The sequence below is a fragment of the Squalius cephalus genome (assembly GCF_949319135.1).
Source record: "Squalius cephalus genome assembly, chromosome: 9".
In the NCBI taxonomy this organism is placed as follows: Eukaryota; Metazoa; Chordata; class Actinopteri; order Cypriniformes; family Leuciscidae; genus Squalius; species Squalius cephalus.
The window spans coordinates 22,911,457-22,983,545 of NC_137130.1; the positions used below are offsets into that span (position 1 = coordinate 22,911,457).

The window sequence follows — 72,089 nt, forward strand, 5'->3', positions numbered from 1 at the left end:
TCTCCTCAGTCCCCAAACGTTTGCAGACTATAAAAAGAAGAGGGGATGCCACACAGTGGTAAACATGGCCTTGTCCCAACTTTTTTGGAATGTGTAGCTCTCATGAAATCCAAAATGAACCAATATTTGGCATGACATTTCAAAATGTCTCACTTTCAACATTTAATATGTTATCTATATTCTATTGTGAATAAAATATAAGTTTATGAGATTTGTAAATTGTTCCATTCCTTTTTTACTCACAATTTGTACAGTGTCCCAACTTTTTCTGATTTGGGGTTGTAGATATCAACTAGAAAGTTCAAAGTGAAGCATTTTTAAGCACTTGTTAAAGGGATAGTTCACCCAAAAATGAAAATTCTGTTATCATTGCTCATTTCATTCCAAACTCTGACTTAATATATATATGGAATGAAATGAGCAAATGATAACATAATGTATACAGTACAGGTCAAAAGTTTGGAAACATTACTATTTTTAATGTTTTTGAAAGAAGTTTCTTCTGCTCATCAAGCCTGCATTTATTTGATCAAAAATACAGAAAAAAAGTAATATTGTGATATATTATTACAATTTAAAATGATTGGTTTTCAATTTATTATACTTTAAATTATCATTTATTTATGTGATGCAAAGCTGAATTTTCAGGATCATTACTCCAGTCTATCACATGATCCTTTAGAAATCATTCTAATATGATGATTCATTATCAAAGTTGGAAACAGTTCTGCTGCTTAATATTTTTTCATAACCTGTGATACTTTTTTAGAATACTTTGATGAATAAAAAGTAAAAAAATAAAAATAAAAAAAGAAGAAGCAAATGTTTTAAAAATATAAATCTTTTGTAACAACAATATACACTACTGGTCAGTAATTTGGGGTCAGTATTTTTTTTCTTTCTTTTTTTGAAATAAATCAATACTTTTATTCAGCAAGGATGTGTTAAATTGATAAAAAGTGATAGTAAAGAAGATTTATATTACTAGAAATTTTATTCGTCAAATATATTAGGCAGCAGAACTGTTTCCAACACTCATAATAAATCAGAATATTAGAATGATTTCTAAAGGATCATGTGATAGACTGGATGTCACATGTGACACTGAAGACTGGAGTAATGATGCTGAAAATTCAGCTTTGCATCACAGGAATAAATTATTTTTTAAAGTATATTCAAATAGAAAACTATAATTTTAAGTTGTAATAATATTTCACAATATTACAGTTTTTTTTCTGTATTTTTGATCAAATAAACGCAGCCTTGATAAGCATTAGAGACTTTTCAAAAATATAAAAAAAATCGTAATGTTTCCAAACTTTTGACCTGTACTCTATATATATATATTGGTTAGTGGTAACCAAACAGTTTTGGTGATCATTGACTTCTACTGTATGAAAAAAAAAAAAAAAAAAACCTCTGACATTTCTCAAAACATATTTTATGTTCCACAGAAGAAGAAGAAGAAAAAAACTTCTAACTTACTCAAACTAATAAGGTTTGGAATGACTCGAGGGTGAGTAAATTATTTTCTTTTTTAGGTGAACATTCCCCTGTTAAACATGCCAGATTTATATACGTATACATATATAGTTAGTAAATGAGTGTTTTCTGAATCTCTAACAGTCTGCCACTTGCAGGGGGATAAAAACATTTTTTGCGTGTGTTAAATGTCAAATATTTTACTGCTGATGTGGTTTCAGTCTAATTTTGTGCAGTTGTATACATATATACAACTGCACAAAAGTATATAAACAACAATAGCAATGTCCGGAATAACAAAAATGCATGATTGTTGGTTGTACATTTTGGCTATACAAGTGAACTGCTGGGAAAAAGTTAAAATGGAGTGAAACTCTCCTTATGTAAAATGAGTCCTATATAATTAGATACTGCTGACTTCAGATGTCTTTTGCTTATGGGTTCACTGTGTGCCCAAAGGCAATGTGTGTGGTTAAGGCCTCTAAAGAGGACATATAAATAGAGGTGAAAATATACAGGATCTCCTTAAGACTGATGTTTAATCTGGAACCCATTGGGTCTCGATTTGTAACCTTTCATTTTTGCTGCAGTAATGGTCACAGAAAAATATATGCATTAACCATCTTATCGGTTGCTCTGGTTGCTCTGTCTGACCTGAAAATAAATACCAAATGCAATATAAACAGTATTAAGAAATGACCTGATGAAAGTAAGGGAGAAAAAAGACAAGCGCTTATGTTGATCTGAGCCCTAAAATAAAGTCTTTATTTAAAAATGTGTACAATAATATTAAAACAAAATACAATAGATTTACAGAGAATATTTATAGTGAAAAAAAATCAACAAAGGTGAGGTTAAGAAACAGTCTTGTGAAAGTATACATTTCTGAGGAGCTGTAATCCCACGCTCCTTTGCTGACCCCTAAAGGCCAGTAGCGGCCACGCTCATTCTGTGATGAGTCCATTCATGTTGTGCATGTGTCGCTTAAAAACGTACAAAACATCACTTTGTAAAACCTTTCACAGCTCTTGTATGCACAAACATTTGACATCCAGCATCATGATATTGTGTAACATAAGTCAGTGTACTGCATTAAGTTTATGATTGTTTAAATAAAAAAAATTCAACACAGCACTAAGTAAATACAGCAAACACACGTACCATGTACACGTGTACACATGTACCCACAAAAAAAACAAAACGCATATAACCCAATATGTTCCTACAGAAACACATTGTGTTGCGGAATGGTCTGTAATAGAGGCTCTCTGTAGTGCATCTTCAAAAATGCATCATCAAATGTATATTTCATCTGGAGTGTTTCCATCAGCAGGCTCTAAGCAGACCATCTGAATAGTATTGCACTAGTATTGCACTCCTCTCTGGTAGACAGCACAGGAACTAACTATAACTGTGTGATGCACCCCATAATCTTGAACAAAATGAAATGCTTTGACAGGCTTATTGTGCAACATTACTGTAATCCAAGGCAGATTTGCAATGAAACTGTTAGTGCAAAACTTTAAAAAGTGAATTGTTTAATCAGAAAAATCTCTTTGAGGTGGTATCAATAGTACCAATAAGTATGCATTTAAATGCAGGTATTTGTAATAATATCTGTGCTCTTCTGTTCAGTATTCAAGCATAAATTATACGTGAAACAATGCTGGTTGAAAAGCTTCGGTCAAAATTGTGTATTGTCTTGACATTTGTTTCTTTGGCACTAATGGTCAGTAAGAATGATTTTACCTAAAAATCAGACTATAGGTATAGGGTTAATAAATTCAGTACCGAGTGTGAACTGACGTTTAAAAACGTTTCAACAACAATAAACCCACTGCTAGAACACAGAATCTGGATACGGTTCCTTCATACTACAAAAACCCTGTTATGTTAAATAAACAATTAAAACTCTTTTAAACAAATCTGATTGAGCAAAAGTGACAAGTCAAAAGTATAGTGAAAGGACAGCATATTTTTGAAGGCACAGCGCAGATTTAGATGTGTTACGGTAGTGATCATTTCAACAGCTGACAGCTGCTTGGTTTAAGAGCCAACATAAAGAGATAGCAAATATAAATCTATTTATTTGGCTATTTTTAAGTTAGTTTAAATAGTTTTTATTGGTACCGACAGCATTTTTGATGTGTTCAGCATTGTGACTCCACAGACCACCTACTAGTAAAGCATCAGCCCAATGGACGGAAAACTGTTTATCGCCCCTTAGTCATTTCTCAATCTTCAAGGTTAGATTTTAAGTACTGTTGCCTTGTTCCTGTTCAAACAGCAGCAAGGCGAGCTGAGAGCGTGATCCAAGGCTGTCGAGGGTGCTCTGCACACACCTCTGGTAAATATCTTCACTAAGACGAGGATTACATGGCTGGTAGCTGTATTTCTGATGCAGGGCCGGCTCCACTGCTCGGAAAACATGGAGGCCAGAGTATTTGACGAACATTTCATATATATCCAGGTTCTCCAGGATCTCCTCGTTCTCCTGGACATCCGAAGACATGCGCGTCCGGGTCGTCATGTAGTCCGAGTTGTAAAAACATGCTTCGGTGAAGGAACTGCGATCGAAGTGGCCAGCCTCTTTGACCAAATCCAATGTATTGGGAAGAGGCTGGTTATGATAAGCAATGTCAGGATTGTAGTATTGGAAATGGATGGGAAAGAACACCTGCCAGTTGTTGATGGAGTTCATCCGACAGCGATTGAGGAACTCGGAGTTGATGCTGGTTTTCACGGTGGCGATGAAGAACAACGTGTCAACCGGGTGCTTCTTGGAGATGATGTCCATAAATTTGATTTGAGAGGGACTTTCGCTTTTAACGCTGATCCAGGGGATTTTGACCGTAGGATAACGGTGCTCGCAAGCATTGATTTGCGCTTTGACACTGGCGAAGATGTCATTCTGGTTGACATGTTGGGCCTCAACTGGATCGTAAATAAAGAGAAACGTCAAGATGGCATTCTCACTGGTTTCGAAGGCGTTTGCGGCGTACACTTCCAAAAACTGTTGAACATGCTCTCGGTCTTGAAGAGTGATGGGTAAGATGATGTGGACTCTAGTTGCTTCTGTAACATAAGGCATGGGGATGATCTCAATACGACTGAGAGGCCTAACCAGGTGGACCCTCTTGGTGATTGAGCGACTGTGTCCTTTCTGGTTAACCACCTCCAGCTGTAGGTCCAGGGTGTACTCCATCCCTCTGGTGGGGTCAAAGCGCCTGTATCCATTAATAAGCTGCTGCTTCTTCAGGTGCAGAACCGGCTTGTACTTCTTGTTCAGCTCACCCATAGCCGTCTCAATGACGTCGGCTACGTCCAGCTTATCGATTCCACGGAGCTCGCACTTCGGAGAGCCATCAGTGCAGGAGTACACCTGATCTTCGGTGAAGTAATCCCACCGCAGAACCTCGAAACGTGTTTTGGGCTCAAAGGGTGGATTGATTCCTACTGGCCACAAGGCACTACGGTTGCCCTCAAAAGCCACCAAACTCACATTTTTTATTTCAGCCTGTTAAACAAAGAGGTGTGGGATACCATTAAGCATTTTAAGATATTTGATGAGCAGGTTATTACCTCCATTTGAAAATTTGTAATGCTGCACTTTACCAGAGCACTTTGAAAATGAAGAGAGGATTTTATAGCAATTTTATACCACCCTTACAAAAAAAGCACATAATGACTCATAGTTCACAAAAGGTCAAAAGAAACCACTGTTTCTTCTCAGTTTGGCATTGGTACTAGTCAGAACAGGTTTAGCATAAGTGTACCTGCAGTTTTTCGATCTCCTCGTATGTCTTCTGCAGCTCGATCTCAGTGAAGTGTTTGTGAAGTCTGTACATCTGCTCAGGATCAGACACTGGGTGGACGGTCAGTGCATTATTAAACTGCACATTATCTTCCTTACTAGGGTCAGAATTTTTTCCCATTTCATAATAATAATACTTCTGCCCCTGAAAAAAACAAATGTAAAAATAAAGTATGGTTAGTGAGAGGTTTTTATTTCAAATGTCAATTAGTGTGCAGTTTAATTGTGCATGCTCATTGCTCCTACTTTTACATTTAAAACATCTAACGCTCACTTAAATGTAATCTTTAAAAACGCTGATTTAATAACACACTTAATCTGTTAAACTGTAATCTTTAGCAAATCTCAAAATGAATTAAGACTGATTTAGTGATATATATATATATACACACATATATACATACACACACATTTTTGTATCTGCCATTTATCAGCCAGAACATAAAAATAATTGTTGGCTTATCTGTATCAGCCAGAATTTAATATTGGTTTATTCTTTTGGAAATCATTGCTCAGAGGAGGTACTTCTTCGGAACACTTGCTCCAGGTCGCAACAAATGATGTTTAAGCAAAGTAAATGCAATTTTGCCCCTGCAAGAGCTCTGCTCTATAAACAGATGTAGGAGGCATTACAATGATGTGCTGAAAGACAGGAGGTGCTTTGACGGTAAAGGCAGAGGTGGATTTATAACTGGATGAAATGCCAAAATGGAGACAGTACATCATGTGACAGTACATCATGTTTAGTGTGTATGATTCACTGACTCTTTCTCCCCAGTAGCTCCACACAGACCTTCAGACATCTAATGCTCCTCTGATGGATTAATAGAGGTATCTGTACCTGTTTCAAGAACAGATTAACCTCAGGACCTCAGACCCCTCCAAACAAAAGTGTGACATATGGTTCAGTCTCTAAAGGTGAGATTCAATTTAAGAGCTGTGATTCAGTCTGGGCCAAAGGTCCAATGGTAAAAAAGCAGACAAACATGAAACAAATGTTTAGCTTAAATTCGTATGCTTCTTTGCGATTAACAATAAAAAAGTTGTCACTATTGATATGACTCGTTTGACAGTTTTCTTCTAAACTTTCTAGTTTCAGAGTCCAATACAAATTTTAGCAGCTGTATACACAAGCTAAATGAAAGACCGGAGAAAGACCACTGTAGCATTAAAGAGAAGGCGAAAAAAGAGGTTTAGAGAAGTACTTGAACCACAAAAAAGAAAAAGTGTGAGGTCTATGCAAGGCCTGCATTAAAGGCATTTACTCCATTTCTGGGCAACTGACATAAACTGTTTTATGTGGCTCTAGAATGTATAGGCTAGCTCATACAGACATGGAATTAAATATCCTACACTAGACAATTTCCAGAACAACATTTCATTTTGAAATTTTAGTGGGGGATTCAAGTAAAAAAAAAAAAAAAAGAAAAAGAAAGGCCAGAGATTGCATTAAAGAAAATGTTATTAAAAGGCACACACACACATTTATATAATTTATATAAAAATGTATATAAAATACACACACACACACACACACACATTTATTTTATACTTTAAAATAATTGTATCTGCCTGTTAAGTGTTTTTAGGTATGATTTTGGGTATTTGTAGTAAAAATTGGTAGGGAAACCATATTAACCACCCACAATGGATAGTTGAAAAGTTCTGTATTAAAAAAAAAAACGTAGAAATCATAAATATTGCCAGAGGAGATGCAATAAAAATGTACTAAAAATACTGTTGTAGAAGATTATTCCCACAAAGCATGCAAAGCATCCCACATGTATATATTCTTTATCATGCTTCACATTTCCTGTAGTCCTTTATAACTCAAGTAAAAGAAGCAAAAACAAAGTGTAGGGCAGTGCTGCACAATATCTAGGTGCGCACTGGCCTGTGGGGTGCAGACACTAAGAACCTGAGCCGATTAGACCGCATAAAGAGAAAAGTGAATCTAATCTGATCAAGCTATTAAAAGAACAAGAGAAAACACTAAGCCACAATTTGCACCATTCTAAACGAAATCACAGCCGCATGAACAACTTAGACAAAAAAAAAAGTAAAATGTATAAATATGTACAAGTGAATTTTGCCATTTATAAAACAGGCCTTATGGATCAATAGTCAGTAGTATTTGTATTGCATTTAATCATTATTTAAATACATTTCTGGTCAAGTGGAAAGAGCAAAGCTAAATAGAGTGTTTAGTTAAGGATGCCTAAACATTTCTACTAGAAACTTGATCGATTATAATTATTATTATTATTATTTTTTGCTATGTAATTGATGAGTGCAATTCATTAATTGTGTAATGTGTGTGTGTGTGTGTGTGTGTGCGTGTGTGTGTGTGTGTGTGTGTGTGTGTGTGTTATTAAAGTCCAGTGCTCTTTGGTGCTCCAAAATGATATTGTTTGAATTTCATAATAAAATGGACAGAATTTTTAAGTTGAGACTGCTTCATATTAAAAGTAACAAAGCTTTTTGCGATTATTGGATGGCAGGCACGCAATAAATTCTTAAAAGATTTTAGATTCAAAAAAACATTTTATTACAGATTAAAATCAAGAAATGAATATTGTCAATCCAGAGCTAGGATTACGATTACTATTTGTTACGAAAACAAATCAGAGAAGAGCGAATTAAACATCTGTTTCGGTCAGTGATTTCGGCCTGAAACAGAAAGTTTCCGAAATTTTGGTGCATCCCTATTTTAGACTCTTTCTTGCCCTCTCTTTGTGGGCACTGCTGAATTCCCAGACAGGCTCTGTGCAAACAGGGATCTGTAGATGCAGAAACAGTCACTGACTTGCATCACTCTAACCCAGAGAGAGAAACACAGGAGAACTGAAACTGAATGTGGTGTGTTGAGAGTCCCAACCTATCCCTACAGGAGTCAGAAGAGACAGACTGCAAAATCTAAAAAGTATTTCAGGTGAGAAAAGTCATGATGCCATATTACCATTGCAAAAAAAAAACAAATTCCGAACGAGTACTGTTTTGTACTGTTTCTATGCTTGAAGACGGTGGGAAGAGCAACTAGAACACGTCTTGAATTTAATTCCAGCAGTTACTGGCAGTGAGCGTAAAGACCTGGATAGAGGTGAAACTTCAGATGTTGCGATGACTGACAGACTAAAGCAGCAGACTGGAGACCTTCCCTTTAATTGCTGATAACAGCAGCCTATTTCAAAGGAGACATCTGAATCTTGTCTTCGGCTGTTGCATACGTATGCTGAGTTGAAAGGCAGTGAGATTTAATTTCATCAAGAATAAGGCTCCGCTGGGTCCTTGCAGTAATACTGAGACACACTAGTATAAAGCTGTCTGTCATCAAACACCGCAGGTTTACCACAGGGAGTCTGACTCTCTTCAATCAAGGCCACAGAGATGGAAATTACAGACACTGATAGCTCATTCAAACAATCATGAGTTGAAAATATGCCAAGTATTTATTTATTTTTTACACAAAAGCATTTCCAATAATACCGAGGTCTAGTATCTCCACAGACATTTATCTAACAAACATAATTATGTGTGGAATAAAAACAATGAAAATACTCATATAATTAGATCCCTCTGGCTTCTTAACTTGTAAAATTCCCTAAACACCACCATTACACTTAATTGTATGATTAGCATGTGGTGCTCCAAGACATATGCCATTAAGTGTGATTAAATGCACTTAAAGGCTTTGAACTTGAACTTAAAAGGTTTGATTTGAGCTGCACTAAACAAAATGTATTTTTAAAATGTCACGACAGTCACGTAAATGATTTAGTGAAATCACTTTAGTGAAATTGTAGACTATCAGGCAGTTTTTTTGGAGTAAGTCTGACTAATAGAGCTGGATAATGCGATTGTAGCTCAGCCTCATCCAGCTTGTAAACACGTTAATCAGACTACATTTGGCCTCGGGTTGTGCGCTTGCTCTGAAAAACAGTGGTGACGTGCAGCATGTATCAGATCCTTTAAATATTTCTGCATTATGTTGTGTATTTGTGGACAGAAAGAGGAAGATTGTAGCGAAGGGGGAACAAAGGGGGACAGGATCAGAAATAATGCAAGACTGACTTGAACTTGCATCACCCACATGAGCTAAACATGTTGGCGCTTGTTAACCGTCAGTTGCCGACTCTTAACACAGCCATGGTTTACTTACATGTCGTTTTACAGTGTCATAGTTAAAGACATAGTTCACCCAAAATTTTTAATTATCCCATTATTTACTCATCCTCAAGCCATCCTAGGTGTATATGACTTTCTTTCAGCCCAACACAATCAGCGTTATATCAAATAATATCCTGGCTCTTCCCAGCTTTGTAATGGCATTGAATAGCGCCATTTTGAAGCTCCAAAAAGCACATCCATCCATCATAAAAGTAATCCATACGGGAGTTAAAGTCCAACTGAAATCAAAATTGACCCTATTTACTTTGTTAGCGCATATTACTAGTCTTGTGGTGAAAAATTAATCCGTGCAAGTCAATACACAGAAAAAAATTGTTTGCCATCGTAATCTTTAATCAAAGTCTGAAAAGTTACTTCTGGTCTGGAATGGCGTTCCTTCTCTGATGATGTAGGTTTGACGGCTTGGGTTGGGAAACGCTTAACCACTCCCCTCAAACCGTTAGTCTGCTATGAGTGAGAGATGGAGAGGAGGAGCGCTAGAGTAAAACCCTGCCCTCTGTTCAATATTCCTTTTCACTGGGAAATACGTCACAACACTGGAGAAAAGTCGTTTGCAACTTCCGGTTCACGCAGATTTTAATAAAGGCCTTCTGAAGTAATGCTTTTTTGTAAGAAAAATATCCATATTTAAAACTTTATAAACTATAATCACTGGCTTCCGGCAACGGCAGTACGCGGGTTCACGAGGGAGTCGAGTTCCAGTAGGGTGACCTCTGACCCGACGTATGACGTAGCTCCTATTCTCTTATATCGAAATCCTTCGACATTTTTCTTAAAACCTTCACGTTTTTTAGACTTCTAATTCCTGACCTGTGTTTTGTTTTATTATATCCTCTGCACTTCCGCATTCGTCAATTCTCACCAAAACTTATGCCTACATCATATGTAGGGTCAAAGGTCACCCTTCTCCAGAACTTGTGAATGTGCGTACGGCCGTAAATATGGATGTTTTTCTTACAAAACCCTATTGCTTTGCTTCATAAAGCATTTTTAACCCACTGGAGTCATTGAATACTTTTATGATGAATGTATGCACTTTTTGGAGTTTCAAAAACTTGGGTAAAGTTCCATGCCATCACAAAGCTGGGAAAAGCCAGGATGCTATTTAATAACTTCAATTGTGTTCGACTGAAAGAAGAAAGTCATATAAACCTAGGATGCCTTGAGGGTGAGTAAATCATGGGGTAATTTTAATTTTTGGGTGAACAAGGCCTATCCCTTTAAATCACAGGTCTGAAACTACTCCACCGCTCAAAAAATTTGAGGTCAGTAGGATTTTAGTTTTTGAAAGAAATTATTTTTACTCAGCAAGGACACATTAATTAACTGAAAAAAAGAGAGTTATAGCCAAATATTTATGTTACAAAAGATTTCTATTATTTCAAATAAATGCAGTTCTTTTAATTTTTCTATTCATCAAAGAATCCTGAAATCACAATTTCCACAAAACTATTAAGCAGCACAACCGATTTCAACACTGATAATAATAAGAAATGTTTCTTGAGCAGAAAATTAGCATATTAGGATGATTTCCGAAGGATCATGTGACACTGGAGACTGGAGTAATGATGCTGACAATTAAACTTTGACATCACAGGAATAAACTACCTTTTAAAGACCCCCTGTAAAGTTTATAATGTTGTTTATATGTCTTTAATATGCTTTAATACAAACCATGAGCAAATTCATCAGTCAACACCATTGCTGAGTATTTTCTCCTCAACTGCAGTTTACCAAAGACTAGTCTAAGCCTCAGACGTCACACCCAACAGTGAATGTCTGATGGCACACAAAATGTCATTTTATTGGTTGAATTCTACAGGATTTCCTGGAGACATTTGTGATGTGTTCTTTAATGGTTCATCTAGAAACTTTGTAACGCCAAACCCCCTCATAGAATAAGGAAGCCGTGGTGTTTACAACTGTGAAAATGAGCACAGCACTTGTAAGGATCAACTAAACGCTGTTTTTTTTTTTAAGTATGTGAAGTTTGCAGTGCCACTGTTGCAGTTAACTTGCACAATGTTCTTGAATGAATAATTTATTAGATGCATGCCAGTCTGTTATTTTAGGGACATCAAATTAAAATGTTTACGCCCCTAAACATGACATGGAACAAAACAAACTGTGACTGATTGCTTTACATGACACTGACAGTAAGACGTTGTTGGCTGGTCCTTGGCCAATGAAAGCTGCTATGGAGTCCAGACCTTCTGCCGTCAGTCTGAAGGTCTGGCTACGCGAGACTAACCAAACTAAACCTAACTAAACGTGTTTTGAAACCGCCCCTGTTCCCTACATAGACATCAGCGTTCATTTCCAAACTAGACATCACTACCGTAGACATCAGTGTTTATATCCAAACTATAAACTTTTATCCCAGTACTTCTGTGATGATTTTAATGATTTTTTACAAGATTTTTAAATGCCGTTTCATCCCTCCCTACACATGACAACTGTTCTCTCTGGATCAGAGGCAGCGCCAACGCAGATTTGAATGTCTGTTGTGATCATACAAGTTTAAGGTTAAATAGACAAAGGTTTAATAGCCAAATAGTTGTCATTTAGGAATAAGATTCATGGGTGTTTGAATCGAGATCACAATCTCTTAATGATTAATCGTGCAGCTCTAAGACATACTGAAACTATTTACTTATCTGTAAACTTCCACTGAAAGCAGGACTTATCTCACCTCAAATTCTTCCACGCAGTTCGTATCAGCATAGTCAATGATGCATCGCCCAAGCCACTCGTCATGTCTGGCGCTGAGGATGTCGTTCCTGCAGTTCTCCAGGAAGGGCTGGAGTCTTAACAGAAGACTGCGGGACAGCAGGTATCCGAACCCCCCATAGCAATACCTCCCCTGCATCTCACCTCCGATGAACTCTTCTGGGCTGCCCATGTAAAGCACCCGGTCCATACTCAAGTGTTCCACCAGAGCCTTGATACGATCCGCCTGCGTGTACGTGTCATCCTGGGCGAGGTAGAACCAGTCGTACTCTGTGATGTAATGTTCTAAAATGTACTTGATGGTCTGGAACATGTTCCAGATGAGGCGTTCATCACCGTGGGTGACCACGATCATCCCGTGGGGTATCTTGTGGCTTCGTGTGCCAGTGAAGAACACAACATTGTCCAGATGATGGCTTATGGTGCGGTTGACGGCCACACCCAGAGTGTTGATGGTGTTTTTGGATGTGAGTATTCCCACGAAAAGGCGCTCTCGAATTCCCAGCTCTGTGCTGATGTATTTCGCCCTGTGGAAACAGACAGACCATTACAATTTAAAACTCATGATTGTTTAACTCAGGACTGTAACTTTGTCATTGCAATGATTAACCACACCAATCATGGAAGACTGTTTCCAGTTAAAAAAATAAATAAACTGGTAATTTCAGAGATAAGGTTTAAAAAAAAGAAATTTGGCCACATTGTGGGATTTAAACTTTCAGTTGCATGTTATAAAGATAAAAGATATTACGAAATATAGGCTATATCGTCACAATTATAAGAAAAAGTTGCATTGAAAACATTGTTGCTATTGTTAATTAAAGCTAAAATTGAAAGTAAAACTATTAAAACTAAAACTAGGCTAATATATATATATATATATGACGCAAAAAAACCCAGATTGGGAGTGGAAAGTTCTACGCGTGATCTACTGATGACGCACAAATTAAAGAACACAAACGCAGCCGGATCATTTCCATAATGACCAACGCAATCTACCAACAGCAGAGCAAATTAGGCTAGCGTCTGGTTTAAGACATGCTTTTTTGGGCATTAAATAATGGCGCAAATACCAGTGAATTGACTAGCGCAAACCTTAGTAAATCACCTTGAATAAATCATTTAAATACTCTCGTCCCATAAATTTTGCGTCTGAAAGGGAAACTTACAAATGCACAGGCAATAACGTCAGTAGATGTAGTAGCCTAGTTGGCAGAAGTTTTTTAACGGCAAAAGTGTGTTTGCGCTGGCGCAAACTGTTAGTAAATCTGGCCCCAGATTTGAAGCCTTTAATGAATATTCGGTCTCACGTTAAATTCAAACGAACTGAGAGACATTTTTCAACTACTCATGAAGTGTTTGAAGCCATTAACATTGACTTTTCTTTCTTTAAAAAGCTGTCTCCAAGTTGGGAAAGGCTATTCTAGTTACTTTATCTACAGTATTTGTGCAATTCTTGATAATTTCCAGACCCGTGATTTGTGATTAAAATGGTTAATACAATTAAAAGACCACTAAATATTTTGCCATTTTTGGCTTGGCCCATTTTATTTGCCCAAGAGTTTGTATATACTGGGTGTGAGCCTGAAAACAAATGTTCCAGATAAATTTAGCAGTCAACTATCAAGATGCAGCTTTGTAAACCAGTGCTAGGAGAAAGAGGTTAGTATGAGGTCAACGTGAACTGATAGCCAAAGACAACTGACCCTTTCATGTTATGGGATTAGTTAACAAACAGCACTGTCTGTAACCTTCCTAATTTACCTCAGTGTATTGTAAGCGTTGACTGAAATGGAGAAATTAGCAACATGGGAGCCACCCTTAAGGATTATAGATTTCCCAATGGGACGTATCAACTGTTACAGTTACAGTATAAGCCTGCCACAGGCCTGTTTCATCTCATTCCCATGAAAAAAAATAGTCAAATACCTCTTAGTGTTTGAAATGCCACTGAGTCATTGGCAATCTTGTTGCAAAATTCTTTAAATAGCAAAAGCAAATATTTGACTTATCTGTAATTGTCAAAGCCTAAACCACCAGCACTGCAGTGTAGAGTTTAAGTCACATTACTAAAAGCTGAAGCAAAACTCGAAGCTTTCTCGGTTATAGTAGTATTTTGTGTTTTGTCTTTATTATGAAAAAAAAACAACAAAAAAAAACAACAGATTTTTACCAACTTAAATCACTTATCTTGCCAAAATGCCATTAGCTTTTATGCTAGTAGCTACTAACATGAATCATGTAAAGATTTTATGTTGCAAAATACATTTTTAACCTCAACGTTCTTTAATTTTGAGGAAATCATAAACACGACTGATTTACGAAAAGAATAACCAAACTTCTTGAAAACAGCCTTCAATTCCAGCATAGGTAAACAACAACATGAGAACAGAGAAGCTTGTAGCCTACATAACTTAGGCTATTATTATTCACAGCTGTCATTCATAATAATAATAATAATAATAATAATAACTGCACTTACACGTTGACCTCAACCCAAGTACTCTATCCCCTAAGTGGGCTAGCTATTTTAGATTTTAATTAAGATATAATTTTTCTGTCACCAGTAGAGGATTTGATTGTCTTTGGGGACATTTAGAGAATTTGTGTCTCTATTAGTAGGCTATACTAGTATACATAACGGTGTTTTTAAATTAAACAAGGTAAATTAGGCCTACATCAGGATGCCTGTACAAAAATACTTACATCGACTGGCCTAGATAATTATGCATTATGTTGTTTTAACCTGGGATGTTGTTTTTGGCGTGAAACACAACATAAAAGATAGATGAAGCAGGCTGAATGGTCTGTCTACCTGAAAAGTTTCTTGGATTGAGTCTGTTTCACTGGTTTATATGGGATTATTCTCGGCTGGAAATCCTCCTCCTCCTCATCCTCCTCCTCCTCACCATCACTCCCAGGGGAAATAGAGTTAGGTCTCCGGGCTCCTTTCAGACTTCCATCCTGGGATAAAACGATTCCTTCATCTCCTATGGCATTAATATCACAGCTTTCTTCGACCCAGCTCACACTCAGCAAACTCAGAGTAAATCCCAGAGAGATCCCGATAATAACCGGGCCGATCGGCCTTAACAGACTGATCAACATAGAAAACCTCATTGTACTCCGACTTCTAGTGCAGTACACACCTCCTTTAAGCGCGACCTTCTGAACAGAGTAGGGCACATTAAGAAAGCGGTTCAACTACTAACGGAAACGTATTTGACGTATTCCTTTCCTGTAACTGTATCACCTTCGTCCAAATTATTGAGACATTCGTACGTGTCAGTGGCTCTGTCGCTCCTCCCTGAGGAAATCGACAACCCCGCCCACAAGATCAAACGTCATTCCAAAGAGCCAGGGCATCCTCCTAATGGGCGGGGCTCATGTTTATGTAGGCGGGGCGTTTCCGCTCGAAGCCCAATAACATTTAAAGCTACTGTCTCTTTGTAATGACGGTTGATCCTGGAGGCTAAGCGGTCCCATGGTAACCTGAACAGAATCCACTTTACAAACATCATAACATTTTAAATGTCCTTTTAAAGCTCGGACTTGATAATTCCTACTTCTTGTACTCTAAAGCTTATTAAATGAATTATAATTTTTCCACGAGAGGGCGTTGTGGGCTCATATTTAGTCATGACTGACTAGGCTACTATCAGTAAAATAAATGTCATGTTTAATAGCATAATACTAATAATAATAATCATCATCTAAGTGTCATGATTTCCTGGTCATATTTAAAAGCAATTATTAGACTTTTTTTTTTCAACCAATGACGAATATAGTTGCAATGGAACAAGTTTATAATTTTCATAAATAGGCCTTGACATTTGAGGTTCCTAAATCCCATAAGTCATAGGAAAATTTGAATGGGTTGGGGGGATAAAGACAGTAATTTTATAAGATTACATTTCTATCTATCTATCTATCTATCTATCTATCTATCTATCTATCTATCTATCTATCTATCTATCTATCTATCTATCTATCTATCTATCTATCTATCTATCTATCTATCTATCTATCTATCTTATGTCTGTCTGTCTATCTGACTATCTATCTATTTATACTTTGCTTATGCATTGTGAATAACTCACTCTAAACACCTTTATAGCTGAACTTTTATTTATTCACTGTAGTTTTATTAGATTTCATTTGTTTGTTTGTTTTTGCAAAGAAACCATTCCAATAAAGAATTCTCTTTCAAATATCCATGATTTGATCCTTGAATTCTACAGCAACTTAACATGAGTGAAAATGTAAGACCCACCCAAATCTCTCTGACACATCACACACAAACACACTGAGTGGAAACAATTTCTTTACGGACCACAAAACCCCCAGAGGGAACGTTTCCCTCACTGAGCTCTTTGTTCTAATAGATCAAGGGTGTGTTAGATGTTATCAAGCATATTTGCATGTTTACCTAAGAACGACACATCACAGTGGAAACCCTTTCCTTTGGAAATCGCAGCACCTCACCTAGTTCTGCTGAGCTGAGTGGGAAACATGATCAGCCTAGTTCCAGATTAAACCTATGTCTCTGTCAGGACATGTTGGCTTTTCTACTCTTGGGTTTTCTGTGGAACTTTGAATGTGCATGTTAAACTGAATTGGCTTGATATAAGTATTGCATTAGTCATTTTCTACAGACGGATACCTCTTTTTTTTACGCAGAGTTTAAGTTCTGCTTTGCATTTTGCATTGCAGACAGGGAAAGGTAAACGTCTATGTTGCAGAATCCATCTGACAGTCATGATCTGTCATCAGACATATTCATGTCAAGCTGCTTGGATAAAGGCATGTGTATGAGAGTTGACATTTTCTTTCAACATTTGTTTCTTGGCTAAATTTGATTGGTATTATTCCTGAAAGTATTTAGCACTTGGCATTCAAACGGATGTGATTAAAACAAATCCATTCATATTGATAGTGTCATGTCAAAATCCAACTATACTAAATTAACATAACATAATTCACACTTTTCAGCACACCCATCTAGTCTCTGAAAGTGCAACCAAGTGTACTTCGACAAACAGTAACAGAATCTGCCTATAGTAACAAAATCTTAACACATGGTGGCGCTGTATGCTCACAGATTTAGACTTTCAAAATTCTCCCCCCTAAAATCATATCCAGCTGTACAATTTTTGCTTCATACCACCATGTGCCTATAAAATAAATGGGATGTTTCAGGGAAACATCTGTTTCATCATCATACTATCTATCATTACAGAGAAGTTCAAAATTGTTCAAATAGTTTTCCTTTCTTTAAACATTGCTGATTTTCCTTTTCCCTTTTCCGTTTATAAGCTTAGTAAACATAAGGACAAAGAACTGGATGAAAAGCTACTTATGCAGCTTGACACACACACACACACACACACACACACACACACACACACACACACACACACACACACACACACACACACACAAACAAAGGTGCTGATTCTAATTTGCAGAGAGTTTATCACTCCAGTAATCAGTGTGTGGCCCATTATCTCATTGGCTCATCTCCTTGCAAATGTGTATCTCACCAGAAATCTTGGCTTTTTGACCATGCAACGACTACATTTTTTTCCATGCTGCATTACTCCAATGTCTCATTTTTATGCTATCTAGTTTTGCCCATCTAGATGTAAAATAATGCATGAAATGTACTCAAATCACATAAAATACATTATAAACATCTTATCTATATATTTAGACATAAAAATATAATATCTATATAAATCTATATATTTATATTTATATCTAAATATTTAAAAAATAAGTCTATTTAAAAGTGATCTGTCCAAATATCACATGAAAATTATATATAATATATAATTATAATTATACATATATAACTACAATTAAAAATGATTTCTTTAGAGTAATTTTGACTACTGATTCTCAGTCTTTTTTAGAAAATTCAACAAAACCGGAAATATTCCATCTCAGCACATTTGTGTGGTGAAGCGTATTAAATGAATCATCAGTGTACTTGAGAAATTCCTCAAGATGGTGTTAAATGATCTTGGCCAATACAACCATCCGCACTGTACTCATATGCTAAATGGCACCCAGTAGAGTTGAAGACATCTTCCCTAAAACTCAAAGGCTATCACCATCCACTGGGCCAAAGTTCACCAGTGATGCTATTACGGTCTACAGAGTATTAAAAGCGACCCATTTGGAGGACGTGACTCTTTTCTGGAATCAATTGCGGTGCTCCAAGTGAAAACTCTTGCTGCTGAAAGGCTGAGCTCATGATCTGTAAAAAGGGAACATAGTCTGCTAAAAACTGAGTCTGCAAAAAGTCTTACAGAGCAAGCACTGATTCGACGAAGGCTCAAATCTTGTGGTGAGCAACAGCTTTTTTTATTGGAATAAATTACAATGCACAAAACAGATTATTATAAAGTGCGCTGTGATTATACATGTTTTCCTCTGCCCCCATGTTCTGAAGAGACAAAATCTTACTCATCTGATGCGAGTTCCAGGAAACAGCATGTCTGCCGAATCCCCTCCCATCCTCTGCTGTTTAGGTCACGGCATGACTTGACACTGTCCTCTCTCCATATACTGAGCAGCCTGTTCACAGACACACAGAAGCGTGTGGCAATATTGACGTTTTATAACACAAACTCTACTGCCAGTGGTGAAGGAATTTCATGAACTTGACTTCTCGTGGGGATTCCAGAAATGACTGTGGCTTGTTTATTAAGGTTATGGCACATAAGCGTCATGTGGTTTTGATTTGGACGTAATTTTTAACTATGCCTAAAAAATATTGTGTGCAATGGGACTTCTAATCGCATTGGATGCTAACGTAACAGGGAGTTGTCTCACTCCCAGTTTGACACCAGAATGTTAAACAATAGGAAAAAGGTTGGAGATCATAATTAACAGCTTTTTTTTCCCATGAATAATGGATATTGATTTTAGTAGCAACAGAGTTTGACCTGAGAGATCGACTGTAAATTTAGTGCTGAGTAAATGAGAGGCAGTTTTGCCACACGGTCTGCATGGGGATTTTTCCGCGCCATGTGTCAGCTGAAGATATTCTCCTGGTCTTCAGAGGGCTGTTCCCAGGAACGCTCAGCCAAGACCCCAGGCTCAACACCCTGCTGTACTTTGAAATGGGATCTTTATTGTCCATAAAGTTTAAGCCAAGTATGAAGAATCGCTCCTCCCAAACAAAACACACTCTCTCTCTCTCACACACACACACACACATATGTATGAAGAGAGAAAGTGAGAAAGAGTGCACAGTCTGTTTTGTCAAAGCCATGTTTCCAATTATGCAGCAGATATATAGATGGGATATGATAAAATAGTACTTTCTTTAATATAAAGAAGGCTCTTCATCTCATAGAACTACAGGAAAAACATGAACAAAACTGACTTGGTGCAATTAGATGTTATTTATTGAATAGACTTGATTTTTTAACGTTTATCATTGCTAAATCGAGCAATTCTGTACATAATGCCAAATGCATTAACTTTCAGGATATTTATATGCCTTCAGACCAGGATTGATGACCGTTCCTCTGCAATTAAACTATCCCTCAAGACAGGCAGGTTATCTTCCCTCTTTTATGTAATGATAAATTGAGCTGCAACACACCTGCACCTCAGACAAAACTGTTTCATATTTGCTGCTTTGAAGCTGGAGGGAAAACAAAGAGAAAATCAAAAAGACCTGACCCTGAGATAACAGATAAACAGTCTATCACATCTCCTCTCTGCTCCCAGCTATCTCAAACGAGATATGAAAACAGAAACAGAGCTTCCATCTTTTTATTTTTTATTTTATTTTACCTGTATGTGATGCAGTTCATCACTGTAACCTATATTAAAGTGAGACTTCAAAAGAGCAGGGAGGTCTTGGATTTCAGTTCGGGACCCCCTGGCCATCGGATGGATGAGGTAGAGCGTGTATGGCGAATGAAGACAACATCACAATGAAGAACTGTCTTGAGAGCCACAAATTACATTGGGAGGACAGTTAATGAGGGTGATAATACAGATCTTCGCAGATGATAGATGAGAGGACAGCTATTACAGGCCAAATGTGTGAGATTTATGGCTTTGTTTTAAATGCACTAAAGGCTAAATATGACAGTTTTTTTTATATGATTTGATATGTTCATAAATTATTATTTAAACAATGGGGGGCTGGAATGCAAAAGCACAAGCTTAAAGGAATGTGAGAATTTTTGGATTGTCTTTCTACAACAAAATAAATCTTAAAATATTTGATAATGTTTCTGAAGAAGCAAGACGGCAAGCCTAAATCACTTGGAGTGAACTGGGAAAGTTAGATACCTGAGCACAAGTGTGTTCATTCACAGTAATGTAATACTGGAATAAAGTGTGTCACCATTGCTCACCCTGTCTGGACCGTATAGCTGAATCAAACATGACTTCTTATCAGAGACAGTCATTTATTTCTATTTCTATAAATGAAGCATACCAAATTATTATTATTATTTTTTTTTACATTCATTAAAAAAAGAGTATAGGCCTATATATAGTTTATTTACTAATTATAATGTATGTCAATTTTATTATTTATTTGAACAGGTCCTACTACAGATTGATTATTCTCTTGTTTAAATATCAAAATCGGCCTGCTCTATAAAGTTGTCAAAAAAGAAACCGCTTAACAGCAATGGGCATTCATAATGTGTTGTGTACCTGATCCTCCAGAAACTGTAGATCAGAACCGTTTTTTCCTGTATGACAAGGTTCCTGACTCGAGCCCCGGGCGACGTCACTGAGTGGGTGATGAGCTCTGAATTTCTTACACCACGAAGAAAAAAGGTCCCCAGCTGAAGGCAGGAAAAAAGTGTGACGAGAGGAGCACGAAATGCCTAGACGTCTACCTGTTTGGATCAGGATGAGATCTGGAGCACTCGCAGAAGGGCGCGCGCACGCAGGTTCAGCACATGGCACTCAAGTCAACAGCTTTGCTCTTCAAAAGAAAAACTGAATATTTTACATACCAAATGGAAACGCTTTTTAAAAGTTCTGGCATTTTAGTAGTTCGAGAGGTTTGACTACATTCCATTAACCTTATCTAAGTGCACTTCTGCCTGGAATTCTCCTCAATTTATATGTTTTTGATGGATGAAGATCTCCAAGAAGTAATAATGAAGATGCTGACGACTCTCCAAGCGGATTTTGCGACCGTCCTCACCCGATGATGTGCTTCTTGGAAGTGTATTATCCAGGGGTGCTGAATCTTCTCAGATATTACCAAACTTTCGCACTTTCATCTCTGGACTAGTTCTTCAACATCAGACGTACACTTTTGTCCTTCGAAAGCCATTTGACCATGACGATTCCACTTTCCAGAACACAACTTGCTCTCTTCTTTATCCTGCTTTGTCCAGTCAACATCATCGGTCTCTGGTGGTAAGTAGCCTAATATCTCAGGCGCGCGCTCAATTTCCTCTAGAAATTCCAGCAAGCTCCATATTTAAAGTTCGATCAGTGTGATTAGGGAAACTTCAACGTTATAGCGTAGAGATGATCGAATAGAAAAATATGACAACACTCTTCGATCCGGCTTATCGCATAATTATACTTTAAATAAACATCACTAGGCACTCTTTACAATAAATGGTTCTCTGGTTCAGCAAAAATCCCTCTTCTTATCAGGAAACCTCTTGTTGTATTCCTGAGTGGGTTGTATGCACTGTAAAAAGGTTTTCAAGCAGTATTTCATCCAATTAATAATTTGTCTTTCAATTCAGTTTACCATTATTTGTTTTATTTTTCAAATAATATTTTTTTCGTTCAAAACATAGTTAAATATAAATATTTTTCATTAAGAGCTCAAATAAGAAATATTTGTTTCGACGAATGTACAATTTCAAGGTTACACACAGGATTGCGCATGGGCATTAAACACAAATCTTCTCGACGACCACGACCAGTCAGCAGACCGCTGTAACCGCTCTTCTACGTTCCGTGGATCACTTTGCTGCTCCAGAGAGAATCAGATTTCATCGCGGATAAACTGAAGTAAGTGAAACAAACAACCATTTAAATGTGCTTTGTGCTGCTGTATATTTAGTAGCCTGTACAAGACATGTTGCTCTGCCGAATTTATCTGGTAGATATCGTTATGTAACTTACATTAGTTTAAAAATGTGTTAGCTAGCTTAGTTTACACACTAAGTTAGGCAAGTTAACGTTAATGTGTCGACGTTAATTCCTGACCGATTGCAAAAGGGAACATATACGTTTACCCCTGGCTTATTTTGATTTTACAATGGTAATTAACGTGAACGTTTAATCATTGAACATAACGTTATCTCGATGCAGCGTCATAAGAATGACGTTCTCTGGTTAAAACCGTAGAAACCTGATCGCTAACGTTAACTTACATGTAAAAGGACTGGCGTTCACTTATGATTAATGGTAACGTTAACTAACACTTATGACTGTCGACACTCACAATGGTCATTTATTTATTTATGGATTGTATGCTTTTTATTTATGGAAGTATTGCTCCATTGGCGCCAATCGGTTGATGTCAGTTGGTTTTCAAAAAAGTGTAGTACTAGCCAGAGGACACTGGGGGGGCAGACATTTTTTCGTGGCGTTAGTAATAGGATTGACACTATATTGAATCATATACTGTAATGATTATTATATCAACTGATAACGTATGTTGTGCTAAAGTTTGTTGACCATAATGTACACTCATGCCAAATTTGTACTATCTTGATGCAGGATACTGACACCGCTACAAAGAGCACTTAAATATCTCATCCTTTATGGGAGAAACAGTGGAGGACCTGATCAAAGATTTCCTGGTAAGGCCAGATTACTTTAGAGATGTGAAAACACTAGATATGGCTGTCCACTTCAAAATTAGCCATCAGACTATGTTCAGATATATGTCTGAAAACAGTCTGAAGGCTAATTTCAAATATAGAAACAATTACTTTCAGCTAAAATCAGAGTCCCATGTGCTGGAAAGTTTGTGCAACTTATATTTATGTCAACAAAAAATTGGAGTAAATTTTTATAATTAGTTAGAAGTATTAGTATTATGTAAACTTATTTGGGGGGAAACCCAAGCTGTATTGATTCCTTATTCTTTTTTTCTTTTTCTTTTCTCCTTCCTAAATTCTTTTCCAGGTGTTGGAGAAGGAAGAGGCTGAAAAAACTCTTCAGCAGAAACCATGGAAATCTTTGTCATCAGAGATGCACAAGCTGTATACCCACAAACATTGGAATCATACTTGAGGGTCAAGAGGTTCTGAGGGACTTGCCGTCTGTCGCAAATGTTGAAAATCTGACACGAAATTGTGGATGTGTGGAAGTAATGTATATAATAATTCAATAAATATCGATTTAATGAAAATTATGTGTCTTTTTTATTTGATTTTGGACAAGATTAATTAATGTTCCTTAATGGGAAATATGTTTTATTGGATCCATATCTTTTTGTTTGTTTAAAATAAATAATTTCTATTAACTTGTATTTTTAAAAATGAGAAATAATTGTATTATTAAATCAATATCTATTTAATTGGAGAAAACAAATAATTTCTAATAAATATTTATTAAATGAGAATTTTTGTTTTGATTAAATCTATATATTTTTGTTTAGATCAAAAATAGAATTTAAATTAATTTATTTTTTTCAACAAGAAAAATATGCTTTGTGCCAAGTGTTATAAAATAGTTTTCATTGACATAGAAAATATTGGTAAGGGCAAGTTATTTATTTTTCATTGGCTCAAGTTATAAAATATAGATGTGAACCATTACCCTAAAATTTTTTAATTGGATGAATGAAAATCTTTTATCAGTGTGGTTTTCTGGAGGTTAAAAATTTTAGGGTCTTCAGATCAGTGTATTGGTTTTTGAATGCAGTAAAATATAGATTGTTTTATAAAGAACTAAGCTATAGCTTTGTGGAACTTAAGGTTCTTTTGTGACATTAAGCTGTAAAACATTCGGTTTCTGCTTAACCTAAGCTAAGAGTGCATGCGGTGCAGTTTTTAGCTGATTACATGCATAAAATGAATTTCTGTACACAATATTGTCTATGATTTGGTGCGTTATGCTCTATATGAAAACTATTCACTTCTAAAATACAAGTCACTTTTCCATTGAGAATTCCATTCCACAAAATGAAAAATTGTTTAGAAGTTATTCACTGTGTTATTTACAGTAAATAATTGCACAGATTATATATAACATTTGTGTAAAGTGCTTGTTTAGTTAAAAGAACATTAATTGAATTTCTTGAGAAAAAAAAAAGGTGGATCAGTAGGTCACTCTAAAAAAGTGAATAGCCTACATTATAAATCTATTCAGAGAAATGTACTGTGACACCATAAAAGTTGTTGATCATAGCTTTCATTTGTGTGGGTTTACTAAGGGTTAAGCTGTACTCTGTTTCAGAGATAGACACATCAGGTCAGAGTTGGAATTTTAGCTGGACCTCCGGGCTGTGGGTGTCATCATAAACTACTCCTTCCCTTAACACTCTGAAATGCATGAGTTTGACAAGAGGGAGATTGTTTGATAAACACAGACAATCCAAAGTTGACACATTACCTTTAAAAAGGGTGTTGTTTAACTTTGAATGTTCACATTTCCACCTTATACAAAGTCAGCTGCACCTAATGCTCTCCGCAAATGTCTCACGTACACACACACACACACTCTCCTTCATACACCTGGATGTCTAAAAAAAAGTTTGCAAAGACAATGATGCTTTCTTTGGGGCATGACGCATGCCATCACAAACCTCTCGTCTGGTGCTGGGCTGTGCCGAGGGTCTCTGACAGACAGCGTGCCATTCACATGCTGAGGCTGAGAGGAGATGAAACGGAGGCAGATAAACTGGCTCTCAGGACTCTGATTGTGCTCTGATCTGCGGGGCTGAGAGCTGAGTGCTTGAGGAAGCGATGTGAAGCCTCACCTCCTCTGGAGTCTTCGGGGTCATGTGCTGGCAGCCCGCCAGGACTCTGTCGGACAGGTGTGCCTGTGCACGAGCCATACCCTCTCGATTGTATGTCGGTGTGTGTACTCTTAAGTCCACTCAGTCAACATTTTTGCATTTAAATGGCCGTGTGACCTCAACCCAATCTGTTCCTTCACACTCTTAATTATTCTGTTCAAACAGTGTTCTCAATCTCTTAAACTTTTTTGACATGAAGGCTCCCATTGTCCAATACAATATTCAAAGGCCCTTCATATACTGTAATATTTGTCAATATATAAAATCAATTAACCATAACTGTATTTTGATTGCAGAATTTTCAAGAACTATATGTTCTCCAATAAAACAAAAGATCATAAGAATAATAATTAAATGTTGCAAAAAATTATTAAAATTTATGTTTAGCTTACACCTTGCTTTTATGTGTATTTTAGCATTTTAATTAAGTTACAATATTTAATGTAACTTCATTTCAATAATTTTCCTCACCTTCTGATTGAGAACATCTGTGTTAAATGGATAGTTTACCGAAAAAGTGACAATTCTGTAATTTTTCACTCACCCTCATGTTGTTCCAAACCTGACTTTCTTTCTTCTGTGAAAAAAAAAGAAAGTTTTAATCGTTTTTGTCAATACAATACAAGTCAATGGGGTCCAAAACAACAACATTAGACTCCACTGACTTTCATTGTATGGAGTTTTTTCTTTCTTTCGTCAGAATATTTTCTTTTGTGTTTCTCAGAAGAAAGAAAGTCATACAGGTTTGGAATGACATGAGGGTGAGTAAATAATGACAGAATGTCTTTTTTTTATCCACTCACAAGTCTCCTATTGGACCTAACCAATATATGTGAGTGTGTCCCAGACTACACAGTCTCCTCTAAGATGTTCAGTCTGGGAGAAGCGAATCTCATTTGGAGAATGGAGAGATATCCAATCAAGCGGCCTTGAGAGATGGATCAGATAACGATTGGATGACAGCTGCTTGGCCCGTTTGGCCGGACTTACAGTGTTTCACCTCCGAGCATGCGTCTGCCGCTCTCCCGTTTTTCAGGTCTGTCATCTGCGTGTGACGGACAGCGTCGTGGTGATGGAGTTGCGCAGCGCCGTGGTTCCACTCGCATGATTTAGTGGCGCACTCCAAGACGAGACTGTGCCATGGCTCTGCGCCATGCGCCACAGAAGTGAACCCAAGCCACTCTGTGCAGTTCCAGCCCTGTCGTGACTGACTTCATATCCAGCATACTTGGGGGATTAAGTAGGGATGAATTTCGCTCTTTCACAAAGTGAAAAAAGAAGAGACTTATCTGTAACCGCGCAATTCATAATGTAACCTGAGGTCTCAACAGGCGCAGAGGGCGACGGGTCTATGAAAAGATAAATGTGCATGTGTATGTTCGCACTGATTATTTGGATAACTTCTCTTAATCACAGTTCCCCCCCTCCATTCCCCCTCTATATTATCTCTCTCATACATCATGGTGTGGCTGTTTTTGGATATTCCTGATTGCACAAGTTGGGTACATCCTTTTCCATGTTATGATTAGGCCCCATCTCTCGCTTATCACATACAGATAAAGGAGAAGGAGGAAAGAGTGGCTTTGAATAAAGCTGAGAAGATGATGGTTGATCATCAAGGGCATGTAGTCTTCCTCTGCTTAGATACCAGCCTTATGTGCTGACCTTGGATCAACATCCCCTATTAAAATCCTAAATTGAATCACTGTATAAGAAATGGCTGAAGTGATCGCCATGTCCAGACTGACTCTTTCTGCAGGCATGTTCCTTTGTCTATTGTAATGTTTTTGGCCATGGTCGTGGCTGGTTTCGATTAGAGCCAGGGAAGGGATGGTTCATCAGACGCAGACGAATATCTTCATCTATATATCACCCAAGCCATAATGTGACCACATATGCATCCCAGGGCCGCTTTTGTGATATTCAAGCTTTCCTTTATAAGCCAACGCTTTGCCTCGCCCCTTTTGACAGTGAAACAGGACTTGGAAAGAGAGAATCGCTCCAACACTGTCTGCTCTTTTACGAGTCTACACCTCCTGCTGTAAAATGTGGTTCCATTATTTGAGCAGTGATCCTGGCGCTGAGAAACTCACAAGTTTGTAGATAATCAGAGACTGCAGCGGAGAACATTGTATCTGCTTGTTCAGATCGAGATCTGTGAGAGATAACAGAGGGATTAATGCACTATTGGAACACTTAGGAATGAATTGGCCATAGGGAGACTTTTCCTGGTGAGCTTCTAGACTGTCAAAATCTAATTGAAATCAAACTTTTAACTTTAACAAGAATTTTAAATTTAATTCTTATAATTTTTTTAAAGGGAGTAATTTTTATACTGTCATTAAATTAATAGAATAAATATAATAAAATGTGCCATCAATAAATAATTAAAATGCATTCTTAATTATGGAGAATTTATACATGGGCCACATTGATATGAAACAATGAATTACTCTTAATTAGCTCAACTTTGCATATTCCAAAAAACTGAATGCTATTTTACATGTGAAAATCAATATATATATATATATATATATATATATATATATATATATATATATATATATATATATTGCATTTCACATAGTATATATCTATATCTATATATAGAGAGACTTATCAATTATTGTAATAAATCATCAGGTATTTGTGATGTATAAAAACTGCAGTTATGGCTTTACAGAAATGTTATTCATATTAATGCATAGTGATAGTGTGTAGCATTAACTAAAATCCATCATCTCCTGCAAATTTTTGCTATAGGCAGAGTCCAAAATTCTCCTCAGGCGCTGAATACAAGTAAAAATTGACATTGGTGAGTAGTATGTGCCAAGTGGCTTGTGATTTAATTAGGAACAGCAACATAATGGTTTAAGTCAAACTGTAATAGTCAAGTCAAACTGCAATAGTCTGACACTCACGGATTTGAGAGACATGAGTAATTCAAAAGAAAGACAAACTAAATAATTTTACCTTCAAAAGATTATTGTTTTGTTGTTGTTGTTTTTTAACCTGTACTTCATTTGGACACACATATTTAGAATATTCCTCACATTAAACCACTTAAAGAAATACAAGCATTTACAATTAGAGAAACATTGACTGGCTCATATTGTATGTGATGTTAAGAATGACACAATGACATCTTATTAATACAGTGAGGGAAAAACAGTTAATTAATTATTTTGTCATAATTAAATCAAATTAAATAAATGTACTGAATTTGGCTCTATAAAATTTTTTAATGTGCAGTGAAATGAATCCAATAGCACATATATATCACGGCAAAACACACTCACGCTGCTCCATGTCCAAAGACTTCTGTTGAGTGGTCATATGTAAATTAAATATTAGGCCTATCAAGATGGGATGCATCACTTGTAAAGCCTGCTATCTCCCCTCTCATATTTCTTATCAGACCGCCATGGAAGGCGACTGGCAAGAGCGTTGGTTTGACTTTTTAAAACAAACTCGCACGGCAGATGAATGTTATTAGTCTGAAAGATTAGCCTTGACTGGGGTGAATGAAAAGCAATGAGGTATTCGCACAGAGCTCTGCTCCCCCAGATGGCAACGTAATGATAAAAACCGACTTCAGCTGCACGGATCACAGACGCTGAACTTCACTCTAATACGGCGAGAGTTATTAAAAAGAAAGAACCGAAGGATTGTGCCGTTCTTACATTACGTCATAGCGACTGTCACGGGAAGCTCTGGCAGCCCGCTCCACGCTTTGGACCTGAGGCCTGTTCTCCCATTAGCAGTTGAAATAAACAATTGATTCAAGTGTAAACACTCGTCTGTCGTCACTTTTGATAAAACCCAGCAATTAAGATGTAGCTTTTTTGCTTTAAATGTTATCTGTTTATGTTCAAAGGGGTAATACGATTACCGCTGACATTATAGTGTGTCTGACTCTAGTAATTGTCTTTTTTCTGTTTATTTTCTTTGTCATCTGCAAGGAACAATGAGTATGCCTAAAAACCATGAAAAGCCGAAATGAATGAGGATCTGCTCAGACCTTAACCTGAACCTTGCAGTAAAGCAACAGCACATTAAATTTATAATACTTTATATCATTTAAAGTGGTTTGTGTGCCGTGCGGTTTGAGAAGATAACCGTACTTTATCTTGTGAAACCTTATGTAGTTCAGATGAGTCATCTGATGAAGCTTTGTTGGTTTCAGGGCAGTGGGGAGTCCTTTGGTCATGGACCCGAATAGCATCTGCAGGAAGACCAAACGTCTGGCGGGCAAGCAGGCCGAGCTCTGCCAGACCCAGCCGGAGATCGTCAACGAAGTTGCCAAGGGCGCCAAGCTGGGTGTGCGAGAATGCCAATACCAGTTCCGCTTTCGTCGCTGGAACTGTACCAGCCAGAACAAGTACTTTGGCAAAATCCTCCAGCAAGGTGAGCATTTGTCCTGACATAGTGAAAGAATCCACTCTTCCAGGTTATCCACCTAAATTAAACAATCTGTGCCTCGATTATGTGTCAGCGACGTCTCTTTGAGGGCATGAACTCTGGCCCTGAGACCCATGCCCTCTTTTCAGCATGTTTGATCCAAGTTCATAAGAGAACAAGGACAGCTGTTGTGTCCGGTTTACCTCAGTGCTCTTCTTCTGTGTTAAATTGCTCTCTAAAAACGATCCCCAAATTGCATGATCATTGATCTGCCACATTTTTCAGTCCTTTGAAGAGTAATAAACTAACGTAACCTCTACAATTATTAGGCCGTCCACTCAGGGTTCAACTCCTCCCTTCTCACGTTTGATAACTTGTTCAGTAGTGGCCATTATTTTACCCCACAACAGTCTAAAATGTCTGTCATTATCTAATATTTTGTAAACGCTTTCTTTTAAAGATCTGATGAACAACCTAAAGGGCGAGTGTAAATGCTTTCCAAGATGCATTCGAGATGGATAGCAATCCAATTAAGAGATGGTTTGATACATAATAGGCACAACTCAACCTTGTGTAAATGCATCTTGTAGTTCAGGCCACAGTTTACGAGAACTTGGTTTAAATTTGTAAATTGTCTCAAAAATCAACACATCCCAGCAAGCAATAGCCGTCATTTCACCGTCTAGGTTAACTATACACCCGATATAGTCCGGCTATGAGTAACCCACTTCTAGCCAAAATAACCTTGAATTTGGTTGCATGACGTTTTTGCCCCAAAAACTTGCAAGATGTATGCTATTCCTTCAGCCATCTGTGATTACAAGGTGTGCTTCTATTCTTGGGCTATGGTTAGACATCTATTAAATTTTCACTGATTTCACTTAAATTTGCCTTGTTTTAGCCTAGATGTCAGGGCTGTGTTTGGATGGCTAATAGATGTCTTTTAAACGTAAAATTGCTTGCTGGTATTCTTAGAACAACAGACAGCATTTTTGCATAATACAGTTTTTGCAACCATCTTTTTTGGCATGAGCAAATCATTACAGTAAAGGATATGTCAGTCTGAATTTTAGATGCTGCATGTTGCCCACCTTTTCTTTTTTAAACAGTTTCATTGGTTGTCACCAGTAGAGGGCACTATTTTGGCTCAACATACTCCGAGATTGGTATGAGATTAGGATGGTCAGCAAATGCTGTGCCTAATTTGACTTGAGTTTTCTCTTTAGACATACCCATATCACAGTGATGTAGAGAGATGCAGGCTTGTCATATCCAGGTCTGGAACTGAGAGTTCACAGTTTGGCCTCCAGTGTGGACGTGTTCACACACGGATTGCAACATGATTCCTCTGTCTGCATCAGCCCATCTTAGACTGAGCACTGGAGACTGCCTCACAAAATGGAAATTAATCATAAATTCCTCTGTGTCTATAGGTGAAGCTTAAGTGCTCTTCTGTTTTCATGCATTTACCACAATTACCGTGAGACTCTGCTCTAATGACCACGTGTCATGAGAGTTCTGCTAAGGCAGGTTCACTTCCTGCACCGTGCGATAGGGTTGTACAAAGTGTCTCACATATTTCTTCCATTGCTAAATAACTGGGGGCTATTTTCTTCCCCTATTCAAACATGTAAACCAGAGCTTGTTTTCTTGGCCCAAGGGAGCGGCATTCTAATGCCAGAATTTGCTGGAAATGCTGCCGGCTGCTCTTACATGTTGTCTCTGAGGTTGTAATGAAGTCGTTAAAATCGCTCAGAGACAATATGCGGTTCCAATTAGAAACCCCAGAAATGATAAGGACACTGTGTGTGCGTAATTTGCCCTGTCACCTCAGGAATGCGCCTCATTATTTTTGCTGTCAAGACCTCTTGTTGCTTGTCTGTGTCAATGAGTGTATGGTATCGTGCATTGTCTGATGTACAGAGGTCACTGACATTTTTCCTGAGGTTCAGGTCTCAGAATGGCAACAAGCATTTGAAATCAAATTATATTTTCATTTATGGCACAAATGGTTGCATGGAGTCTAAAATCTAACTGAAATTTCCATACAAAAGATCTATATATATATATATATATATAGAGAGAGAGAGATAGAGAGAGAGAGAGAGAGAGAGAGAGAGAGAGAGAGAGACCAGTGTTTTTATTTTTTTTATGTATTTTATACCCTAGTGAAAACAATCCTCATTTCATACTACAGTAAGTATATTACAAATCCATTAACATATTTACTGACATATCACTTGAGACTTACGTATATAAAAATTAACATTTATTTGGAGTACTTCTTTATTGCACAATGCACATTTCTTAATATTAAGCCTAAAATGTTTAATATCACTATTAGTAAGGATAGTATGATTTCTATATACTATCAGTCTTTAAATGCAAGATATTTAAAGTGTACCTACAGTATACTTGCAATAGTTCCACTTTAGCACAATCAAATATACTTAAGTATATCTTTAATTTGACTATTTCTGGATAACTAAAGTAGCCTACAAAATTAGGTGTTCCAATTTAGCAGATTTTAAGTATACCAATTTAGTATACCAAAAGTACAATTGCAGCATGTTTATATTAAGTACGTAATATGTAAATGTATTTATAGTAAACTTAGCATTAAATTAAAGTATTTCAAATATATTTTAGTATGTTTATTTTTCAATTGGGTACATATGAAAAAAATAGTTTTGTCATTTTTTTCTTTAATCACATTTTATCTTGTGAGATACCATACCGTGTCATACCGTAGGTGCATGATCCCTCTGGTATTCTGTAATGGGACTCAGAGTTTCTCTCAAATTTTACTATCAGAAATAACATCCTCACATCAGCCATTTGTTCAGCAGATGTGTTCGGTATCTTCAGTATTCTGATAGTAGTGATCGTGAACTCACATTTGAACTCGTAAGCATGCGTGCATTCAAGAAAAGGGCAGGGAGAGAGAGAAAGAGGCAGAAAAAAAGATCAAAAGTAAGCTTATATATTAGATAACAATGCTACAGTGCATCTCCAAGCCCGGAGGCAAACCATTTTTGCCAGCATTAAAACTCTAAACTCTCTTTTTTCTATATAATCCCATTTCAAACCCGTAATGTATGCTACAAATCTAAGCACAAAACACACTGTAGCTTGGCATTCGCTTTATTTCCAGCCCCACTACTGGAACAGGTCAAAGGCTGGTGCACTCAGCATGAAGGACTGCATGAATATGTGTTATCATTTAAAGGGACAGCCAGTCCTGTTTTAAATGGATTCCTTGTGCACTCAAGAGTAACTGTATTGGACATATTTGAGGGCTGAGACAGTCCATTTGACGTCAGAGATCACTTCAGTTTGTTAGTGTGAAAGCGAATCTTCAAACCCTGAACCCCGAACTTTCTAAGTCCGCTTGAAAGGTGGTATAGGTTGCGCTTCATGTGGACCCTGAGAATTACACATATTATCCACGAGAATGTGTGTGTTGCTTCAGTTGCTTTCAGTTGATAAAAGTGGATCCCAGGTATGCAAGATCTGCACAGCATTAGAGATTTGCTCAACCCTCGCTGCATGCAGGCAGCACATGGTGGCAAAATAAATCAATCAAAATGATTCCCGCTAGTCAGCACTGGTAGAGCCGCTGGAGGGGCCCTCCCTTCTCTGCATCTCTTTTCATCCTGCAGCCCCATGCTTCATTGACTCAAAGATTGAGTATTAAAAAAATATTTGCTAATTCTCACAGAAGCCCCTTCTGGCATTATGTTCTCTCTCTCTCTTTCCTAGGCAGGCCTGGGCATAGACAGCTGCACAAAATTTGTTTGGAATTTGTGTCTTGGAGGAAAAAATAAGAGAGGGAGGTGAAATCAAGAGACTTTTTACCCTCTGTCTGTCATGACAACCCCTGTCTTATGAATGTATTGGATTAGATTAGTGTGGATCCAAAGGGGCGAATTTAGTCTTTGTAGTAGTTTAAATGCTGGATGATACAGTGTTTACAAAATATTGTTTGATCATGATATGTTTGACATTCAAAAAGGCTGAGGTAATATCAGGGTTCCAATAAACATGGAAAATCTGGAAATATCAGGAATTTTTAAAAGTAATGGTAATTTTAATTATGATTATAAGATGTCTAGATGTGCTCTGCTCTAACATATTTAATAAGCTAGTTGCTTCTGCAGAGTAAAACTTTCCCACAAGCCAGCATTATCACAGCAGTCTGTCCATTGAGGGTCATAAGTGACATTTGTACAGTAATAATGGTTTAATAATGGTTTAAATCTATTCATTTTAAAGATTTGACATTGACATTATTATTTCTAAAAATTCATATCTGATATTCATGAAAGATCATGAAAACCAGCAGTGCATGAGTGACAAGAAATTGGTCCATTAATTTTTATTTCTGTTGTGTCATGTTAGGTAGCTCTGCCAACAGTGAGATCTTATTTGTCCAAAATCTCTTTCAGTTAACAGTTAATTTACTTTTCCTGTCATACTATTGGTTAGTCCAATTTACTGTAACAATTTCATTGCATTACCATCTTGACAATGCTGATAAAAATGAGGATTACAGTAACAGGATCAAATGATGAACATGATTGTGAGGTATACAGATAAACAGAGAATATATGTTTGCTTTCTTGGTGGCTTAAGAAGTAACAGAAGATTAATGGCTTCATTGAAGCAATGATGCACTTTCACGGATTCACTGAAGGATTCCTCATTCTAAGCAGTAACCTCTGAATGCCAGAGTCTTTTGAATCACAGAATCAGTTCATAAGAATTATTTGTTCATAAATCGGACTACACGGGTCGTGCTGTCTGCAATGTCAGCATGCATTGAGAAAGATAAATCATTGAATATAGTTTTTTTCTTTTTTTCTTTTTCTTAATATTTATAATTATATCCTGTAAGGGCTAATATATATATATATATATATATATATATATATATTAAATGCAGAGAGGCTGCTTCTCTTTAGGGTACTGCATTTTTGGATAGAAATGTAGTGAACAGTGCTCAGTTTATACATATTTCATTGGTGTTTTGTGTGCCAGAAAGCTACAGGTGATTTCAGGTGGGGTGTTGTCAGAATGTCCAAAGATGTATCAAAACAGGAACGCACACACATTGCTTCACAGTATGAAGACGACAGTGGGCGTGTGAATGGACAGCTGGGATTAATATCTGTGTGTGTGTGTGTGTGTGTGTGTGTGTGTGTGTGTGTGTGTGTGTGTGTGTGTGTGTGTGTGTGTGTGTGTGTGCGTGTGTGCGTGTGCGCGTGTGCGTGTGTGTGTGTGTGTGCACTCATGAGCTCTGATTCCATTTCACTGGCTTTAATGAATCCCATTCACCGAATCATGCGATGCAGAATTGGCACAAGACTGAAGAGTGACTGCACACTCACTGCATCCAGCATTTACACAGGATGAAAGTCATTTCTTTCAACTCCCTTACTACAAGTTGCTAAACACATCTGAATTTGTTTTCAGAAAGCATTATTAAATGTTAGCATTTAATAAATTCTTCTAGTGAATTGGCTCTGTCACTTTCTTTTAAAATAACTTTTTACATAATGTATAATGTAGTTTAAATAATGAAAATGCATATATATATTATTATTATTATATTGCATATATATATAATATTGTGAAATATAATTTTCATTTAAAATGAATGTTTTCTATTTTAATATTATGTACAACATAATTTATTCCTGTCATGTTTGGGTTGTTTGTCTAAAAAAGTTCTTACATATTGGAGCATCGTGGAACATGATCTTTAACTGAAAAGCATACGGACTTATTCACAATGCAGCTTGTTCTGTCCTCATATGGCTTATGCCACAGTAGTACTATCGTTGGGATGAGACTACCTTGTCACAGAAATAGCCCATGCAGCTTTAGGATATCTAAAGTGCCATAATTATCAGAGTCAGATGTAACCCAGCCTTGGCCAACAATCAGAAGCTAACTTTGATGTCTGTCTGTCTCCCAACCCCCCCCCCCCCCCCCCCCCCCCCCCCCCCCCCTCTCTCTCTCTCTCTATCTCTCTCTCTCTCTCTATCTCTCTCTCTCTCTCTCTCTCTCTCTCTCTCTCTCTCTCTTGTCTTCACAGACATCCGAGAGACAGCGTTCGTGTATGCCATCACAGCAGCGGGTGTGACGCATGCAGTGACCCAGGCCTGCAGCATGGGGGAGCTGCTGCAATGCGGCTGCGAGGCCACACGGAGTAGAGGGCCTCCCCCTCGTTTAGCCAGTATTGGCCCAACCGAGGGGGTCAAGTGGGAGTGGGGGGGCTGTGGGGACGACGTGGAGTTTGGCTATGAGAAGTCCAAGCAGTTCATGGATGCCAGACGGAGGAAGGGCAAGAGTGACATCCGCACACTGATAGACCTTCATAATAATGAGGCTGGACGACTGGTACGTTATTTCATGTTTATCTTGTTACAAATAGCTGTAGGATAAAATTTTTAAAACAATTCTTGCAGTGTTTACCCAGACTTGATAGCTTTTTACAGTCGTTTAGCGGCGGATGGCTGTATAAATCCAATCCAATAATTGGCCCTATCTATATATTAAATTTAAATATATTTAAAAAATAATGTCGTAACACTATACACGGATGTTTTGGTTAATATTTTTTATTCAGCAAGGATGCATTAAATTGATCAAACGCAACAGTAAAGACATTTATAAGGAATACATTTTTATAAAATAATATTGACAAAACAATGTGCACCTTTAACTACATATTATCAAATAAACAACCAGTCAGTTAACTCTTACTGTAAGTCTCAGATTACACTGTGTTGTCTGTATCACAATGTAGATGCAGTAGCATTGTTGTGGCGGTGTTGTATGATACTGCAGGAAACTTTGTCTGACTTTGTACGTTATTCTGTACTATATGCATGTGCAAGAGCGATTAATGCAACAGAAATCAAGCGTAGAGTCAGTTCTGGCAGGTCACGTTAGTCAAGCTCGCATCAGCTGACTCTCAGCTGATCCACGTCTACCTATAGGAATACAACACCCATAACAACATTCATATAAGCTCCTTCAGTATTATCAACAGCTATCGTGTTTCTCAGGAGCTAATTACCCTCCTACATCCCCAGCTCCTCCTCTTGTCCAGTCAGGATTTGGCATTCTGATTCTCCTTTGAATTAGCCTGGGAAAACCCAGACAACTTCCGGCAAATTCAGATTTGCTCGAGAAGTAGTCTGGCAAAGAGCTCATTCAAGCCCATTTCCATGGCCTAGAAATCGCGGCACCAATCAGAAACGTTGAGGCGGGCTTGACACAATGATGATCGCTCTGATTGGTTTTAGGTCTAGCCTATCCAACTGCGCCCAGAGGCATTTGAGCGACGTCCGTTCAACTTTTAAATGCATTATTATATTCAAATTGCAAACACATGAGGACAGTCTCCATGAAAGACCCACTGGCAGATGAACGTGCTACTACATTTCTCTCCGAAACGGTAGGAAATTAAATTAGATTTAATAGAGGATTTTTACTGTGACACGATGATTGACAGGGCAGTTTAAATGACAGGATGCACGCGACAGATCCGTCCGATAAAGATGGCGAAGTAGTATGTCCCAAAGCTTGCCTACTTTTTTGCTACACATTCAAAAGTAAATACATTTTCTTCACAAAAAGAGTACATACTTTTATGGCGTAGTGTAACTTAGGCGAATTGGGACGCAGCATATGGCTTTACACGATGAGGATCGCTCTGATTGGTTTTAGGTCTATCCAACTGCGCCCAGAGGCATTTGAGCGACGTCCGTTGGTGACGCCCCTTTGGAAATGATTTGTCTATGGAGCTTTGCCAGACCATAACTCAGTTACTACTGAGAATGGTCTGGTTTTAACCAGGCTACCTTTGAATCAGACTAAATTCTCGAATTATGTTGTACATTAAAATTTTGAATTAATGATATCTGCAAAACATTCATGTTGGTTCTGTTCTGTTTACCCTAAAGGTGATGATACACAGGGCAACTTTTTGAGCAATGTTGCTGGGCAATGTTGCCATCAACGGGCAACCAGATGAGAGACAGGGCCCACGACCAATCTAAATTATCCAGATAGAAATGTATTGCCCACTTTCAATGGGAAAGTGCCCAAGCAACAATCGCTCTGCAAGATTGGTCAGCAACATTGCTCAAAAAGTTGCCCTGTGTATCATCACCTTAAGAGGGTTATTGCTGCTCTACCTGCTCTTAGCAATGCTAGGCTGCATGGATGCGCAGAGAGTTCTTGCTTTTCAGAACTTTTCAGAATGCCGCAAATGTACCGCAGGTCATGAGACAAAAACCAACAGATAAACTTGCATTTCCATAACAACATCGAAAGCTCGGCCAAACAGCTGATCATAGCTGTACAGGGTGGGTTTTTATTTCTCATCTCCATAAATATATCTAGTAGTAAAGCTAATGCAAGGGCTAGAAATCATTAATCCTTTGCTGATACTTCCTCGTCATCATGGAGAGCGCAGTTCATGGTTGCATAGCAACGACAGACGCCATGGGAGCGCAAGCACTTGTGGAAAGAAGGAGAGCATTTTAAGACGCGATATGTGAACGGCCCCTTACAGAGTTGGCAAATTACGATATTTTTGTCATCCTTGATGAAATACTTCCACACATCTGATGTGTGGTGTCTGTTGATGACGTTCGCCATTTTGAATTAATTTATGGTTAATGGGTGCTCGAGTAGTCGATTGTTTCCGACAGCGCCGACTAGTGGTTGAAGTACTACTTCAATCTCTTGACTACTCGACTAGTCTGTGCAAACCCTAATACATATCAACAACAAACAAAATTAGGAATTGTGATGACTAGCCAGATAGCTATTACAGTATTTACTTGCATGTTTTGCACAGTGTTTTGTACAGCAGCCTCAGTTAGTACCTGTCACCCTCATGCAGGTTTGGCGTAGATGTGTTGTTGTTTTTTTTCATATTCTTGGTACGATATCTCTGTAGATAGATTTTTTGCATTGATGCATAGATGATACAAGCACAGTCGTGTGTTGTTTTGCCTGTACAACCCTTCAGAGATAGTCAAGCTCAAATGAACAGATGGTGCACTTCAAAAGCCCAAGCATGGAAGAGCTCGGAAATGTTATGGAAATATACTTGGCAGAAGCTGAAGAAGACAGTTGAAACTAGTTTCCCAAAATCACCACTCTCTCCGTTCCTTATTGTCTAGGTCAATTTAATATATAAAGGAGTGTCTTTTTCTTTTTTTTTAAACTAGGGCTTTTAAAATGACAGCATTATATGTACAATAAATTAAACAAGTAAATATTATTAGTTGACACATCCAGTTCCTTTCCGAGTAGAAAATAGTCAATAATGTTAATTTAATATGAATTATTTAATAAGTAATATGTGCAATACGACACTGAGCAGAGGTGATATTCAGCAGTGTACTTTTCTCATCTCATTCACAACATGAACAGCATACAAATGCATAGAAAATGCAAAAACAGAAATGCAGATGTGCAGTAATTCAATAATAAACTTTAATGCCTTATGGACATTACATCATATGTGTAAAGATATTACACAATAGATTGTCCATAAAGAAAGAATGTCTCAGGTTACGACTGTAACCCTGGTTCCCTGAGAAGGGAATGAGATGCTGCGTCATTGTCATTGATGCTTTGGGAACGCCTCTGCTAGAATTTATCTGAAGCTCGTGTGTGAAATCAGTCCAATGGCATGACGGAATGTCACAGGTGGGTGACGTCAGGACCAGGAAGCTATTAAGCACACCCAGACCAAAAATTGTCAGCTACTAATAGGCCAAAGCAAGTCGATCACAGGGATGCAGGGAGACGCAGCGTCTCCTTCCCTTCTCAGGGAACCATGGTTACAGTTGTAACACGAGACAATCCATTTCAAGGGAACTCATGCTGCATCATCGTCATTGAAGCTTTGGGAGCGAAAATGCCCAAATCGCCAGACTTAAAAGTGCCTGTTTGTGTGAATCACTGCAAGCACACTAAGACGAAAGCACCTGTGAACCTGGTGTAGTTCCCAGGTCCAGATTGTAGAATCTCACAAATTTGAGCGTAGAGGACCACCCTGCCGCATCACAAACATCTTGAACTGAAGCCCCTGATCATAAGGCCTTATAGGCCACCATACTTGTTAAGTGCGCTCTGACAGCCAAAGGTGAGGGCTGTCAAGAGGCCTCATAAGCATGAGAGATAGCCTTGACTATTCACTTGCTCAGAGTCTGTTTGGTTGCTGGCAGTCCTTTATTGGGTGAACCAAAGCGAATTGATCCGATTTTTTCCACAGTGCTCTCCCTGGACACACTGAATTAAGCTTCTGCTGGTCTGAACTTCTGAAAGGAGGAGGACAGAAGGCCTGCAAAATAATAGGCCATGGCACATTAGTAGGTACCTTGGGCAAATAAGCCAGTCTGGGTTACAAGAATGCCTTGACAATCCCCGGTGTAAATTCGAGGGGACAGGGCCTGGAGGTCTTCCACTCTTTTAAGAGACGTAATAGCCATACCGTCTTAGGGGTCAGACACTTCACTGGTACATATAGGCTCAGAGGGAGCCATATACAAGCCTTCTAGCACCACAGTCAGGTCCCTAGCCAAAATTCTAGTGTGGCTTGCAGGCCACAGCTTAGTGAACCATGGAGGAAGCGTGTCACTAATGGGTCTCTCCCTAACGACTCACCACCCAAAGGTGCGTGGTAAGCAGCTATGGTCTTCAGAGTGGAGGGAGATAACCCTGCAGAGAACCGCTCTTGCAGAAACTCCAGCACTGTACCAACCGGGCAGTTAACCTGCTGGGGTCAACAAATGCTTTTTTACAGCTTCGTACAGCTCTTTGCCTCGTACAGCTTCCTTGTGGAGAGACCTGACTCTATGAGTCTGGCCCCCTCAGAGGCAAAACCCACATTTTCCATAACTCTGGTCGGGGGTGAAAGATTAAGTCTTTGTGGGTTACCCCACGGGTAAAACACCTTGGTCTTGAGCCACCACTGTAAGGGTCTCATGTACAGCAGGCCAAAAGGAATCATGTTGGATACAGCTGCCATCCGACCCAACAGTCTCTGAAACTGTCTGGCACTAAGTGACTGGCCTAGCTTTATCTTGTTTATGGCTGTGAGAATCTAATCGATATGAGCAGGAGACAGACATGCCTGCATCATCATCGAATCCCACACCACACCTAGAAAAGTGGTTCCCTGTGCTGGACAAAGCACACTTTTCTTGGTATTAACCCCAACTCTTTCATATGGGTGAGTATGACATCTCAAGGTTCAATCACCATCTGTTCCAATTGTGCTAAGATTAGACAATTGTCAATATAGTTTAACACGTGGATGCCCCAGACTCACAGCGGAGCCAGAGCTCCATCCACACATTTCGTGAAAGTGCAGGGTGAAAGAGCTAGACCGAAGGGAAGAACCCAATATTGGTACACTTCGCACCCAAAAGCGAAGCTCAGGAACTTCCAGTGTTGTGAAAGGATGGATATGTGGAAGTATGTGTCCTTGAGATCTATCATGATAAACCAGTCCTCGGATCTGATTTGAGTCACGATCTATCAAAATTTTGAACTTGAGCTTTCTGACTGAGTGATTTAACTGGCGCAGATCTAAAATGGGACATAATCCCCCATTTTTCTTTGGAACAATGAAGTACAGGCTGTAGAAGAGTTTTTATTTCTTGTTCCATTACCAAAGCCTACTCAGGGCCCACGACAGTGGTCAAAATCCCGTTGAAACGAGGCGGATGACTCCTGATTTGGATTTTTTAGCCTCTTTCTACAGTCTGCAGGACCCATTTCCACACTGCCAGATGGTCTACTAAGGGAACCAGCCTCTTGAGACTGGTCTCTGGTGTATTTCGAGTAGTCAGCTTGGCGCCCTGAAGCACACTGGCAGGGAATGACTCAGCTGATTCCTCTATTTCCCTCCTCAGAGGATGCTAATGTCCCAACGATGTAACGTCGAGGGACTGACTCAGATGCATTGACACAACGTCTTGTGCCTGAGATATGTGCTTGCTGGAAACTGCTGCGCCCAAAAACACCACAGGTGGCGGGGTTGGCAGAACACCCCCCTGAGGGCACCATATAATGAGGTGTGGACCACTCTGCCCTGGAGGGGCCTGCCCTCCGCCCAGCAGCCCCAGAGATCTGAGTGTGGCAAGGGAGGTAGCTTTTGAACCCTGCCACCACCTTTTTCGCCTCCTGGACCCTCTCGACGACAGAGTTGACTGCATCCCCAAAGAGGCCAGGAGGGGTAAGCGGAGCATCCAAAAGAAACAACTTGTCTTTAGATTTTATATCAGACAGGTTTTACCACAGATGCCGTGGCCACCAGGGCTGCCATAGAACGGCCCAGCGCAGCTCTTTAAATGTGTCTGGGTTTACCCCCTCACATTCATCAAGGTCTCTCAGCAGGTCTGCCTGGTACGCCTGCAAAATGGCCATTATATGCAGACATGCACCAGCCTGACCTGGTGCCGAATAAGCCCACCAAAGCCGACGTTGTTCCGCGCGGCTTGTTGGGTAGTGTCGGGGCCTTCAGTGATGATGCCGTAGAAGGGAACAGATAGCTCGCGAGTGTCTGTTCAACCTTAAGCATTGCCCCATACCCATGTGCATTCAACCCCTTAATGTTTGCATATATGTTGGACTGAGGGCTGAATATGTTTTTTTCCACGATTTAGAGATTTTATTTTGCAAACCGTGAAAAAATTTGAGGCCCCGACGTGGAGGTTGTGGTTTTACTTGCAAAAAACGCTCATCTAATTTACTTTTTGGACGTGCGCCCTGCTTCTCGGCTGGCCAATTGATGAGCTTGTAGGCCAATTGCTCTACAAGCTCCTCGTACACAGGGTCCTCAGATTCCCTCACATCAATGCTCAGCACATCCACCTTCTCAGAGCTGAAGCACGGGGCTCTCACTCCGGGCAGAAGAAGCCACAGCACAGGCTTCCGATCCCAGCAAGACAGCGCTGGATGCTGAGGGTGAGGGCAGAGAAAAGGCAGAGCCGTCTCTAATACTCTGCGATCCATTTGCGAATCCCATGATCTCAGCTGGGCTGGAACCATGGGGAACACTAGCCTGATCACCCTTCTCAAAGAGTGACAGGCAGGAGCGGAGCCTGCGAAGCTGTCATCTCTCGCAATGCACACAGTCAAGATCCTCAAGACCTACATGCTCCGCTCCCAAACAAACAATGCACAAATCTTGTGTATGAGGGCAGGGAGGTACACACGACTGCTCGCCATATGTCTTGTACTTTGTACTTTAGGACAAACAACACTAAATAAGACAAACAATTTCACACAGAGCGCTTGCTGAGGCACAGAAGCTGACAATGTTTGGTCTGGGTGTGCTTTATAGCTTCCTGGTCCTGATATCACTGCCTGTGACGTTCCATCATGCCATTGGACTGATTTCACACACGTGCTTCAGACGCAGTCACGTAGAGGCATTCCTAAAGTGCGAATGATGATAACGCAGCTTGAGTTCCCTCGAAAGGGAAACACCTGCTCCTATAGAGGCATGTCCTTTAGTGTGTGTTTGTGTGAATATGGATGCTTGCGTTGCAGTTCCAATCATTTTCAATCAGCTCTAAATGTTGCGATCAGTTTTAGTAATAACACAGAACTGAATGAAAAAGTTAAAGGTGTAATATTTAGGAGAATCTATTGACAGAAATGCATTATAATACACATAACTATGTTTTCAGTGGTGTATAAAGACCTTACATAATGAAACCATATGTTTTTATTACCTTAGAACGAGCCATTTCTTTCTACATACACCGTGGGTCCCCTTACATTAAAGTCACAATTTTGCACTGCCATGTTTCTACAGTTGCCCTAAACAGACAAACTTCTCTACAGAGCGCGTTTCATCACTATATTGTTCTTCATGCAAAGAAGCTAGCTAAAGTGAACAAGTAACAATAATATTCTCAATAATTAAGTAAGAATAATTAAGTAAATATAATTTATGCTGTCTCAGATGACGACATCTTCCTGTGTTGGCCACCGTAGCTTCTCTATGTGCTTGTTGGTTACAATTCGCAACCTCACTGCTAGATAAAATTAACACACTGCACCTTTAACATATTTAACTTAATGATTAAATATTTAATTGAATGACACACCTACACTACTGTTCAAATATTTGGTCAGTGAGATTTTTTACATAAATTAATGCTTTTGTTTAGCAAGGATGCATTAAATTGATTAAAACTGACAGGAAAGGCATTTATAATGTTACAAAAGATTTCTATTTTAAAGAAATATGTTTTAAAATATAAACTTTACAACAGTTATTTTAAATTGTATTACTATTTCACAATCTTACTGTTAAATAAACTGATCAAATAAATGCAGCCTTGGTGAACATAAGAGACTTCTGTCAAAAACATTAAAAGGTCTAACCCCAAATTTTGAACGGTAGTGTATTTACATTTTCTGTTATATTTTTTTCATGGTATAGTGTGCAGAAAAAAACGTTAAGTGTGAGTGTGTCTGTTACACCTTTTAGCCAGTGCAAAAAGAGTTTAAAAAAAAACTCTTTGGAAAGCAACCATTATGTTGCAATTACTGTACATTTGATGCCTCTAGTGGCATTTGTGATATCTACATTGTAGCTACTTTTGTAATACTGTACAATGGAAATATCTGGCGTATGTGTGCACTAGATCATTTTGAATATCTCTTGAGATGTATCCAACTACTCTTTTCTCAGTTTACTATTTTATAGTTTACAATACCCTATTATTCAGTAGTCTAAATAAGTCAGATTTATGATTTCCTTTAAGCAATCATCAGTCGGCCAGTGGCCAAACCCTCATATTAGTTATTCACTAGTATCAGTAGTGCTTCATCTTCCAGGGGTCACTGCCTCACAGCCTCAGGTCCTGTTAGTAAGGGGTCAGCCACAGGTAAATAGGCATTAAGGAGCAAGTTGGGGGCATATAGACATGTTTGGCAGATAGTGATTTTCTTCTACAGTACGTTGTTGTTGTTTTTTTCGCAAATAATTGTTTGGAATTAAAGTGAGAAAAATGTTAATGCTGCATTTATCAGATGTTTATTTCAACAGGTATAGAACTGTATGAATCTGTTTTCAAGCTCTCGGATTGGCTTTCGGGTGGCTGGAGGCTACAGAGGGAGGGGAGAGACAAGGGTAAATTCCTTCTAAATAGCTTCTCCTTTTATCTCACTGAACTATCTTTGTGTCTTGAACTGCAGGCAGTGAAGAATTATATGAGAACTGAATGTAAATGTCATGGGCTGTCTGGCTCTTGCACTCTGAGGACCTGCTGGAAGAAAATGCCTCACTTCCGCGAAGTGGGCGATCGCCTGCTCGAGCGCTTCAACGGGGCATCCAAAGTGATGGGTGGGAATGACGGTAAGACTCTCATCCCAGTGGGGCAGAACATCAAACCTCCAGACAAGCAAGATATCATCTACTCAGCCGAGTCACCGGACTTCTGCCTGCCCAATCGGAAGACAGGTTCCTTGGGCACACGCGGGCGAATGTGCAACAGCACAGCGCTGGACGTGAGCGGATGTGACCTTCTGTGTTGCGAGCGGGGTTACCGGGACGAGACGGTAGTCCTGGAGGAAAACTGTCTCTGCCGTTTCCACTGGTGCTGCGTGGTCCAGTGTAAAAAGTGCTCGGTCAGGAAGGAACTGAGTTTGTGTCACTAACTGAGAACCCTTGTTGGTGGGATTGAGTAGAGCGATTTTGAACAAGGAAGTGGTGCCAGCGTCAGAACAAAAGAATCTAGAACATTCCAGATTCATGCTTACACATTTCAAACCTTGAGGCTTTGGAAAAGCCTAGAGGAGTGTCTGACTTGTGATTCACCCCTCAGAGAACCCAGGACGCTATAGTCTCAATGATCACTCAAGACTCAAGGGGTTGTTTAGCTGTGAAGTCAAGACATTCTGAAATTCTTATCAGCAGATTGAGAAGGCTTTTATGCATCTTTTTCTGTTAGATCAGCCCTATATATTTTATGAGTTTAGACTGGAAGCACATCCACATCAGCAACGCAGCCACTGTGTAATGGCTGTTCATGCTCTGAAGTGACAGAACATCAAGAAAGTGATATTTGGCATATCGCTGGATATGAAACAAAGACTGTTATTTATAAGCATTTTATATCATGACTACTTCTTGTGACTAATGCCCTGTTATTTTCCTTCAAAAGCACTTTGAGAACTTTTAACAGAAAGGGTAACAGGCCATTTTACTCTTAAACTCAAAGGTAAAAAGCAAATGCAAGAGATTCAACATGTAAAAACTATTATGTTTGTGAGATATTTAATCTGTGGGGCTTTTAATGCACTTTTACTGATACTGATCACTATTTTTCATTGGTTTGCTCCTTAGTGAAATACATTTTCAATGGTTTGTTTCAGTTTTGGTTGTTTGTTAAGAGTTCTTGTGTAAGAGTTCTTCTCTTGACCTCATATATATGCTCTGAAATGCCTTTCAGTATGCTAAAACTGCTCAATAGTTCTCAAAACCAATTGCAACTGATCATTAATGACAATGATCAGAGGAATGCATGAGAAATTGTCATGTTTTATCACTTTGTTTTATTTCCAATGGATCTCTCACTGGAGGGTTAACAGTGTAATGGTTTCCACGGACCTCTTATAGGTCATCAAAACACCATTTCAGCACCATGTTAAATAAATTAAGTGTCACCCAAATGCAAAATTATGTTTGAAATAGAGTATTTCTGCAGTCTGTACAGTTAATGAAATCAGAAAACAGAAATGTCAAGAAACGGACATAAAGAATGCAGAGCTTCACAAGCTACTTAAGAGGTCAGCCATGAGACTTTCATCAAGTGTTAATCTCAAGCATCCCATCCTTTGTTTGGAATGTATTGCATTTTTGGAAAATACCTTTGCAAGGTATCATTTGGAGCGAGCCACAGACCATAGAGAAATACCGTTTTCACATGCATTTGTATCATGAGCATATAACAGACTTGAGACTAAAAAGTGACTACAGTGCCACAAAATGTAACATAAGATTCATCTGTATTTATCTGTAGACTCTTCTAAATTTGTAGTTCCTCTCTATGCAACCTCTTATCTGAGAAATCTGGTGGAAAGATGTGCAAGATTATTGACTGCTCTTCAAAACAACTGTTTATAAAATGCTCTTGCTATAATTCATACCAGAATTGTATATTTTGCAATGCATTTGAAAGGAAGCTCATTCAGATTTGAAAAACAGAAGACTCGAGGTGAAAATCCTACTTATAGCTGCTCATCACTGAATAAAATAGACAATTCTTTTTTACAGTTATTCTGTCATATTTATGTGTGTTCTTAGTCATAAATTAGTGCTGTTTTCTAAGTATTATTAATCTGGGAAAAACAATCAATTATTGAAATAGGCATTTAATTGACAAAGTGAGACTACACTTAATAGAAAATGTACAAATAAAGAGTCTACTGTTATATTCTAACATTTTAAAACTGATGGACAAGATCTGACGAAAATCCATTTCCAAAGGTTTGTCAATAGACTCTCTTTGCCTCCCATTTCCCCTCAGTGATAATTTGGTTGAATGTTGTTACTCTCACATGATGTTTTGACTAGGAGATATGATCCCATTTCAGCCTGAGATATTTATATAGACAGCATAATGAAGCTTATGTCACACTTTCCTTTCATTGACGTTAAACATATTGTACAAATGTTGTTGTAACTGGCTCACTTCACACAGGGTCAAGGCTCAATGCTTCCCACCTCACTCTCTCGCTACGGCAATTCAGAGATTTCAGTTTCAAGTGCACCGCTTTGCCACTCAGCAGAAGAAAGGTGTTGTTTTGAGTTATTTACGCAGTTGGAAAAGACTCCCTTTGTATTAGTATAAGTCCTGCAAGTCCGCACAAGTTCATATTTTCCAGGAATTTGGGCTGCGTATAGCCAACAGTGTTGAAGATAGAGGGGAAGATGGAGACCGGGAATGTGCCAGGAGCATTGGTGAGGGAATGAGAGACAGAGAGAGACACACACAATGATAGACAGCCCAGAGCAGGACAACAGCAGAGTCATACCACAGCCAATAGATTTATAGAAGCAGAGGTATTAACATGGCTGCGGTGTTTCAATCACACACACACTCACAGTGGCAGTGGAATGTGCAGAATGAGACAATCGTTCTGTCTTTGCCTGTTGATAGTAAAACACACAGGACACTAATGAAGGCCTGCCACTGTGGGTGGATACACGGCATGATGGGATACACTCTCATTTCCTCCAATCACCTAGACAATGAGGTTCAAAGACGCTTAGATGAGAGACAGTGAACTCCAGTTGCAAGTCTACAGGTTGTAATCATCATTTTAGCTGTTGAATAATACATTTATGATTCAACATTTTGCAGTAATGGAGATTTTGCTGAAGGATTTATATCAGGAAAAGTGTATTCTCTCCTTATGAATGCACAGACAGAAATGGTTCATGTCTGTGTGTACACAGGTGCATGCGTGTAGGAGATATGTGAGCGTGAGCAAATAAAACGGTATCGTAATACCACACTCTCAGAAAAAAAGGTACAAAAGCTGTCACTGGGGCTGTACCCTTTCAAAAGGTACACTATTGTTCCTTTTAGGTACTAATTTGTTCCTTTTAGGTACTAATTTGTCCCTTTTAGGTACTAATATGTACCATTAAGGTACCAATATGCACCCTTTAGGTACAAAAATGTACCTTTTAAAAGGGTACAGCCCCAGTGACAGCTTTTGTACCTTTTTTTCTGAGAGTGACCATGCGCCCCCCTTGTTCTGACAACCAGTCTTTATCTAAATAGAGATACTTGCTTTAGGAAGATATACTCATAAAAGTCGAGCTGTGTATAAAGGATCTGAAACCTTGCAGGAGATTTTATCAGGAGGTAATCGGTCTAATTACAACTTAGGATCTGTCAGACTCTATTCTGTGAGTCTGGGAGGTGCATGATGGGATGGAGGAGTGCCCTGCACAAAATTTTGCCTGTTCTTACGGTTCTGTATGTTCCTGGCAGGCTAGCTGCTTGTTGACAGCAATTTTTTACAGTAGTTGTAAAATGTATTACAGTTAAACAGTTCTAAACAGGTCTAGAGCATTAAAGTAATACTTACACATTAACTGTCCATATATGCTGATGAATGGCAAGGATAGCTACATTTAATTTGTGGTGGTTGTTTTTTCTTATTGTGTTTTGCTTTGTGTTTTAATGTTAAGACAAACATTGTTCATCTTTTTTATGCTTGTATCACAGTGCACAAAACACCAGCTAAAATTTACTGAGCCGAGGACAAATTTTGTCATGGATGGGCCTCCATCATCACAGGATCCAGGACAATGTTCCTCATTGTTCCCCCTGATGGCAGCCCTGCCCCTGATTGTTTATAATAACAGATTTTATTATATCTTGTTCTATAACATGGCCACACGGTGTAAATTTAATACGTTACTGTAAAACAATAAGTAAACTTCATTTTCTGCTTTTATTTTTCTGTAACTGTTACCACCGTTGCACTGGCTCAGAAAACATTAGTACAATCTAAATCAGTCCAATTATCCCAACCAAAGGGAACATCCCAACTAACAAAACGTTTTGCTAATGTTCCTATTACGTTATGAAAATGTTATTTCTGAATGTTCTCTGAACGCTCAACAAAACAAGCTTTTTAAATGTTTTAAAAACTACTTTTTTTTGGTTATGCAAACATTAAGGGAACATTGCATCAGCCTATATTTTTTTCCCCTACATTATGGGAACTTACTTTTATGTTTTCTGAAGGTTCTGAAACTACAACTAAAACATTTCAGAAATAAAACGTTTGATGAACGATGTATAAATAGTGTTTTTGTGCTAGTGTAAAGGAGGCTTTGCAGTTAAACCTCACTCCCCTAATCTCAGGAGGCACTCTAGCGACCAACACAGACTATGGTCTTTAGCCTCCTTGTTGGAGCGCCTGCCTCCCACACCAGAGACCTGGGTTCGAGGCCCGCACAGTGCGGAGTGAGTAGGACCAGAGGGGTTGCACTAACATTTTTAGAACATTATTAGATAACTCTTAACGTTCTATTTACGTAACTGGAAGAACGACCTAATTATTTTTTTAGTAAAATTCCCAATATATTTTATTGTAAGAATTACTGCTAAATGTCAAAATCCAGGAGGTTTTTACGGGGTAAGAAAGTTCATGTATTCAAGGAGGGTTGAAAGCCTCATCTCCCCTATTGGCAGTGACTCTCCTATAAGCTAAATAACACAATTACCTGGACCATTTCTTTTTGTGGATAAATGGAGTTTAGTGCTCTCACTGGGTTGTTAACCTCTCATGTCAGGATTTTAAGTGCTGATAATATCTCCAGAAGAAAGCTTACTCATAGTTACATTTTGTTTCTTTTTGGACAGACTAAAACGTAAAGAGACCCAGCGTGCAAGTCTGTGTAAATAAGCACTGTTGTTTGCGTACTCTCTGCACTGTAATCGCCAGATGGATATTGAGTCCCTGTCCTCAGTCAGATCAGGATTGCTGTTCCCAGAATGGGCCTGCAATGAAGTGTTTATGGATTTGTGGTTTGCAGGCATACAGTCTCTCAAATGAATGATGCCACCCCCTGCACACACGCGACTTAACACAAGATGGAGCTATTTGTCTCATTTCATGGTTGCATGCTTTACAGGAAACTCTTAAGATACTTTTGAGCCTTTGAAATACACAGATGACAGACGATACAGCTTAGTTCAGATCATCAGTAGCTGCGAGATAAGGACACCCAAGTTAAAGACAACTGTGAGTAGATTGAATAGGACAATGGTATGAGAAGCTGCATGAAATGCCCCTTGTGAAAAAGAAATAGCTATTATTTAGTATAGGCTGATAAAGTATTAGTATTTGAGTACTTATTATGAAAGTTTTATACTTTAAAATAATTTAATCAAGTATTAATTTAATGTGATGTTCTTTTTTTTTTTTCAGACAGTAAATTCCATGTTATTTTCAATAAAATATGTAATAGTTTAAATTTATATTGCATGCAATTACTTTAGAGTGCTTTTTTGATCCACCCAAATAGGACTTGCTGTGCATTTCACAATTACTGTTCTGTTGTCTTTGAAGTATGGTTAAAGTGTACTGTCAAATCATTTATGGTAACTAAAAATACTTTTAAATATACTTGTAATTACTCATTTGTCAGAATCAGAAAGAGATGTATTGGTGTGTTTGTATAAAGATGTTGGTGACAATGATAAAGTTTGAAACATTTAAAATATATTAACTTTAAATAGCAAAAAAAAACACTACAGTTACAAAATGATAGCCTACTAAAAAATTACAATCAAGTACTTTACACATGGTTTAGTATGTTAGTCAGCACATCAAAATAAATGTACTTCTTTAAAGCATGACAAAAGATTATTAAAACATATTGATTTAAAATGTAATTTAAAATAAAACTTTTGCATTATTACAAGTAGCTGTAAGTGCTAAAGGGATATTTCACCCAAAAATTTAAATTTTGTCATCATTTACTCGCCCTCAATTGATCCAAACCTGTATGAATTTCTTTCTTCTGAACACAAAAGAAGATATTTTGAAGAATATGGGTAACCAAACATTTGATGGGCCCCATTGACTTCCATATGGACAAAAAATTCAATTGGTCCATCAATTTGGTTTCTGACGTTCTTCAATTATCTTAATTTTTCTTAAACTATTCCTTTTAAGAAACATTGTTATGAAAGTGCACCATCTTTAAGTACACTTAAGTGACCTTTTATTTAATTAATATCATATTATCTGCAAGTACTTTTTTTTTTAATATGCTTTTAAGATTTGTAAGTAATTAAGCACATTTCTTTTTCACAAGGGACTTTGGGAAGGTTGATGTGTTCTGTAATGTGATATGCTATAGCCCAGAACTGTTTTAAACAAGATTTTGATAATTATGTAATAATTTGTGCATGCAGTTTATATCACCTATTAATTAATTTTAAATTAATTGAGAGACTACTGTAAAAAGTAGTGATCTGCGATTATTACCTTAAAAAGTCTGCCTGATCTAACCCCCTAAATTGTTGGTGTAACTTATGCATTTAGATTGATTTAGTGTTACATAATTGATTCATTTAAATTGTAAGTGAACACTGTTCCTCTATGTGTACTTTTTATCACATCACATAGTGAAGGTAACAAGTTTATTTAAAAAAAAGATGAAAAACTTAACATGCAGAAAATTACCCATATGCAAAACACAGCAAGCCATTCGATAGAGCACAGTTTTAACAGAGTAATCACACAGAGGCAGGTTGTGCCTGAAAAATAAACATGATCTATAAAGAAAATGTGTTTTCCAATCAGTGCAGTACATGCAATGAATGAGACCATAAAGTACAGACAGAATGCAGTTGTTAGTTGGTAGCGCAGCAGCAGCACCTGTCAGACAGTCGTATGGGGTTAGTATGAGGGTTAAGAGCTTGGCTGAAGTGCAAGATACTCTTCTTCTGAAAGCCGGTGGTCTTTGCGGATAGGGATTTGTGGTACATTCCAAGAGAAAAGCTGGAAGAACTGATGCGAAGCGGGATAAAAGGGATCATAGATTATTTTGGTGTCCCAGAGTGCAGTTTTTTCTATTGTAGAGGGAATCTACTTCCAGGGTTGTCTTCTCTTTTCAGACAGTTATAGATTATGTCAGGGCGCTTTGGGTGATGTCTGTAAAGAAGGAGACCAGAAGCTGCTGTTTAATTCGTCCAATGAGCTCTTCATTTGTCTGAGAACGCACAGTTAGTGCTGGACTTTTCTGTTGTTTGATGCAGAACCTTTCAAGTCCTCTCAGACAGATTTAGTATGTTTGAGTGCAGTGCATCGTGGGAGGTTTACTCATCGAATCTTGATGTAGACATCCTGCAAGGTCAAAAACGTTCACCGTGTCCAGCTGTTCATAGCAAATGACCTCTGAATAACTCTTGCTTGTGTTATCTTCACCATCATCTTAATGACCACAATTCACAGGTGAAACGTCTCCCTCAGTTTTATACACTCTGTCTGTCGTTGTCATCTCTCTCTCTCTCTCTCTCTCTCTCTCTCTCTCTCTCTCTAGATCAGAAACCACCAGCATGCAGTATTAATTTTGGAATGGAGATTTCATTTTTCTCTGGATAAACGGTTTGCTCACGAATGAATAACAGAAGCACAGATCTATGCAGAATCAGAGCTATGTGCCTCAGCGTAAGATGAAATCCCCTGTGACGACCCCACACCACAAACTTTGTACACAGTTGTTTCTGAATAACGTATGTATATGGAGTGGGATTCAAAAAGAGACCACATTGAAAATACGTGATTTAAAATTGAATTAAAACCAGATTTTAGGAATGTTGAACATAAAATATAAAACAATTCAAATGAGAATATGGACAAAATATTGAGACACCTGACCGTTACACCAGGTCAGGTACAGATGTAGGACATGTAGGATGATAAGGCCTTCATGGCTCGTAATCTCCGTTCTAGTTCATCCCAAATGTGTTCGATGGGGTTGGGGCTCTGTACGGGACAGTCAAGTACTTCCACACCAAACTCATCCAACCATGTCTTTATGATCTTACATTGCGCACTGGGGCACAGTCATGCTGGAATAGAAAAGGGCCTTCCCCAAACTGTTCCTACAATTTTGGATGCATAGCATTGTTTAAAATGTCTTGGTATAGTATGCTGAAATATTTCTCTTCACTGGAAGGAAGGGGCACAACCCCTGATGAACAGCCCCACGCCGTTATTCCTCCTCCACCAAACTTTACAGTTGGCACAATGCAGTCAGATATGTAACATTCTCCTGGCACCCGGCAAATATATATATTTTTAAAATATAAAAATAAAAATATATTTTTCGATTAATCGTTTCTTTCCACAAACATTGAAAGTAATATCTCATTCTCCACTCGATGTCATCCTCTTATTTACCTAGCGCGTTGTTACAGTGGGGACCCTGTCATTTATTCAGTGCCTAACATGGCGAATGCAGGTTTGCCTTTCAGAGTGACAGTTGAAGGAACTGTCAGTGTCCCGATCGGGTCAGTGCTGCATGGTCACAAAAGTTTATCATTTGCACATGTTTTCAAGCCATGCCAATTTAAGCATTCAAGCGAAAGAAAACTCGCACCCACTGTGTGAGAAGTTTTGTGTGCACACTCACCCAAAGCGCACACAGCTGCGCATCTCAGACGGCATGAAAATGAAAAAGAATTCTCAAAATGCCCGCCTTTGTGAGTCTCCAAGTAAACGGTTATGGCTTTACTAAACAGTAGAGAAAGAACGGGTATGTCATACTGGATCCGTGCATTAGTCTAAAAGTGACAGCAGCCTAATATTGCTGTTGCACGCTGTGGTCTTAATGTTAATCAAACTAAAGCAAAGAAATCACTCCTTACTGCAGTGTTATTTTAAATTTGATTGCTCTGTTAAAATTTTGTACCTGTGAACTACTGTTACACCTTCCTGGAAAACCTTAAAAGCATTGATTATTTCATTGGTATCTTTGTTCTATTTTGTATCTCTTCTATTCTAATATTTGTGTTATTGCCATTAGTTTAATTATTTGTTCTTTGTTATTGACCTTTTACTTGTTTTTAATAGTCTTTGAAATGTATATTAGTAGTTTTGTGGTATCGAAATTTGAATCGAGAATTGTTAAATTTCACTGGTATCTAAAATTTTGGTTGTCATAACCTTATATTTATTACAACACAATGATACATGGGTCATATTTGAATGATAACTGTTTTATTCATTTATTACTTTGTGGTGGGGCCAGTGAAAATGGAATCATTGAATTCAGTGAATCGAACAGAAAATCGAGAATTGAATCGAATTGAAATTTTGTGAATCAGAATCGGGACATCTGAATCGATTCCCAGAACTACACCAAACCCAGATATCAGACTGCCGAACAGAGAACCGTGATTTGTCACTCCACAGAACACTTTTCCACTGCTCAAGAGTCCAGACGCTTTACACCTGTCCATCTGACGCTTGGCATCACATTACTTGGTGATGTGAGGCTTGCATGCAGCTGCTTGGCCATGGAAACCCATTCATGAAGCTCCCGCCTCACAGTTTTTGAGCTGATATTAATGCCAGAGGAAGTTTGGAACTTTTGAGCTATGGAGTCAGTAGAGCGTTGGCGAGTTTTACGCACCATGTGCCTCAGCACCCCATTCTGTTAATTTGCATGGTCTTATGCTTTGTGGCAAAGTTGGTGTTGTTCCTAAATGCTTCTAATAATACCAGTTACAGTTAACCATGGAATATCAGAGAGGGAGTTTCACAAACTGACTTGGTATCCTAAGGTGGCGTCCTATCACTGTACTACACTTGAATTAACTGATCTCTTCAGAACGGCCCATTTTTTTCACAAATGTTTGTAAATGCAGACTGAAGTGCTTGATTTTATCCACTGGTGTCAATGTATAAAATTAATATGTAATTGTATATGCATTTCTGAACATGAGCAACATCAGTCAGAAAAAAAAAAACAATTGTAACAGTGACATATTATGTTTTTTACCCCTTACCCCAGCTTAATCAACCAGCCCCTGAAAAAAATAAATATAATAATAAAATAAAATAAATAAAACAATAATAATTAAGTAAGTTAAAATATATATATATACACATTATCTATCTATCTATCTATCTATCTATCTATCTATCTATCTATCTATCTATCTAACAACATAGAGATATATGGCATATTTGAGTTTTTGACTCTTTTATACTACACTCTTAGTCAGGGAGAGAAAGGGACCCCACGTTAAACACATCACGACGTCCTGAGGCTCCAAATATTACACGTTTATAACTTGCAATATTTGACAAGAGTTCCATCCATACATCAATATGTAATATCTAATATATATATATATATATATATATATATATACAAGAATGGTAGTTGTTCTACTAAATTGTGGCACACTGCCACCCACCAGAGACTATTTCTAAGACGTTCTTATCTCTAATACATTCTCCTGCTTCACATACCTTTACAGTCATATCATCTGCTGCAGTAACCCAAACATTTTCACAGTACTAAGAAAAGCAAGCAAACGGGTGTAATTCTGCTCAATTAGTGATAGCGAGCAGTAACTCAAGCGGTAAAGAAAACAAGCAACGCTCTGCTGTTTTTCAATAGCCATGGCTTAGCCAACTCGGCAGCTGGGCAAGTACCTAAAGGTAGGAATCTATGAATATAAGTGCCATTGGAAATGTGTGATACAAAAACCAAGCATTTCCAGTGCTTTCACAGAAGAATATGCTCCTGTGGCCAATAGGGGGAGCTTCAGATATCATGTCCTATAACTGCCAGTTTGACATGTCCAGGCATCAGTTAGTAGAGTTGTACAATGTACACAAAACAGCTGATTTTGTGTTGCTTTCTTCATGCTTCATCCTGACGTTTTATTCCTAATCAGTATTTTAAAATGAAAATAATTGATTGAATTGAATGGTATGGATTTCATTATGATTAAATACGAAAAAAACGTATTTATCCATTAAAATAAATATTTGATACATAACTATAAAATTTGTATCTACATATTTATCTACACTACATGTGCAGCTGTCAGAATAAAATGTTATTATGTTCTGCTGTCGAAATGAGTATTTAAGTGTCTTATTTACAGGTTTCCATCAAAGAGAAATTTCCAGTTTTTAAAGTGAGCTTGCATGTTATTAAGTCCAATAACTAGTATAAATTATGAATAACCGCTAATACCACACTGTGAACAATTTCACAAGGTGGCCTACAAAGATCTTTTGTGGCCAATTAAAGACATGTCTTAAACAGCACAAGACACTCTTTGTTTGGGTTGCTAAGACAGTCAATAACAAAACGTCTCTAACCCCCCAAATGTTTTGCTCCAACACAATGAACATTTAATTGATTACAACCATTCCCATCCCAACATATCAACAAGAAGATCAGAGGGCAACGATTCTTGGGAGCTCCGCACGCTGCTTATTTTCCTCTATTCTTTGAGTCTCCTCACTTTCTGTGTCTTAGGAGCCAATACCTACACCATTAGACCAATCAAAAAGTCCTTTTCCCATCATGCTCTAATGGTTTAACAACAGAAAAGAGACAAATATTCCTGTGGGGAAAAACCCCCAAAGCTTAGCACTCATCTTTATTCTTCTCTGAGAAAAAAAGGAAAGGTTTCTCTGTAAGAACTCATTTCTCCACAGATGTGTCATTGCTCCACAGCAGGGGGTTTGAACTTTCTAATTCTTTTAAAAACCTTCTTAGTGAGACGTCCTGTGGGAGCCCCAGTAATTGCAGTGTTGATCTTTTTACCCCCTGTTCTGTGTTCTGTTTCTCCTGTAGCGTCACATCTTTTGCCCACTCATGAAAGTAGGAAATGCTTATTAAAGGAAGACTGGGAATTGTTTAACCTGATGGTCCCTTCTTAAAATGAGCATAATTAGGTAAATAATGAATAAATTATTTTGTGAACAAAAAATAGATAAAAAACTGCATTCTATTACTGGAAAACACTTTAAAAATAAGTTAATTGTAGATACTGTACTCCTCCTCCTTCATTTTTGTGACATTTTCATGTCTGTTCCCAGTCTATACTGAATCAGCTGTAAAGTCTTTCTTGGAAAAGTTCTGAAACCTAACAGACTGTGAATAATTCAAATGTCCCTGGTGGGACCATCTGGACAAGGACAAGAGCTATTACCACGTACAATGCCATTTCGCCAAGGAAAAGTGCACGCACACCTCTTTTTTTTTTTTTTTTTTGGTGGGAAATTACTATTCAGCATTATCTTTTGCCTTTGGGCTCTTCTGGTAATCCCTACAATCAATGAACAAAACTCCTTTTTACTCATGTGAGTCATTACATCACAATAAATCATTATGTGATTAATCAATGTAAAATTACTGTAATGAGTTTGCCTTTTTACCAAATGTCAAATGATGTCCTTCTCAGCCATTTAACTCATGATCAGAAGATGTGTTTTTCGGCCTTGGATAAATGTCGTTACTAAATTACATTAATGCTCTACAATTAAAAAGATCATAGAGAAAGGGGTTCCCCAGTTGACACTGGGACACAATTAAAATCAGCATGTGTAAATTCTTGACCGCAGATCTCTTGGCAAGGATCCACACCAGATGGAAGCAGGATTTTGTTTTTCTGAAAGTTGCGACATCTTACTGGTAACCATTTGTGTGTGGAAATGTGTCCGTTGTAATGTTTTTAAATTGTCGTGAACTAGCGATACAAAAAATGAGCCGTGATGGTGCCTAATTGAAGACAGAGATGATTATCAATTCATTTGGAGTCAGCGAGGGCTGTTTGCCCTCACTCTAGACTAAAGCTTTAAACCGTACCGACTCCCTCCTTGTGACTTCACTGTGACTAAAACCTCCCTGCCACATTTAAGTAACTTTCTGTGGTTCGCTTTATTGATACCACTATGCACATACTCTTCATTTAAGCCTTGAAATGAAGAATTACAAAGGAGCATATGGAATTCAAACATTACAAAAGCTGCGGGAAGGTTTCAGCTTTAATGGGCTTTTGGCTCTTTTCTCAGCATGTAAGATGTGGTTGTATTTTGCATTTGTCATGGGGTTACTATAATTTCAGTGTCCATAATTGCGTTTCCAGGTAACATAAACACCAAGAAAGAGTCTATATAGGAATTATAAAAATAGACAGTATTAGACAATGTTATTAAGACTCTATTAACTGTAAAATTACAGAACAACATAATATATATTAAAAGCAATTTAAGAATAAAACAATTTTTGTAATAATTGTAATAATTCTATAAAAAAATGTTAATTGCTTAAAAAAGGCTATTCCCACCACCGTTATTTCCCAGGAAATGACCTTTCGTGACAACATGCCCCAATAGGGATAAATGGGGGAAGTTTGAACAGCAGCTGCTTATGGCTTTTTTTATGGAACACAAAACAATTCATAAAACAGCTAAATAAATTTAAAGGGTAATTAATACATTTTATAAATGTAAACCATTTGATACACATGTGACAACTCACCAATTTGATATTTATGAAAAATACCCTTGTCCTGTAAACAAGTTTTAAATCACTCTGACTTGTTTACATTTATAGAAAAATATGATAATTACATTTTTATTTTTCTGGACAGAAGTCTGCATTTAGAAAATGTCTTACAAAATATTAAATACTTTTTTTTGTTTAAATATAAGAGGGTTTTAAATCCGTTTATTTTTTAATCAAAACAAAACCACTGTTAAAGAAAAATATTTGTGTAAATCTTATAAATCCTTCCATTGAATAAAGATAACGTTGATTTTTATTCATATTTAAATATATACCATTTCGGTATAGACATATGCTTGTCTGATCTGTTTTTGTGTCATATATCTTTGTTTGTCATATATCTCAATAAAATCCTTCAATTGAATAAAGACAACATTGATATTATCCATATTCATAGCATGAAAGTACCTCGTTTATTATTCTCTATCTGTCCCAGACCAATCCTCACCAACCCTCACATCTCAATAGGTCCTAACTTCCCTGTTTATCGGTTCAATCTGGATTTGTCTAATGAGGCACTTGTCCTCTATGGCAGTGTGCTCTGTGTGTGTGTGTGTGTGTGTGTGTGTGTGCTGACGTAGAGGTGGGCTGGCAGAGAGTTAAGTGGAGTAGTCTGAGTGCCATCAAGATAAGGCAAACATCAGAAGTCCTGAAGACAGTAGATTGCTCAGTCTGAGTACTGATGTATATACATGAGTGTCTTGTGTCAGATGATATCTCAGCGGATCCTCACAGCGTCAGCTCACATGTTCATTCATTCATTCTTTCAACAGAAAGCACCAGCAGAAAAGTTGTAAAGTGGTTTCATGAATGAGGTGTCACGACATCGCTTGGCACTCTCCAGCATCATTTGATTTTTCGTCAGATTTGGACGATCTGAAGCTGGTCGCTGGAAAGCTGTGCGCGTATTGCACGGATCTTCTCCTCAAGCAGAAGAGTTGTTGTGAGAGAGTTTTGCAGAAGAGCAGCAGCAGCATGGATTACTTTTTATTTCGACTCTTCTGTTCTTTGGCTTTGGCGTCGCTTTTAGTTCAAAGGTAAGGACTTTCTCAGTTGTTTCGAGTAAAATTGAAACGAATTTATTCGCTTCTGCGCGCGAATCTCTATGTCTATTTACTGTAAACGTTTGCTCACAAAAATAAATTGCCATGATATTCTGTTCTTACGTGCTTCATAAAACTTTCAAAACAAGAAGTTTTGCACATCCGTTTTTTTGTTTTGTTTTGTTTCTAACATCTTTGAGAAAAGTAGTACAAAGTGAAGTTTTATTTTACTCTTTTATAATGTAGGCTAACTAAAGTATTTGTCACAAAGTGCTGAGGTGGGCTATTTGGTTCACTTTTGATTAATAGATTTAAATATTTTGCTAATAAAAAATGTCTTTATTTAATATCAGTTATACAGTTTATTTGCAGTTTAGTTACTTTGTATAATTTAGTATAACTTACCTATAATATAATAGTGTATAAATAATATATAATGTAGTTTGTATAATATTATATTGTACTGGTAATTTGCATTGCATTAGTTCGTTTATACAATGTTAAGTTTCACATAACTTTTCTTTAATGCACTGTTGTTGCATCTGATATTTTGACAAGTAATCTCAAATCATCCTCCTTTGATGCCATATTTTCTGCATGTATATAGTATCTATTTCCAGCACATGGTGTATTTTGTATTAGTCATGAGCATCGGGCTCCACAGTGGCTCAATGTCACTCTAATGTGTGACACAGCAGTTTTGTATGACCCATGGGATCTTTTTATATTATAAACACGTACACAATGCAAAAGAACTCATAAACAGAGTATTTATTTATTATTACTCCTTTAAGCATCTTTTTGTGCAGATGTATTTGGATACTTGATAAGGTTTCGTTCTCTCTTCTAGGGCAGATTCAAATGAAATCCTGGGACTAAAGATCCCCTTTGACCCCATTCTCAATGCCAACACGGTGTGTTTGACCCTGCCCGGCCTGACAAAGAAACAGCTGGACGTGTGTATGAGACATCCAGATGTGACGGCCTCTGCCATACAAGGCATTCAGATCGCCATCCATGAGTGCCAGCATCAGTTCAGAGGACACCGCTGGAACTGCTCAAGTCTGGAGACCAGGAACAAGATCCCCTATGAGAGTATTGTCTTCAGCAGGGGTAAGCAACAAAATAAACCTAACCTATGTGGAACTAGTGACTTCTTCAGTTTGTCAACATTTCGGGAGAAGTTTTTAGAAAATCTGGTTTGGTCTGTGCTTTTCTTGGGGCCATGGTGTAAAAGTATACAAAAACAATTTCAAATTAATGTTGGTATTCATACTTAAGTAATTGCATCTAAACTGGTTTGGTAAGCTAAACTTCCCCATATTGGTAAATAAATCCACGTTTGTACATTGCTAACACACATAAATGTGCGATAGTAGGAAAACTCTATCAGTCTTAGGCATATATCACTTAAAAAGTGAATGTAAATATCCTGCAAGGGGGGCTTCCCTGGCCAGCTAATGCTTTTACTTTGTGCCAGTGCAAGTGCTGTGAATTTGCTTTCAGCATTTTCCCAACCCTCAGTGGCAAAAGCATAAACCTGTTTAGTTAGTTTCTATAACCCAAAGTGACAGTTTCCTTCAATCTTTAATTCATTTTCCCACTTCCTCCACCATCAGCGCAGCCGGGCGTGCCTCTCACTTTAAATTATTTGTTAGATTGATTTGTTCCAGGTCTTTCATTGGCTTGGAAGGAAATCTAAAACAGCATTTCCATGTCCGTGTCTTCTGGCTGCGCCTAAGTGCCGTTTGCCCCCCATAGAATCATGAGAGGATTGCACGAACAAAAAAGCAGCACCGGCTGGTTTCGTGTTTGTGTGTGTGTGTGTGTGTGTGTTTCAGCATTCAGGTCTCCTCTGTGTGAGTGTGTATGTCACTGTGGGTGGGTGGGTTAATAGGTGTGAGCTCCTGTGTATTTTGAAATGATCAATTGAACATCGTTCAGCTATCTCAGATCTTTGCTCCGAGCCCCAAGGGCAGCTCTGCCATCAGCAAGCATTTTTGGAAAACACAGCGAATTCCTGACACTGACTGTTTCACACCTGATTTAAGTCTTAAAGGTTCATTAGTCATTTGTAATCGCCAAAGATGGACAAAACAGGACATGGCGGTGAGGCGAGGCTGCATTCACAGGCCTAATAAGACAAGCCCCAATCTGCATTAAACACGCTTTTTAAGTGGTAGACATGGGGTCATGGCCGGTTTAAAACTTGTTCAAACTTGGAAATTTCTGTTTCTCTTGAAGGATAATTTACAATAAACCAAAGGTCTTTAGTGGTCACACAAATGCATATGAATGCAGACAGTCAATAATGCAGAAATAATAAACTTTAAAAAAAATTGTTGGGGGCTTGACACATACAGTAATCTGTGTCTTCTAGAGTTTATTTCAGATCTTTGACCAGACTGATTAAGTCTTGCTTTCCATTGTTTTAAATTATTTATATAAAAATTAAAAAGATGAGTGTATATATATTATAAAATTTATATATATTGTATATATGTTTATGTGTCTGTTTCTGTGTGTGTATATACTGTACATACACACACACAAACATATATTTATATACATATATGCTTTATATGTGTATATGTACAGACACACACACACACACACACACACACACACACACACACACACACACACACACACACACACACACACACACACACACAGACATGCAATATATAAATGCAATAATATATATACACACACATATTATGTAAACAAACTTTTATGTTAGATGCGGTTAATTGTGATTAATTGATTTGACTGCACTAATATATATATATATATTATATATATATATATATATATATATATATATATATATATATATATATATATATATATATATAAGATGGACAAAACAGGACATGGAGGTGAGGCGAGGCTGCATTCAAGATGAAAAGATGAGTGTATAAAATGTATATATATTGTATATATGTCTATGTGTGTGTGTCTGTGTGTGTATATACTGTACATACACACACACATATAGATATATTTCATATATAGACATACACAGTATGTGTGTATATATGTATAAGTGTGTGTCTAAATATATACTTTATATTCTTTTAGATCAGTAACCAGACTTTTTTTGAGACTTAACGGTAAAAACTGGAATTTTATATGTATACTTAAGAGAGTTTTTTTCATACTGAAGAAGTGCCCTTTGATTTTAGCAAGCAGAAGGAACTATAAACTATTTAGCCTTTAGTGGGCTCTTTCATGTTTCTGAGCATGGCCTTCTTTAATTCCCCATCTGTCCCTGAAAGTGATTCAGGAGAGTCTGCTTTTATGAGACCTCCGTTTATTATTGTTTAAAACCATTAGCGTTCAACAAGCCTATAGCACACACAGGCACCTCTGCTGAAGCATCTTCTTTACTCTGGAAACCCTGGAGAGAGAAAAAAAAAACCATTGTAATTAAATATACTTATACAAGGACAACAACATAACGTGCTACTGCTACATGTGGCTCTCATGTGTTTGAACGTTTTTGCTGAGGAATTTCTTAAATCTTGTCAGAGAGCATTAAAGTCAGCCACACTTCTGTTCCAATAAAAAGCGTGGTGGATGAGAGCTGAAATCCAGATGAGCGGCATGTGATTAGTGCAGATCAAACGGCTGCTAACGGTAGCCAGGTTAATTGTAGCCACGTTTTTGAGCTCTTCGCAGAGCCTGTGTACAGATGAGCATGTCTGTGCTTAGCCACACTAACCAGAGCCCTCCACACCTTTTCCATTGTTCCTGCATGTGCATGCCTTGGATACTTAAGCGCTGCACTGCGTTAACTAGATTTGTTGTGCTTTGTCGTGTGAGGTCTTTCGGTTGCTTGTTGTGTGGAGGAATATACTGGTACTGCTGTCAAGCATCAGGGCGATAGCGATCTCCTCCCCAAAGCACAGAGAGAACAAATCCACAGGGGCAAAGTGGGCGATGGACAACATTTGAGTGAGGCTTGCCTGAATAATCCCTTGTATTGTCTCTTTGGCAGGTTTCAGAGAAAGCGCATTTGCATACGCTATTGCGGCGGCCGGTGTGGTGCACGCTGTGTCCAACGCCTGCGCCATGGGCAAACTGAAAGCCTGCGGCTGCGATGAGAAACGTAGAGGGGACGAGGAGGCGTTCAGGATCAAACTCAACCGTCTGCAGCTTGAGGCCATCAACCGGGGTAAAGGAATGGTGCACGGCGTGATGGAACACTTTCCCGCCGACGCTCTCGGTCCCCAGGACTCCTGGGAATGGGGAGGCTGCAGCCCCAACGTGGAGTTCGGTGAACGCTTCTCCAAGGAGTTCTTGGACTCCCGTGAGACGTACAGAGACATTCACTCCAGGATGAGACTTCATAACAACAGAGTTGGCAGGCAGGTGAGAGACGGCGTTATGTTGGCTGTGTGTGATGTGTGACACTAAGCCTGAATGAATCAGCAGTGTTGGATTGCAAAGGGGATCGACTTACGCTCCCTTTTAAGGTGCGTTAAAACACGGTGTTCAAAGATGAGCGCTTCTTTTCTACCGAGATACTATAGCCGTGTCACATGTACTAAAGGGGACAATAGCGGTTGAGGTCCTCCTTTTGATGTACCTAGAAGCTACAGATTTTCTCTGAGCGGCAGTTAAACATGAAGGGACGCTCATGTTGCAGCTGTGCTCTTGAAAGCTTCATCCCTGTCCGTTTTGCCAAGCGTAACATTTTTTTGTTTGTGCGTTCCCTGCCTCGTGTGATCGTTGCTTTTTCAAAAAAGCGAACCCTGGCATTGAGAGAGGTTTGTTGAACTTTTTGCCTGGGCTCCTGCCTGTGCGTAAACGTAAGAGCCGGTGCCCCGTCTATGCTCAATTTGGTGCACTCATGAATCTTTTCCGATCTCCACGCAAGTGTCCACCCCCCGAACCACCTACCAACTGCAAAACACTTAAATGAGCAATAACTCCACTCGAGCAAAAGCAAACATGTGCTTCTCTGAAACGTGTTATCTTTGGATTTGGGAATGTTTAAAAGGCATTTAAGCTTTATCAAAATATGCCTTCCCTGGTGTTGCCTTTGATCAGTGAGTCCCTCCTGGTGGCAATGTGTGATGTAAGGGATCGAGGTGTTGTCTTTTTGCCTGTGTTGGACTAATTAGATAATAAGTGGTAGATTAGCAGCACTGTGGCGCAGTTAAGTTAAAAGCACTGGGAGGAATAACAGGACATGTAATAGGTGAAGAACTGATGGGGCCTTTCTGAGTCTTTACGTATTACTTTTGTTTTATAAGGAAAACAAGTGGACACCACTATTGCGAAAATGTCACTTATTTTAATCCATAAACATTTATTTCATGCAGCTTGTAGTACAGAGCACAAAGTCATCAGAAATATGTAATAACACAAACTGAATTATGCAGTGACTAAAAATGTTAAACATATCAAAAACATCTTAAATTTTAGATTCACTCTTTGCTTTGATGACAGCTTTACACACTCTATATTTGCCCAACCAACTTTATGAGGAGCATCCTGAGATGTCTTTCCATCTTGAAGGATGTTCTCATGACACTTGTTAACTGCTTTCCCTTCACTCTCGGTCCAAATCATCCATCTCAAATACTTTTTTTTTTTTTTTTCTGTAAAGAAAATCATATATTTGTCTACAAAACTAGTTTCAGTCATTTAAGAATAAGCATATAGATCACAATTTCTTTAAATGTAGTAAGATGTGTTCAAAACTTTTCACTGGTACTATATACTGTACTATATATCACTCAAGCAGCTGTTGCCCAGTTGTTCATAAATGTTAGACTCCAGTTCCTAAATTATTTAATAGATCTGGAAAGGGTATCCTAACCTAGTTAAGAGTTGCAAGACAAAATGTTTTGGAATGATATGATCACAGTGAAATTTGGAAGTAGAATACATGAGCCATTTATTGTAGATCCATAATAGTGCCCCCTACCACAGTGAAAACATGGATTGCCGGAAAATTCTGTCAATGCGAGGAAGCATTATGTCGTAATAAATGACTGAAAATATTGTCAGTGGTGGGGAAAGAGTAAATAAGCATTTGAAAAAAAAGATTAATGGGCTACATGTTTTCAAAGGGTTATCACTACAACAGTGCAACAATTAACAGATCTGGTGGAAAAAGTGCACATGTGCTGTGTGGACAGCTTGGGTTATGCAGTTCTTCCACCACCTCTGTTAGTTGTTTTATTGTTGCATTGATATAAATTCCTCAAAGAAGCTCATAAATGTATAATTTAATGTGGCATGTCAGGTGCGTTGACAGTTTTCTTATGCTTGTGCTTGTGCTCTAAATGTTAATCCCCATAATATCCGGTTATGCATGACTTACATTTTACTGATTATTTTGTAAATACCTCTAAATATTATAAATTCAAATCACATGAGTTACTCCATTTTGCAAAATAGCTTGGTCTTACAGCAAGTGAATCACTGGTAAACCTCAGATTTGACTTGAGCGTGCACATGTGAGTCAACTACATGTTTTTGGCTAGCTAAAATATTAGTTATTAATTGATCATCAAAACACAATTTATTGAATGAAATATTGCATGCTTGGTGTGATGCCCTACTGTCACATTACTCTTGCAGACCCACTGTTGGCTGATTAAGTGGTTGAGGCCATTTTAGTTTGACATTACTGTTGGCTTGGCTTCAGAACACCTGTCATTTTAGTCAGTATTTAAGAATTAGACTTTGCTTAAACTTATTTTCAACTTTACTATAAAAAACCCCCCTCTGAGGTCCTGCTTTTGGATTAGAAGTGTTTGTACTGCTACACTTATAAGTGTTTTTTTCTACTCTTATAAGGGGCGTTTTCATAGTTCCTATAACTTTTGGCGGAAGTGGGGGCTTTTTGGCGTGTTCGCATTGCAGGAACTGGGAATGATTTTAGGAATGCCTTTTTGGTTACTAAATTAGCTACTTCAGAGTTGGGAAGTAAACCAGCACAATAGGATCTACCAGTGATGTGAGTGTATGTTGATGCCATGCCATACATGCCATACAAAACACTTGTGCCTGTCATTTTTAAAAAGCGGTGTAAACACACAGTTTACATATACTTACTCCACGAACTAACTTCACGAACGTGGTAAAGAAAACAATAAGACATAAACATATATAAAGCTAATGTTAACGGCTTTTACATGGCCCCTTTGTGTTCTTTTTTTAGCTTCAATGATATGTTGTACTGGAAGTTAGAGATTTAGTCTCTTACCCCTACTTTTCAATTGCATAACTTATATGTCTACATTCCATCTCCATTATCACAAAACCCACGACACACAACAAAAACACAGCTCTGATCACGGCGTCCTCCATCCTCCAGTTGACGTTGTTGAATGCCGCACTTAAATGACATTGCTGACGGCTGGCTTACGTCACTTCAGAGTTCCTACACTGAATGCAACCAGGAAAATGGCCCTAGGGGAATGTAGTTCTCGGGGGACAGCCTTGGGTGGCTAGTTCCAATAAATGAGTTCCTATAACTCAGTGCGAAAGCCCCTATAATCTACCACTTCTCTTATTTCTGTGGTTTCAGATTTGGTAATCCAAAGCTACTTACATTGTTGTTGTTTTTTAACCAGATTTTCACATTTTTGCCAGTTCATGCATTCCCAGGGAATTGAACCCATAACCTGGTCATTAGTACTCTACTGATTGAGCTACATTGACTAACCCTAACTCTTAACATGTATTATTACTCTTATCACTACCACAATTTGAAAGTCTTCCTGTGGTGAAAATTATGTTTTTAATGTTGTTTATATGTCTATGTGGTGTTTTTAATATGCTTTAAGACAAACCATGTGGAAACTCATAAGTCAACATCATTGCTGAGTATTTTCTCTTTAAGACTGCAGGGATCTAAAGACAGTCTAAAAAACGCGGTTTGAAATCGCTGGTGTTTCTGACGTCACAAACTACCTTGTAACCAATCACGTCAACGTGCCGGCGGGCTTTAGCATATCATTAACAGCGAACTAGCAGGGGAGTCTCAAGAGATGCCAGGCTATATCTCTGTATATTTTTCTGCTGATATGAAAAATCGGGTAGATTTAGCAATATAGCAGGTGTATGATGTATAATACAATGTTATGATCAACTATATGCCTTTCTCCACTTATCAAAGCATTTCTGATTATTGTTAGAAGGCAGCTGCCTGACTCTGATACGGTGAATGGGAACATGGTTTGTGTAACATTAGCAACACATTATTAGCTGTTTGATAACATAGTCAAGCAAAAGGATAAACATATTAATAACTGATCAGAGTAAAGTAGTATGCGTATTTGGCGTGCTGTCCGAGGGTTGGGCTCTAAGCTCGGAATTAGGCCCGAACCCAGAGTACTCCCCCGTATTTCTGGTTAGGACGCAACCAGGTGAGTGTGGAGACGGGGTGGTGGAGGGATGCTGAAAACTGTCAAGGAACATATGTGGGTCGACTGTCATGCCTCCACTCGTGCTGATTGGGTTGACATGTTGATTACTGATTGCTGACTGCTGGTTGGAATGACATGATAATTGGATAGATCATTTGAACGTGTTCCTCCCGAACTTTGTTAATACAACATCATTATGTGTCCAACGTTGTAAAGAGCGATACCATTGTGCAGCGTTTACCTCAGTAAGTTGGCCGAGTGGGTCTCTGAGCTGGTGGTGTGAGTGGAGGCGGGGCTTATTAGCATTTTAATGGATCCACGTATACTAATTGAAGGAAGGGTGTAGAGTTACATTCAAGCTATTTTAAGGCATGAAGACATTTTTTTTTAAATAATGTATGTCATTTTAGTGATCACAGATGAGTTTTAAGGGATAAAATTATTGACTACAGAGTGACTTCACTATTGCTTGTATCTCCAATATTGTCCAACTTATTTTGGTGTTGCAATAAACAGCAGCTCATCAGCTGTGCGTTCTAGTTGTGGGAGGCAAGATATCGTCATGGATTAATCTGCTATCACTCTTTATCAGGACGGTACAGAACTGAAGTGTAAATGACCATGATAAGCTCCGATGGGCCATCACTGGCAGGTTCACACAGACAGAGTTGCAGATTGTTCATTGTTTGCTGCTTCCTCTTCTCCAATTTGTCTCTGTATCGTTCCATCAGTTTTCTGGTTCCCTTGATTATTTAGACAAAACATACTTGGTCAATCCTAAATAAAGTAACAGATACACTATTAAAAATAAAGGTTCCAAACTGTTTTTTTTGCAACGATGCCATAAAGAAGAACAATTGTAGCTTCGCCAAAGTACCTTTCAGTAAACCGTTCTCAAAATAACCATTTTTATCTTAGTGTGAAGAACACTTCTAAAGAACTAAATAAATCGAAAGAATCTTTTTTCCCAAGAAAAAATAATGAATGTTAAAGTTTACTCATGGAACCATAAATGGCAAAAAAAAGAACCTTGATTTTTAGTTGTGTTTGCCATCTAAAATACCTCTGATAATTCTCATGTCCAATTTTGTGTCTCGCTCTATACACTTTGACACATTGTTCTAGAGACTGTTAATTTGGTATATTTCTAGAGTCTTTGTTATTGATGAATTCTGTCACAGTTTTGTGATTTATTGTTGTAATTATCATGATCATTGTAGACTTCATTGGCAAAAGCCACCCATTTGAAGAGGTCTCAAGAGCTCAAGAGACGACACTTCAAAGGATCTATATTGTTATCATTTTCTAAACTGATTAATTGTTATTTACATTGGATGATCTATAAAGGATGCTGGAAGTTCAGGATTTCTGTCTGAGAAGCTCAATTAGGAGGTGTGGTGTTTGATCAAGCTGCCAACGAGGGTGTGATGTACAGAGAGAGACGCCATTGTTTAGGAATATTTCTTCTGCTTTTGCCAGTAAGCCTATTTGGCCTCCAAATCTGATTGTCAGAAAAAAATTTGCTGCTACCGAAATATGTTACTGTTGGCAGGTTTTCTCGAGTCAGTGTCAACAAGATGAGAAAGAAAATTCAGAAATCCTTCATCTTCCAACTTTAATTAAACTAATTTTCTTGATAAAAGAAATGTGATCTTCATAAGAAATAAGAAATTCATAATTCATGACATTTTTTTTTCTGCTTAGCCCATTGTCTTTGGCAACTGGATCCCATAATTTTGGCAGATGGGTGATGTGACGTAGGGGTCCCGGGTAGGTGGGGACATGCTCTGTATCACAGAGATTTTTTATTTGCAAGGTTTGCGATCCAACGTTCGCTCACCTCCCCACCCCTCCCCAAAGGTAGTCGCTTGTCGAGGAATGTAGTGACTTTACTGGGATGTACATGTCGCCTCATGCCCACCCTCTGGTTCTCACGACGTTCAGTCTTGTTAAAAGCTCTAATTAGTGGCTGCTGGCTATTTGGAAACAGATGTTTAAAGCTAGCAAAAGATTTTAGACATCAAACACAGCGGGAAGTAGAAAGACATTCGCCCTTCCTTCCCCAAATACAACTTTTAAACAGTCTGTCACTGGCCAGGGCAACAAAGAGAGAGAGAGAGAGAGAGAGAGGGGAAAAAAAGGAAACTGCATGAAGAGAATCAATTTAATTGTATTGTTTTAGTATTTGCCATTCACCACTTCTGGCAACATCATATGGACCAGCGGGGCAAAAAGAACAGGGCATGTTTTTATGTTTGCAGTAGTAGCCGATTACATGGCAACGTCTAGTGGGGTTGTAAATTATTTTTTGCATGTTTTCATTGGAGCTCCTTCCACTCAATGAAGACCGGTTGGAAAGCCAGGCAACGTTTCTACTTTTAGAGCAAGGCAAGCAAAGGGCAGGAGTCGGTACAGAAACACAGTTTATAAGAACAATGTTTTGACCTAGAAGTATTAGTGACATTTCCTCTACATTTCTTTGCTATATACACCACACATGATTTAAATGTAAACACGTTTAATTGACGAAATACATCACAGTCTGGTCACGCATCTATCCGTGACTTTAATGAAGATGTGTGTCGGGACACTGAGGTTTTTGGTGGAACGCCTCCTCTAAAACATCAAAGGAACCGAGCAATTCTCATTCAGCAATTCATCAAGAGCCATTAGATGGAGGATCATGTTGTCAGGCACCCTGTCATCATTTTGTCCTAGACCTTTAGTGGACTCTCCAGCTTATACCTAACAGTGTCTTACTGCGACTGCAGTGCCCTGAACAGCTGTCTGTGGTGATGTTTTTTGGGCTGGCATGCAAATATTTTAGACATCAATGTTGTTTTTGTGTACTAGTGTTAAAGACATCATGAAATGAAAGCTGACCCAATTTACAATTTAATGTCAACATTTGATTTTCCTTCTCATTCTCACTATTCTGAAAACAATTACAAGAAATTACATTTCATTTAAAGAAATCTATAATGCAGTTGCAGTTGTTTCATTTTCTCTACAGATTTTCCTGTGGTCACCCATACAAACTGTGCTGTTCTCTGTACATTTCTTCTACATCTGGATTTCTAAATCTTTTATACGTTACATAGATGTTTTTGTTCACAACTTTATCTGTAATAGTTTTACAATAAATTGAAGGAATATGAACAATGCCATGTGGAAACTCTTTATTAGAAAGGAAGACAGGCATGTTGCCATATGGCAATTCTGGAATTGCACTAATGCATTTTTATCAGTGGCATACTGAAAAGAGTCATTATTCTCAGTTAATGTTTTATTTTTTATTTTTTTACAAATCAAAATCCATGTCCCAGTTACACTTAATGTTGTCACATTTTCCTGGTTAAATAAACAGTACATTACACCAAAAAAAAATAAAAAATAACAATGTTATTAATTTTCTATTTATTAAAACCTAAGTATAAATCTCATCAAATCAGCGTTTTAAGCATTTTTACATTTATTCCACTGGTCACAAAGTATCTTTAATTTCACCGAGCTGATTTATCATTAAATTATTAATTTTTCTTTCTAAAAATATAATAGCTTTCTCCACTCAGAAATATGGCACATCCGGAAAGCTAAATGTGTTGCAAATGCTTTTTCAGTTATTTTTAATAGTATTCTTGAAGGACTTCAGTTAGTATCAATATTTGATTGATTGATTGATTGATTGATTTTATATTAGTTTTATGTTGTTGGTTTAGTGTGAAGGGGAAAGCGTCTGACTTGAGGGGTTGCACATTTACAACTGTTTTGCTGTACACTGCCTGTCGTCCAAATGTGCTACCAATGTGTTTTACTTGATCTCAGTCTGGTGCCAGTTTATGGGAGAGCCTGTCTCACTTTTTCTTCAATTAAAGTGGCCCAGATGTGGCTCTCAATTTGCTCTGCACCAATGAAA

General features: G+C 38.1%; 3 protein-coding genes and 1 long non-coding RNA gene across 4 annotated transcripts in view; 3 read left to right on the forward strand and 1 right to left on the reverse strand.

The window, feature by feature from the left end:
- Window positions 1-2,217: 2,217 nt before the first annotated feature.
- On the reverse strand, window positions 2,218-15,532 carry chpfa (chondroitin polymerizing factor a). Its single transcript, XM_079880839.1, has 4 exons — window positions 15,030-15,532; window positions 12,177-12,741; window positions 5,259-5,441; window positions 2,218-4,999 (listed from the first exon to the last, which is right to left on the reverse strand). Exons 1-4 carry the CDS (start codon window positions 15,332-15,334, stop codon window positions 3,737-3,739), a joined length of 2,316 nt encoding a protein of 771 aa, XP_079736965.1. The 5' UTR covers window positions 15,335-15,532; the 3' UTR covers window positions 2,218-3,736.
- A 5,390-nt stretch (window positions 15,533-20,922) lies between these two features.
- wnt6b (wingless-type MMTV integration site family, member 6b) lies at window positions 20,923-46,934 on the forward strand. Its single transcript, XM_079882091.1, has 4 exons — window positions 20,923-21,625; window positions 29,386-29,606; window positions 35,701-36,005; window positions 44,853-46,934. Exons 1-4 carry the CDS (start codon window positions 21,546-21,548, stop codon window positions 45,312-45,314), a joined length of 1,068 nt encoding a protein of 355 aa, XP_079738217.1. The 5' UTR covers window positions 20,923-21,545; the 3' UTR covers window positions 45,315-46,934.
- On the forward strand, window positions 21,962-23,584 carry LOC307164886. Its single transcript, XR_013822353.1, has 3 exons — window positions 21,962-22,237; window positions 22,952-23,034; window positions 23,363-23,584. It is a non-coding gene; the product is annotated as an uncharacterized lncRNA (long non-coding RNA).
- A 12,452-nt stretch (window positions 46,935-59,386) lies between the features above and the next one.
- wnt10a (wingless-type MMTV integration site family, member 10a) overlaps window positions 59,387-72,089 on the forward strand; it is a 16,398-nt gene continuing 3,695 nt past the window's right edge. Inside the window, exons 1-3 of the mRNA XM_079881463.1 lie at window positions 59,387-59,774; window positions 60,631-60,893; window positions 63,784-64,157. Of these exons, the coding sequence (XP_079737589.1) occupies window positions 59,548-59,774; window positions 60,631-60,893; window positions 63,784-64,157 (864 nt within the window). The 5' untranslated portion in view covers window positions 59,387-59,547. The remainder of the gene's footprint in view (window positions 59,775-60,630; window positions 60,894-63,783; window positions 64,158-72,089) is intronic.

Coding starts and splice junctions, on each gene's coding strand:
- chpfa (XM_079880839.1), bottom strand. CDS start 15,334: ATGAGGTTTTCTATGTTGATCAGTCTGTTAAGGCCGATCGGCCCGGTT. Junction 12,742..15,029: donor CAATCCAAGAAACTTTTCAG/GTAGACAGACCA, acceptor CTGTTTCCACAG/GGCGAAATACATCAGCACAG. Junction 5,442..12,176: donor ACTGCGTGGAAGAATTTGAG/GTGAGATAAGTC, acceptor TGTTTTTTTCAG/GGGCAGAAGTATTATTATTA.
- wnt6b (XM_079882091.1), top strand. CDS start 21,546: ATGACGATTCCACTTTCCAGAACACAACTTGCTCTCTTCTTTATCCTG. Junction 21,626..29,385: donor AACATCATCGGTCTCTGGTG/GTAAGTAGCCTA, acceptor TGTTGGTTTCAG/GGCAGTGGGGAGTCCTTTGG. Junction 29,607..35,700: donor TGGCAAAATCCTCCAGCAAG/GTGAGCATTTGT, acceptor TTGTCTTCACAG/ACATCCGAGAGACAGCGTTC.